The sequence below is a fragment of the Nicotiana sylvestris genome, chromosome 10 (genome assembly GCF_000393655.2).
Source record: "Nicotiana sylvestris chromosome 10, ASM39365v2, whole genome shotgun sequence".
NCBI lineage: Eukaryota > Viridiplantae > Streptophyta > Magnoliopsida > Solanales > Solanaceae > Nicotiana > Nicotiana sylvestris.
Genome location: NC_091066.1, coordinates 59139188 through 59211276, shown reverse-complemented (window position 1 = coordinate 59211276; position 72089 = coordinate 59139188).

Here is a 72089-nt window from a genome sequence, read left to right as displayed (position 1 = left end):
AAGATTGAGAGCCCTCCAAGTAGGCTATCAGCTCAGCGGAAGATGTTGGTGCGCTCCATTTTCTTCGGAGTTGCGTGTTTGGTTAGTATGATTTAGACATGTATTGATTGGTATAGCGGGACTCTGTCCCGACCTTTATGACATATATGTACTCTTAGAGGCTTGTAAACTTATGTCGTGTATGTTAAAGATTGTACGGCTTTGTCGGCCTATGTTTTGAGTTTATAAATGATTATGTTGGCCTATTAGGCACGTATGTCACGTGTATATGATGATGTAATAAGAAATATACGTTACATTGGTACTTGGTTGAGTAAGGTACCGGGTGCCCGTCGTGGCCCATCGGTTTGGGTTGTGACAAAAGTGGTATCAGAGCAATTTTGTCCTAGGGTGTCTACAAGCCTTGTCTAGTAGAGTCTTCTTTATGGGTGTGTCATGCACCACACTTATAAGGAGGAGGCTACAAGGCATTTAAGATTGTCACTATTTCTTATTACTCTAGATCCTGTGGTAGAGCTCACTTATAAGAATTTAAATTCCGAGCTTCTTTTCTTTATTATTCGTAATAAGATGATACATACATCCGGAAAGAAGGTTGGAAAGAGAGATAGTTGTGGAAGAGCTGAGTGAGAAGAATTGGATTTTTGTATGATGCTTACGATAAGTAAATGTGAGGTCTTTAGTAGATTATAGGTGTACTGAAAGGTGTAAGCTTCCTGATAAGAAGCCTTAGGGCAAGAATGTCTATCCATCTTTATGGTGAACGACAATGAGAGATTAAGAAGACAAATACATGTTTCAACAAGTAGAAGAAGCAAGATGAAGAAGGGTACGAGAGGCCCAATTAATGAAGGTTAACAACATTTATAATTGAGGCAGAGGTACATAAGATTTTTGAGTTATATTCAATAGTAACAAAGGTATATACAATTGGTCGCACCCATTCCAGATATGCTCTATGGGGATTAACAGAAGTAGTATAAGATGATATGATGGATGAATTGTTTGCGTCAGTTTACATTTCCGAATGATATTGCAAATATGCTAATAGATCTCTTTATGAGACACCCAGATGGTGCACTCTGAAATAGTGCAGCCAGATATGAGTACTACAAAGACATGCACTATAAGCCTTGAAAGGATAAATATTATCTTAGTGTGACTCTCGTCCCTAGTAGAGCAAGGACGTTGAGCAACCCGAAGAGCTGATGAATGAAGCAAGGAGAGCTAAAAGCGAAAGAATATTTTGTTGAAGTTTTCACAAGAAAAGGATAGGCAGAAATATTAGCAGAGTAATGAGAAGAGAGATAAGGAAGAATTATGAGTGAGATGTGATACATGGGTGACTGTTGATACCCAATTTTTCCCTAGGTATTTTTGTACCTAAAATACTTCCAAAATAGCATGTATGTGCATATATAAAAACACCCAAGAGTTTTAGTATTTTTTAATGATTTTTAAACCGATTTACTACCTATTTTAATACCACAAAATCCAATAATTATTCTCAAAATTATCGTTTTTTTGGTGAATAACTTATTTCATTCCCGTATTTACACCAAAATATAATTAAGGTGATTTTTGCATATTTTTTACAAATTTATTTGGCATTTTTAAGCTAATTGCATGTAATTGCAATTATGGCCTATTTTATGATTAATAGCATTTTATAATTATAAAACTGGTTCCAATATTTTTAAATTGATATTTATATAGTATTTGTTTGCTCAGTATTTTTAATTTACTTTTTAAATCATTATTACTATTTTTATAAAATAAAAAGGGGAAAATTGGCTATTTAACACTTAGCCTATTTCTACTTCAATAACAGCCTTTTCTCCCTTTCAATTGTAGCCTCAAATGGCCCAATTCCGCCCCAAATTAAACGACCCAATTCCCATTTCAACCCGACCCCTTAGCCCAATTTTTAAACCCGTCCGATTTTCTTTAAATCCTAGTCGTTGATCGTTTTGATCAACGGCTGTAGTTTAGGCTTTCCTTTTTTAATCCCCTAACCCTAATTCATTTGCACAGAGACGCCGCCTCTAACTCTCTTCGTCTCCCTCAAATCCTCTCGAACCTCTCCGAAACCCTAATCACCTCCCACCTTATCTTACCTCGTTTCCACCGGAATCCATGGCATCTCCTGCCATAGATGGACTTTACTCACCCTCTCTCACGCCCAAACCTGAGTTGCACGAAATATGGAGGCTTGACCTCGATGGTCCTCTCTCAGATCCGTCTCAGATCCGTAGATCTTTGGTTTACCGGCCATGCTCCAGCATATTCAAGCGCTGGAAGCTCTATTCCTGACCATTTCGACTCAGGATCTGATCTTGTTCTTCCAAGCCTTTCTCACTTCTAGGGTTTCTCTGAAACCCTAAGCCATTCGAGGTTCTTTCACCGTTATTTGTTTATATCTGTGCTATGTCTGTTCTTTTCTTGACGATTTGAGTGTTTTCCCCAAATTTCCTTCTCAAAAATCGTTCGATTTCAAATTAGGGTTTCTGAAGGTCTTTTGATTCTTACTGTTCTTTTCTTTTAGATGTTCATCTGTATTATGCTCGTATGTTTTCCTTCTCTATTACTCATGCATTGTCTTTTTTTCTTTCTTTTATATGTGTGCTCACATGATTAATCCGTGTTAAATTTTCCTCACTCTTCTACCATGTGTGTTTACTACTGAACTTCTTAACTTTTGCTTTTTTGAACTCTGTTTGTGTTCTTGTTAAGCATGTTTCATCTATTCTGGACTTGTCTGAGTTCCGGGTTTCCAAAACGTGTCCTTTTATGCTCTCAAATCGATTTTCTTTCTCTGATTGTTCCAAACCTGCTATCGCGGTCTGTTTGTTCCTCATGAGACTCCTTGAGTCTGTTCACTTGCCTTCTCGTTTCTGTGTTTGATTCAATTTGAAACCCTAGATTTTGGGGGTTTCTTCGATAAATTGGATTAGGGTTCCACTTTGGGACCCTGAACTTTCAAACTCACCATAAATCTATGACTGAACTCGTATTCTTTTGTTTGTGATCCTAAACCCTTCACTGCTAGACTATTCTATTTGAATTGTTTGATTTATATGTGAGAAACCCCTCTTTCAAGATTTTTGACGATTGCTTGATTGATTTTGGACCCCCTTTGATAGGGTCTTGATTGATTGCCCTTAATTTCCTTTTGTTGAGCCTTTCTCTCCCTATTCCTGACTGGGTTCATTCGAATCAAACCTGTTTACTTTGATTTTGTTAACTGTCTGATTGATTCCCTTTCCTTTCTCTTTACAAATCAAGTACTATTGAGACCTTTCCTTAAATATACTTCATGTATTTTCCCTTCTTAGGCTACTATGAAAGATTTTACTCAAATTTTCTTTCCTTGTTTACATTTTTCCGTCTGAAATAAAATCCCTTGGCTGAAGGGAGAATATTTGAGACTGATTTTTAAAAGGTTTTCTTACCTTTCTTGCTTGCTTCTCTACACTATAAGAGGGGGTTGCCCTTCTGCACTTTAGATAATCAATTTGACACGATCAATTCTGATCACTTCTCACTCTCAAATACACTTAGAATTTTCATAAGAGCTCGAGTTCTCTGAACTCACAAGCATAAAGTGTTCTTCTCTGATTGTGGCTTTGCTTGAAAGAATCCTGCTTTTCTGTGCTTACTTTTCTGAAACTGGTATGTCCTTTGTTTAAATATTCTGCCTCACCCCCTATGTGTTTACTTCACAACTTCAAGCTTCTTGTTTACTTTATTGATTATATGCTGTAATTTGTGCTTCATATCTCCTTTCTTTGCTTCTGTTTCTGTTATGAATCCTTTACCCCTATTCCCTTCTATGTGTTGAGTTAAGCTCTTGGCCTGATAGTATCCTAATTACTGTCCAAGCCTTGGCTTGATCCACAATTGATCCTAACTCTCAATGCTTGACTAGCAGGCTGGTCAGGGGTGTGCCAGCATCCCAATTGCTGGGCATGACCACTAGCTTGCCCTGTCTCTCTCTGATTCCCTTCCCCTTGTGCACTTACACCTATTCCTAGAATCTTAAGTTCTGCCCCTCTCTTTTGAGCCCTGCTTTGGGACCTTGAGTTCCCTCTGAACTTGGACATCTGAGAGTTGGCATTTCCCCACTGCACTATAATCTAATTTTGCAATATATTTGGGGTGTAAGCACTGCCTGGAGTTCCTGAAACTCCTTGGATCTCTGAAACACCCCGGATGAGAGAAGGCTTTGGAATATGATCTTGGGAAGTTGGTTTATTTCATATTTCAGACCTGGGGTCTGAATTAGGCTCTCCTTGGTTGGAATCTTTAATTTTTGATATATTTTTCTTATTCATTCTGGTCGGTAATAATCTTGTAATAAACGTTTGGGGTCGGCTAGTGGAAAAGGGCAGGGGACTATGCATGCAAGGGGTATATACCATGTTCATAGGGAATTACTATACTTCTGAAATTCTGCACTCATGTAGACACCATGTTCATAGGGATTATCATTTTTCTAAAGTTCTGCATTTTATAAATCACTGAAACTCTGCATTCTCATATAGATACCATGTTTATAGGATTTTCTGCATTCTCATATAAATACTATGTCTATAGGGTTTTCTGCAATTTCATAACAGATGTCATGCCTGTAAGCCGATTCGAAAATTCTGCATCTTCATATAGACGCCATGCCTATAGAACTTTCTGCATTCTGCATCCGTCATTAGGCAAACCTATTATAGGATTTAAATACCTAATCAATTGCATGTAGACAATCTGCCTATAGGATTCCTGCATAAGCAATAACATTGCTCAAATCAGTAACACCTAGAAAGCATGTCTATAGGAGCTGTTAGCTAAACCTGAATCGTCAACTCGCTTATAAGCCTAAAATCAGTAGCAATAATGTTTAACGCCTGCAGATCTTATGTCCCTATAATTGACAATTCTTTTTCTGCAATCAGTTTACTTCTTTATTTCTGAAACTAATAGATATCATGCCTATAGGTTCTGTTTAACGCCTAGGCAAGCCTTAGGGTAAATTTTTATAATTGCATCAGTTTTGATAATTACAACCAATAGGCAGGCCTAATTCGGACTTCTTATCTGAAAATATGTGATAAATTAGCCACCCTTCCTACGTTAAGTTTAATACAGACCAAAACAGTATTTATAAGTCATGCTAGATAATCTGCTACTTTGAATGAGGAGGTTGACTTGAGCCTTAACTGCTATTTGTTTCCCTTTTAACTGCTATCTGTTATTGGTTGTCGCCTAGATTTTTATCCTTTTGAAAACTCCTTAAAAGCCCCAACTCCCTCCCCTTTAGGATTAGGAGTCCCATATGCCTCTAGGACTGATAGGATTGAGACGGGTAATAGCATGCAATAAGTAACGATACCATTTCGCACTTTAACACCTTAACGGGGTGGGAAGGGTTGATATGGATATGATGACCAATGCGCTAATATCACGTGCGACCCCTCTTCTGAGGAGTGATTGCTGGGTATTGCATTGAAGTGATCCATATTAATTATAAACTTAGGACCCTCCCCTCCCTTTATTTGCTTTCATCTCTTCTTGTAAAACTATTCAAATCTTTTTTTTAAAATTTCTGCCCTCTCTACCTACCTTCGAAAGTTTTCAACCTGATTGCAATGTTATATGTGAATCCTTATTTGAGCCTTGATTGTTTACTTGTAAATTCACAATTGTAACCTAGACGGAACCACACTAGTGGATCTTGAGGGGTGCCTAACACCTTCCCCTCGGGATAATTTCTAGCCCTTACCCTAATCTCTGGTCTCTTCATCTCAAACCCTTCTTAAAGTGTCCTAATGCTCTATAATCATTAGGTGGCGACTCTTCAACTTCTAAACCCAATTCTCGAAAGGGAATAGAGTTGTCCTCCCAATGTTGTATACCCGATTTCTGACCCCACGGTTAGAGAAAAAGGGGGCGTCGACAGCATGGCGACTCTGCTGGGGAGTTTCTTTAGGCTTTTACCATTGCATGTTGCTTGTGACTTTACTATCTCATTAATTGCTTTATTTACTATCTTTTATTCGCTACGAAACTGACTTGGCTCTTCATATCTTTTATTTCCTTTACTGCTTTATTTCAATACTGTTGTAATTACTGCAATTATTGTAATCATTTATCTTATGAACATGAAAATACATGTCAATTTGTTTCATTCTTGTAAACTGCATCTTCAACATCATATTCCACTCGTGCCAAACAAATATCATAGCAACGCTTATAATGAGTGTTTGCGCTCTTCCAATATTATCACCCTTTAAATTCGGCAAAGGCGTATTTTCGGTAAAACCAGTCGATCAGCGGTGCAGTCGACGGTTCCGTGCCTTTCCCTCTTGAGTTGTCCGCTCAAGGGTACCTGTCTAATACCCCAATAGAAACCTTACTCTGTCTAACTGTGCATGCATCATGGTCAAACCTAGCCGAGTCAGTTATGTTGTCCACATAATGACTCATTAAGATAGTCTTGTCCAAAGTCCATCGGGTTTCCCTAAAACCCAAATGGACACCTACATGTTCTGTGCATTTATTTGGAGAACTAAATGCTTTTTATGCTAATTATTGGTTTAAATAGTCGAGTCTGGCGGGGTAAGGGTCTAACACTCTATTTTGCAGAAAATGAGGCATGAAGTCCCCAGATTTGGCATGATAACCAACATTCATCCAAGGCTACTGAACTGGTGGGAATATCTCCACTCCAGTGATCAGACACTCGTCCGCAAATACTTAGGGAATCTGCCTTCTCTTCTAGAAATCCATCCTGACAACAAAATCATAGAGGCTGTAACTCTGTTTTGGGATAGTGACAGGTCCGTGTTCCGCTTCGGGGACCTTGAAATGACTCCTTTGCTCGAAGAAATAGGAGGCTTAGCTGGTATTCCTTGGGAGACTCCGGGTTTGCTTATGCCAGAGAATCGCAAGGGTAGGGGTTTCCTTAAGATGATGGGACTGAAGAAGAACCCAGACTTGACCTGTTTGAAAGACTCCTACATCCCATTCGACTATCTGTACGAGAGGTACGACCATAGCAAGTCATACCGCACCTACTCGAATGAATTTGCCCTCACCTCACTGGGGCATATTCACAGAAGGGTCTTCGTATTCATGTTTTGTTTCCTAGGGATGATAGTGTTCCCTATGAAAAAGGCTAGGATCCACACCAGACTGGCCATGGTAACCAAGACTCTGATGGAAGGAATTGGCGGACAACCTTTCAGTATAGTGCCCATGATTGTTGCTGAGATATACTGGGCTCTGGACAACTATCAGCGAAAAGCCAGTCATTTTGAGGGATGCAATTTATTACTTCAGCTCTTGCTCATGGAACACCTCCAGAAAGGAGAATACCGACAAGAGATCTTACGCAGAGACTGGGATGATCACATTGCCTTCCACCAACCAAGGCGTATGAATTATATGCCTAACATGTTCGCTCAGCTAGAGGACGCTGGAAGATGGGTAGAGATATTCGAGAATCTAAAAGAAGACCAGGTATAGTGGATGGTCGAATGGTTCCCTACGGAAGAATTCATTGTTCGATCCCGAGACGCACCATTTCTCATACTCATTGGTCTAAGAGGAACTTATCCCTACGTTCCCCTCTGAGCCATGAGGCAGGCGGGAAGAAAGCAAATCATACCAAGGGTCAACAAAATGAGTCACTTTAGGGCTGATTTCCAGGACGATGATAGCCCTCACAAATACCAAGCTCAACACATGTGGCATTGCAAGCTCGTTTTGGGGAAAGAATCTATTGAGCCAGATAGGTATCACGCTGGTTGCATGCTGCACTATTCGGGTTGGTTGGAAGATGATCACAATGGTATGGGTCAGCCCGGGTTCATTCACGGACACCAGAATCATCGCCGAAAAAGCTGAAGCACGGGTCAAGTACAATCAACTGCGCAAGAGAATTCAAGAGTGTGAAAGTGAGAATCGGGAAATACAAGAAGCCCATCAAAAGTTGATCGAGGAATGGAAGGATATGGCTGTCAGCGCCAACAAACGACTAGGGTATTTGGAGCGGGGTCTAGTGGAGCTAGAAGGAAAATTCCTCAAGAGGATTGAAGATTGTTGAAACGCTGAAGGGAATGTAGGTGGACATTTGGCCCAAGCGTATTTGCTGCTAGGACTGCGCGAGCTGGTGAAGCTGTTCGAGAGGGATAAAGATGCCAAATCTGGGGAAGGTCCTTCTGAGACCAAGTAGTTAGGAGTCTTTGATTTTGCTTTTAATGATGTAATAAGGCCAATGGCCACTAGTGACATTTTATTTTCTGTTATTTAGCATTGTTGTGAATTCGTCTTATTTTTATCAATAAAATGGGGCATTTAGCATTATAAGTTCTCCAAATTAATTTGTCGCTAGGACTACCTCGGGCACAACGAGGCACCCAAATTAGGACGCGATTTATATTCTTGCACAATGTGTTTAAATATTGCAAAATTTTCTTCTCATAACCTACAATAACTTGTTTATTTTTCTTTATTTTTATTCCCCTCCCCAAAGGTTAGTTCGTGCATTCTGGCACTATCATCATACAGTACGAGATCCAAGGGCCCTCCTACTCCTCCTCCTCCGAGTCCTATCCGGAACAAGAACAAAGATAGAATGGGATATTCAAGCACCAGAAAGGAAATTGAAAGAATTGAGATTCCTCAGGGTACCCCGGTTGCTAAGGAAACTGCTGCCCAACTTGAGCAGAAACTGTTGAAGTTCCAAGAAGAACTGGATCAAATTTGGAACATGGCAAATTTATCATTCCCTCTCACCGCTCCTGATGTCAACTTTTCAAATGCTCAAAATCCCGCACCTCCACAAAACACCCCACAACCACAGATGCAACCCACTCATGCTCAACATTGCAACACATGCCACACTCCACTACCCATTCCTGAACCACTGAACACCACAAACGACCACCCCCCACAACACTCCCATCTACGTAGATACCATACCCCACTACACTCAACCAATCTCAAGTGCACCTGAGTCTGATGACAAGGAATCTCTTATCAGAAACTTGGCAGCAGAACTCAAGAAATTGACCAGCCGAGTCCAGGGCATGGAAGGAAACAAAGGCATAGGGGGCTCAATTATGAGGACCTCTGCATTCAGCCAGATGTTGAACTTCCGGAGGGTTACAAACCTCCCAAGTTCAAAATGTTCGATGGCACGGGAGATCCCAGAGTCCATTTGAGGACATATTGTGATAAGCTGGTCGGAGTCAGAAGGAATGAGAAAATCCGTATGAAACTCTTCATGAAAAGCCTGAAAGGGGATGTTTCATCCTGGTACATCAGTCAGGACCCCAAGAAATGGACAAGCTAGGTAGGTATGGCATCGGATTTCATGGATATGTTCCGATTCAATACAGAGAATGCACCGGATGTATTCTACATCCAGAATCTGAAGAAGAAGCCTACCGAGACATTCCGCGAGTATGCTACTTGTTGGAGATCAGAGGCTGCTAAGGTCAGGCCGGCCTTAGAAGAGGAACAAATGAACAGATTCTTCATTTGGGCTCAGGACCCACAATATTATGAGAGGTTGATGTTGATCGAGGGCCAAAAATTCTCCGATATCATTAAGATGGGAGAAAGAATTGAGGAAGGCATTAAGAATGGTATGGTTACTAATCTTGAAGCATTGCAGGCCACCAACAAGGCTTTACAGTCTGGTGGCACGTCCAAGAAGAAGGACGTCAATGCCGTGATGGTCGCACAGGGAGCCAAATCACCACTAAAATACCACACTTACCCGTCATCTCCACTTACATATCAGCCTATCCTGAATTACCAAGAACCCACACCCTCGTACCAAAATCCACCACCCGTTTAGCAATCATCTCCACCTCCCGCATATCAACCCACTTCACCTAGATGCTCTCAACCTGCACCTGTTTACCAAGCTTATAATGCCCAACCCTCTCACTACCAATCACCTCCCACTCGCCAAAATTTCCCTAGACCCAGACCAAATTTTTACCGCAGACCTCCCAAACAATATACAGCCATCACTGAGCCAATTGACCAGCTGTATGAGAAACTTGAAGTTGCTGGTTATGTCTCCCCTATCCCTGCCATAACTCCAGAAAATCCTTCCCATTGGGTCAACCCTAATAAGACCTGTGCATACCACTCCGGCATGAAAGGACATACCATTGATGAGTGCCGCTCGTTGAAGGACAAGATTCAAACTCTGATCGACAATAAGGTTATCGTAGCAAAGGAGCCTACTCCCAATGTCTGTAATAACCCTCTACCTGATCACAGAGGTAGGGATATTCACATGATCGAGATCGAAGATGACTGGGACCCCAAGGGATTGATAGGATTGATTGCTGAGGATGATGAGCCAAAGAAACCGGCAGTCACACTTAACTCGATTGTTGTACAGAACCAGCCCTCCAGTGGCGATGAAGTCAACATGTCTATACCTCTCGAATTTGAAGCACCTTCTTCTGCGAAGGTGGTCGGGCCAATTGAGGTTGGGTTTGGGGCTCCAAAGGCACCTGTACTCTTTGAAGTTGCTGTGTTACCACCGAGAGTACCCATTCCTGTAGCAATGTCAGACATAACATTGTCGCACCTCCTTTTAGCCGCGCCCGCAGGGCGCGTGGGGAGTTTTCTCCAATTAAAGGACAGTCGAAACGGGATTTGTTTATTTGTTTTAGAGTCGCCACCTGGGAATTTTGAGGCGTCCCAAGTCACCAATTATAATCCCTGAATCGAGGAGAATATGACTCTGTTTATTTTTCTGCGAACCAGAAATCCTGAGTAAGGAATTCTGTTAATCCGGAAGAAGGTGTTAGGCATTTCCGAATTCCGTGGTTCTAGCACGGTCGCTTAACTGTTTTTATTATTGGCTTAATCAACTTGATTTTATTAAATATTGATGTTATCTGATTTTACTACCGCTTATACTTATTATGATTGAGAAACCTTCTTTGAATCGAATTACGCGTACGTATATTCGTGTTGTAAATTAAAAAGATGCGGAATTGTGTCACGCGCACGTGTACACAATTACTTTTGACAATATATTTATTAAGCACATTTTTTCGAGATTGCGTTGAATCAAGAATGATTATTTTTCTTAAATAATGAACCATACATATTGGATTTTTATGAAATTGATTTAACGCTTTTAGAAAAATCCTTTTATTAAATAATCATTCGAAATTGCGCGTACGCATAATTCGAAATTTTGTTTTTAAAAGTATAATCAGGGTACGCGAACGTATCCCTAATTGCAGAACATATTTGTAATGATATTATGGAATTTTCAAAAAAATGTTTGTTATAGCACGAGAAACCTCGTTTTAAGATATTCTTTAAATTTTTGGAAAATAATCCACAATTTATTAAATATCGACCATTGATTATAATTTCCGAATATAAATCATATTCATTCCAATTATTCAAATTCAAAAGACAGAATAAAAATATGATTAATACTAACTTTAAAACAAATGTGACATATATAAATATGCCAAAGAATAAATTGCATATTAAACCGAAAATAAATAATTCATAAAGGAAGGAACTATTTTCCGAGAATTTTCGTGATTACTTAATGCAAATTCTATTTTTAATTACCATTGATTTAAGATGTTGCCATTTGTGTATATACAACTCAACTTATTCTCACATGCTCGTTTTAATCTTAATAGACCTAATTATTTGGTCACTTTGTTTTATGAAAGTAGATAAGCATCAAATTTATAGAAAAGGCGTTATTATGCAAGTTAATTCAACAAAGTTACCTTACATATAACCTAACTGTTTGGCGTAAATATTCATAACGTTTTAACATCATGATGAGCTATACCAACTTACTTTACTCATATGATTATACCTGTCATCATACCATATAATAACTTATACCAACCTAAACAAAAAATCATATTTGTTACAAGATATTCTACTAATGTAACTTCTTAATCATTACATTTAACTAATGGTATTATGGGATGTAATCAATGGCCCATTTTTATGCCTCACTCCCTGTTTTGACAATTCACGTATATCTATACCAATGAGATTTCGGAATAGCTAACATTATTACAAAACTTTATATGAATTTCAAAATAAGACAATTTAACTCATAGCTATCAAATTGAATTCACTATTAGTTAACTAACATAAAAATGAAATTAGAACTAATGAACTTGGACAATTGGAAAATAACATTTCAATTCAAGCTTCATTGACGGGTCATGCTGAAATCTCTTTCCGACTTAAAATTTAAAAGACATATACCTGAAAATGGAGGTAGAAGAAGTAAGTTTCAGCAGTTACAGCAGTAACAAATTCAGTAGAATATACTGATAACACAGTAAATCTGATCAAGAATAGGATTCGAAGAGCCCAGATGCACAGTAAGATACTTTGAAAGACACTTCAGATTTTAACTGAACAGTGGAATCACACAAAGTTGAACAGATTCAACACAAGAACAATATTTCAGATTTCAGCTTTTCTTCAGTTACAAATTCAGTTTGTTTCTGATTTTCTGTTTCTGATGTTGTATCTGTGTGTGAGTGTATATGTGAGTGTTCTATTTTCGGTTTCCTTTCTTTAAAATCTCAGCCCTCAAAATCTCTTAAAGATTATCTCTTAAAAATTCTCTCTGCCTTTCTTTTTCTTTCTTAGAATCTTCCTTCTGAAAAATTCTGCCCTTAGAAATTCTCTATGAAAATTCTGTTTTTTCTTTTCAAAATTCTGTTTTTCTCTCTTAAAATTCTCTCTTAAAAATTCTCTCTCCAAATTCTGTCCTGGAACTGTCTGTCCAGCTCATGTATTTATACAGGGCTGGTCCTAGGCAATTTAAGTGTTTCTTGGACCCCTTCTTCTTTTAAAAAAAAACAGAAAATCCCATTATGTAAAACCTTTTCCCTGATTTTCAGCAGCCCATTATCCCTTGTTCCCCATTAGTATCATTAACTAATAGCCACTAACATTACATTATAATATACTAGTACTAACACCCTGTTTTTTACTGCTCATTCCCAGAAATGCCCCTGAAATCTTGATGTTATTACTGAAAAATCAGAACCTATAGCAAAACAGATTCTAAAATCTGTACAAACTTAGTTATCTCCTGATTTACAGCTATAACCAATCCTATTAACTTCCTAACACAATTGCATTTGACCAACTTTTGCAAACTTGAATTCAAACTGGACATTACAGCAATATTATACTGAATTCAGAACTAACAACATATTACTGCAATTATCAAAACAATTCAGACTGGACTTAATACTGAACTAGAATCAAACACACACAGGATCATTGTCAATACTGACAATGTCCTGAAACTTTAATGTTCAGACAATAACATATACAACATACATTTGAATTCACTGATTCACAGACAATCATGATTTAATTGACGAGCATTAATCAATTGACTATTTACAACATTTGTCAATAATTAGTCTAAAATAATAGAAGCAGACTGTTTTAGTCAACATTTTCAGAAATGAAAAAAATTCGTAATATAATTAATCGACGAACTTAATCGAGTCGATTACACACATTGTAAATAACCACAACCAACAGAAACAATTCACATTCGGATTAAATAGACAGAAATGACAGAATTGATCAAAACAAATATGAAAAATTAACAAGCTATTAATACGGACAACAATACACGTAGAATACACAAAATAAATAGAAAAATACCTCTGAACTTTAATTTTATTCTGACTCGAACTCAACTTGGATTTCGGATTTTTTGTTTGAAATCAAACTGACCTTAGTCGAAGTATTTTCCACTGAAAATACTTCGACTAAGGTCGATTAAACCTCAATCTTCATCATAATCTGAACCGAATCCGGAAGTTTGGTATTTTTTAGGGTTCTTAAAAACTCGATTTGGGATTTAACCATTTCTGGTCAGATTCGAGAAGAACCAAAGATATTCTAGGCACGAGGGAGGCCAGGAGGGTAACTGGTGTGAGTTTGAAACAGATCTGGGTAAATTTTTGTTTGGTCCGAATCTTCAAAAGAAGATTCGAGAAGTTCCGAACGGATTCGAACCTAACAACCTTCAGATCCATAACAAGGGTTGTTAGGGGAAGCCATGGTGTTAATTTGGGGTTGATTGGTTTAAGTCTGAACTTGGCTCGAATCTTCAAATGAAGATTCGAGAACCTCCAGGGAGATTCGAACCAAGCAGGTAACATATTCGGATAGAGGAGGCTCAGGGGGTTCTGGGGTGTTACTTTGGTGACCGGCGGCGTTGATGCCGCCGGGTTTCAGGCGAAGGGGAATAGGGGCGGCTAGGGTTAGGGGTCTGTTTGAGAAGATGATGAACAGGAGAGGATGGGGGGGGTGTTTAGTTAGGGGCCGGGGTAAGGGTTTGGGATTTATATAGGGGTGGGGTGGATCGATATCGTCCGTCCGATCAAGCAAGATGAAAGGCCAGGATTAATTCATTAAACCAAACGACGTCGTTTGATTTGAAGTTGGGGTCGGATTGAATCGGGTTAATGGATCGGGTTATGGGTTGCGGGTAAGGGTGATGAGATCTTGGCCGTTGGTTGGATTTAATCCAACGGCCCTTGATGAGAGATGACCAAACGACGTCGTTTAGTTCTGGCTTTGAATTGGACCGGACAGGGCTGTTTTGGATTGGGCTGTGAAAGGGATTCAATTGATTTGGGCCTGGATTTTAATCCAGGTCCAAATCTTATAACTTGTATGCATTTTTTATTTTCTGATTTTATTAATTAATAAAAATCCTAAAAAACAAAATTACAATAATATTAACTATAATATAATTTTAACTTCTAAAAAAAATATATTAATCAATCTATAATAATTATTTAACACATAGACAAAACATCAATCAAACAATGAAACATTTGAAATAGAATTAATGCATATTTTTTGTGATTTTATTTAAATTAACTTAATTAAATGCGTACTTAAATCCTAGATATACATGAAACATGTATTTTTATTTTTATTTTGTTTAATTATAACAAAACAAACATTTTACGGACATAAACAAATATTTAACACCACGCAAAATTCAGAAATTACACAGTAAAAGAAATTTATTTTATTTTTTGATTTATTTTGGAGTAGTTTTTCGTAAGGCAAAAATTACGTGCTCACAGCTGCCCCTCTTTGTGCGGAAACTTGAAGAGTTTTCGTACAAAGATAAAGTGAGCGGACACGAGCGATTTTTGCCCGTTCGAATACTCCGTGGGAAGCATTTTTAGAAAGATTTGACCGAACCTCTGCTTCAAAGGTTTCCTACATATCCTTGGCTATAAAGGAATCAGGTCAATGTAGTTCGGGAACTTTGGGGTAGCTGGGACTACCGCGGGACTGTAATGTTACTGCTGCTTCATGCTGTTTTTACTGCTTGCTGACCTCCTTATTACACCTTACTTTAAAGGAAATACAAAATTAGACTAGACTATGGTACATGAATTATAAAAATCTTATCTAGATCATGCCCTTGCGTTTCTTGTTGTCTTGATATCTTGGTGACTCTTGGGCATTTGGCTTATTCCGTATTCCTTTTGGAACTCTTGTTGTTTCTTGCTGGGGATTCTGTTGGACTTCTCTGCTTTATTGATTCTAAGTGTGCTCCTTTATCATATGAGCGGGCTTTTGATTTCAACACTTCAATTGTATTCCCTCGTTCTTCAGGTGGGTGCCTTGACTGCTTTAATTCTCATCCTCATTCTCCAGGTGGACGCCTGACTTCTTTTAATTTTCATCCTCATTCTCCAGGTGGACGCCTGATTTCTTCTTTTCTTTGTCCTCATTCTCCAGGTGGACGCCTGATTTCTTCTTTTCTTTGTCCTCATTCTCCAGGTGGACGCCTGACTTCTTCTTTTTCTTTATCCTCATTCTCCAGGTGGACGCCTGATTTCTTCTTTTCTTTGTCCTCATTCTCCAGGTGGACGCCTGACTTCTTCTTTTTCTTTATCCTCATTCTCCAGGTGGACGCCTGATTTCTTCTTTTCTTTGTCCTCATTCTCCAGGTGGACGCCTGACTTCTTCTTTTCTTTGTCCTCATTCTCCAGGTGGACGCCTGATTTCTTTAATTCTTTATCCTCATTCTCCAGGTGGACGCCTGATTTCTTCTTTTCTTTGTCCTCATTCTCCAGGTGGACGCCTGACTTTTTCAATTCTTCATCCTCATTCTCCAGGTGATTTCTTCTTTTCTTTGTCCTCATTCTCCAGGTGGACGCCTGAATTTTTAATTCTCATCCTTATTCTCCAGGTGGACGCCTGACTTCTTTTAATTTTCATCCTCATTCTCCAGGTGGATGCCTGACTTCTTCTTTTTCTTTATCCTCATTCTCCAGGTGGACGCCTGACTTCTTCTTTTTCTTTATCCTCATTCTCCAGGTGGACGCCTGATTTCTTCTTTTCTTTGTCCTCATTCTCCAGGTGGACACCTGACTTCTTCTTTTCTCATTCTCATTCTCCAGGTGGACGCCTGACTTCTCAATTCTCATCCTTATTCTCCAGGTGGACGCCTGAATTCTTCTTTTCTCATCCTCATTCTCCAGGTGGACGCCTGATTTCTTTTCTTTACCAGGTATTTCCTGACACAAATATTGTATTTGCCCCTGTTTTAAATCAAAGAAAACTTCGTTAGTTTAAAGCAGGGTGGCTGGTTGTGGTATTCTTGCCGATGGTGATGTTTCTCTTCGTCTTTCTTTATTGCCTTGGAATGATTGAAAAGACTGTTTTGTCTTTGTAATTGATCCTTGACTATAGGATTTCCCTCTGTATGTTTTCCTTCAAAACCTTTTAACTGTAATCATATGCCTCTTCTGACTTTGCTGATCCACTTTTGATTTCCTCTTTCTTACACCCATATTTTATCTCCCACCTTTCGTGGCCGTATTTTGTAGCCTTGGATCTTGGTAGTATACCTTGACATTTTTTCTTATTTGTTTAGAATAAAATTTATCTCAAAGCTTGGAGAAAGTAAGATTATTAGTAGCGAAATACGCTGATTTCGACAATTATAGAATGAAAAGAAAAATCCAATTTTTGGATGACTGTTGGAAAAGGAATAAAGGACTTATCTGATTGGAATTACTGGCACCAATGATCAGGGTATGCATTTCGGATTAATCAACCCAGTCTTTTAATCAATCTCCTTTCAATTGTCTCAAGGAGTTTTCATCGATAAATTTTCCTCATTTTTCACTTCTTCACTTCCCTTTCGCCTTATGGTGCCTGCGAAGGTTTTCACCAATAAGACTCTCTCATTTTACTTTTCTCTCAACTTCCGTCGCCTTATGGTGCCCGTGTGGGTTTTCACCTATAAGACTCTCTCATTTTTACTTTCTTTCCTTGTTTGTACCACTTCATTTGCTTGCATCAGCATTTTTCTAAGATTGATCGAAAGGTCTTTTTGGTATAAGGTTAGGAATGGAAAAGGTATTAAAAGCTAAATAGCTGTGGTATGGGTTTAAAATTACAACTCTTGGAATCTTTTCTTATTTCCAATACAATTCCTGCCCCAGTTTCTTGATTGGGGTCTCTTGATATTTCTTTTCCGTGCACATTGTGCATGTTGTGCACCCTATGACCGAGCCGTGAGGCGCCTACGTATCCTTCTTTGAGGAATCAGGTCAAACGTAGTTCACTACATAATAGTGAAGATTTTGATCTTTTTTTTTTATTGATTCCAAGATAGGGTAGGAAAGAAACAAGTATGGCTCAAAGGGGAAGCAAATGGTATAGTGTTTGGATAGCAGAATAAATTGCCTTTGTCATTTCAATCTTTGAAATAGTGCTAAATACAAACATTCAAAAGTTATGCATAATATCTCTTTACCGCGTCAGAATTGATTGCCATATCTATGCATTTGCCTTCAATATCTGTTAAACATAGTGCACCATTCGATAATACTCTGGTCACAATGAATGGTCCTTGCCAATTCGGAGCAAATTTGCCTTTTGCTTCAGCCTGATGTGGAAGAATGCGTTTCAGCACATGCTGACCTACTTCAAACTTCCGGGGACGCACCTTTTTGTTGTATGCTCTTTCTATTCTTCTTTGATATAATTGACCATGGCATACTGCGGTCAATCGTTTTTCATCAATCAAATTTAACTGTTCTAGACGGGTTTTGACCCATTCATCATCATCAATCTTTGCTTCGGCAATGATCCGAAGGGAAGGAATCTCAATTTCTGCAGGAATTACTGCTTCGGTGCCGTATACCAACAAATAAGGAGTTGCTCCTACTGAAGTGCGAACAGTAGTGCGGTATCCCAATAATGCAAATGGTAATTTTTCATGCCATTGTTTTGAACCTTCTACCATTTTCCGCAGTATCTTCTTTATGTTTTTGTTGGCTGCTTCTACTGCTCCATTCGCCTTGGGCCGATATGGGGTAGAGTTACGATGTGTAATCTTAAACTGTTGACATACTTCTTTCATTAAGTTGCTGTTAAGATTAGCACCGTTATCTGTGATGATCACCTTCGGGATTCCGAATCGACATATGATATTTGAGTGGACAAAATCGACTACAGCTTTCTTGGTCACTGATTTGAATGTCTTGGCCTCAACCCATTTGGTAAAATAATCAATAGCTACCAGAATGAATCTGTGTCCATTGGATGTTGCCGGTTCAATTGGTCCAATCACATCCATGCCCCAAGCAACGAAAGGCCATGGTGCCGACATTGTGTGCAACTCGGATGGTGGAGAATGAATCAAATCTCCGTGTATTTGGCATTGATGACACTTGCGTACAAAACTGATACAATCTCTCTCCATGGTAAGCCAATAGTAACCAGCCCGGAGGATCTTCTTTGCCAACACATATCCACTCATGTGGGGTCCGCAAACTCCTGAATGTATTTCAGACATGACAGTTGTAGCTTGTCTGGCATCTATGCATCTTAATAATCCAAGATCTGGTGTTCTTTTATACAGAACTCCTCCGCTTAAGAAGAATCCATTTGCCAATCGCCTTATGGTTCTCTTTTGATCTCCTGTGGCTTGTGCGGGATATATACCCATCCTGTTATATTCCTTGATGTCGTGGAACCATGGTTCTCCATCAAATTCTTCTTCAACCATATTGCAATAAGCATGCTGATTGTGGACTTGAATATGTATTGGATCCACGTAAGCTTTGTCCGGATGGTGCAACATTGATGCCAGGGTGGCTAATGCATCGGCAACCTCATTATGGATTCTTGGAATATGTTGGAATTCTACTGATTGAAACCGCTGACAAAGATCATGTAAACATTGTCGGTATGGTATGAGCTTCAAGTCTCGGGTTTCCCATTCTCCTTGAATTTGATGTACCAAAAGATCCGAATCTCCCATGACTAAGATTTCTCGGATACCCATATCGGCAGCTAGCCTTAAACCCAAAATGCAAGCTTCATATTCAGCCATATTATTGGTGCAATAAAATCGTAGTTGAGCCGTAACAGGATAGTGATGCCCTGTTTCAGAAATGATTACAGCTCCTATTCCGACTCCTTTCATTTTAGAAGCTCCATCAAAGAAAAGTTTCCAGCCAGTTTTTTCAATTTGCTCCACCTCGTCGGTATGCATTGTTTCCTCATCAGGAAAATAAGTCTTCAGCGGCTCATATTCCTCATCGACCGGGTTTTCGGCTAAATGATCGGCCAGTGCTTGAGCCTTCATTGCAGTTCGAGTCACATAGATGATGTCGAATTCTGTGAGCAATATCTGCCACTTTGCAAGTCTTCCTGTTGGCATAGGCTTTTGAAAAATGTATTTCAATGGATCCAACCTAGAAATGAGGTAAGTAGTGTAGGATGACAAATAGTGTTTTAATTTTTGAGCTACCCATGTTAGGGCGCAACATGTCTTTTCCAGATGAGTATACTTAACCTCATAAGCTGTGAACTTCTTGCTAAGGTAGTAGATGGCCTGTTCTTTTCTGCCCGTGAGGTCATGTTGCCCCAATACACAACCAAATGAATTCTCCAAGACTGTTAAGTAAAGAATCAAAGGTCTTCCTGGCTCTGGCGGGACCAACACGGGTGGTTTCGACAAGTACCCTTTTATCTTATCAAACGCTTCTTGACACTCATCAGTCCATTTGGCTGCAGCATCCTTTTTTAACAATTTGAAAATTGGCTCACAGGTTGTTGTGAGCTGAGCAATAAACCTGCTGATGTAATTTAGCCTCCCTAACAAACTCATTACTTCAGTTTTGTTTCTTGGGGGTGGCAGTTCTTGGATGGCTTTGATCTTTGATGGGTCTAGCTCGATGCCTCGTCGACTGACTATGAATCCCAGCAACTTTCCGGACGGAACTCCGAATGCGCACTTGGCAGGGTTAAGCTTGAGGTTGTACCTGCGAAGTCTTAAGAAGAACTTCCTCAAATCCCCAACGTGGTTGGCCTGATGCTTTGATTTTATGATCACATCATCCACGTATACCTCAATTTCCTTGTGTATCATATCATGAAACACTGTGGTCATTGCTCTCATATAGGTTGCTCCGGCGTTCTTTAAACCGAATGGCATTACCCGGTAGCAATAAGTTCCCCATGGTGTGATGAATGCCGTCTTTTCTGCATCTTCTTCATCCATTAGAATTTGATGATATCCGGCATAACAATCCACGAAAGACCCTATATCATGCTTGGCACAATTGTCGATCAAAATATGGATATTGGGTAATGGGAAATTATCCTTTGGACTTGCTTTGTTGAGATTGCGATAGTCGACGCATACTCTAATTTTGCCGTCTTTCTTTGGCACAGGAACGATATTAGCTAACCAAACAGGATATCGAGTGACTCGAATGACCTTTGCTTCCAATTGTTTGGTGATTTCTTCTTTAATTCTCACACTCATATCAGGCTTGAATTTTCTCAGCTTCTGCTTGACAGGAGGCACCGTTGGATCGGTGGGCAATTTGTGGACCACTAAATCAGTGCTCAAGCCCGGCATGTCGTCATACGACCAGGCAAAAACATCTTTGAATTCTATGAGTGCTTTAATTAACTCCTCTCGGATCTTTGGCTCCAGATGGACACTTATTTTAGTTTCTCGGATATTACTCGTGTCCCCTATATTGATGTCCTCGGTATCACTCAAGTTAGGTTTGATTTTTTCCTCAAAGTGAATTAACTCTTTACTAATCTCTTCAAAAACCTCATCTTCATCATATTCTGATTCATAATCACAATATATTTCTTGAATTATTATTTCGGAACCAGATTGATTTTTAAGACTGGGCTGAGGATTCCTCATGCATGCCATATCACTAGAGCCAGCGTAAAAGGAACTGTATAGGAAAGAAGAAAAAGAAAAGAAAACTATCAGGAACGATAATAAAAAGGAAACTGCTTTTTATTGGATGATGAAAGATAACAAGGTTTGCACACTTCAAACAAACTGTAAGATAAACTTTGGGATTACAACCTTGAAATAACCCAAACAAACTGAAAGAAAATCAAAATAAACTACCAAGACTCCTTTCGAATTGGGAGAGGAGTGGCTTTCCAATTATTGAGCTTTGTTTCTGGTCCAACGAATTGAACTTCTGCGTTGCTACACCCTTCTCCGCCTTCCAACATATTCACATCACTAAACAATTTCTCGAACCTTTCAATTAATTCTTCCTCAGGATTGACCTGGGATTTAGGAATTGTTGTTATCGGGCGATTTTTAGCACCGGTCTTGACAAAAGACTTCGACAGCTGTGGTACTGGTTTTGGAAGAACCCATGCTTGGTGTTTCAACTTCCTGGCTCTCATCACGTCATTGGCGGTTGGTGTGAATCCTAAACCGAATGTTCCCCAGTTCTCGGGGAGAGATACTGGTTGTACAATTCCTTGCAAAGATAAGCCCAGACCTTTGCCGGGTATAAAGCCATTCTTCAGCATTTCATAAGCTACCATGACTGATGTAGAGGATACCTTTGGATTCGCAAGGTATTTTCCTTCTGGAATTTTCTCTACCGACACTGTGTCTGACACTTGGTATACCCATGGTCCTTGGTCAATTTCTGCTCCCTCGACTGGTACAATGGTGCTGTTGTGAGCATTTAAATTTTCTTCTCCATGCACGACTATTTCTTGATGGTCCCATTCAAACTTGACAGCCTGATGTAATGTTGACGGGACTGCTTTAGCAGCATGGATCCATGGTCGACCCAACAACAAGTTGTAAGAAACAGTCATGTCCAACACTTGGAATTCCATTGTGAATTCAACTGGCCCTATAGTTAGTTCCAACACTATGTCGCCAAATGAATCTCTGCTTCCACCGTCAAATCCTCGTACGCAGATACTATTCTTTTGGATCCTCTCCTCTTTAATTTTTAATTTGTTTAAAGTGGAGAGAGGGCATATGTTTGCACTGGACCCATTGTCGACCAATACCCGGGTTACTACGGAGTTTTCACATTTCACGGTGAGGTAAAGAGCTCTGTTGTGCTCGGTACCTTCCACAGGTAATTCATCATCAGCAAATGTAATCCTGTTTGTCTCAAAGATTCTGTTGGCTATTTTGCCCAAATGATTTACAGAGATCTTTTCAGGAACATGAGCTTCATTCAGGATTTTCATCAACGCCAGACGGTGTTCCTCTGAATGGATCAGTAATGACAACAATGAAATTTGAGCGGGGGTCTTCTTTAATTGATCCACAACAGAATAATCATGGAGCTTCATTTTTCTTAAAAACTCCTCCGCCTCTTCTTCCGTCACAGCTTTCTTTGTTGGCATTGGATTGTTTTTAGTTTTTCTCAGCTCTTCGGGAGTAAAACATCTTCCCGAACGAGTCAAGCCTTGTACCTCACACACTTCTTCCTTGATTTCTTTGCCCTTGTACATTACGGTCACCCGTTCATAGTTCCATGGGATGGCTTTGTTGTTGATGATTGGCAGCTGGATTACAGGTGCAATAATAACCCGATCTGTACGTGCTCCTTCCACAATTACGACGGGTTTGTTAGCAACCCCTGGTACTATCACCTTTGTCCTCTCTTGTTTCGCGGCAACTTTGTTCGATGATCCCTCATCGACTATCATAGACGGTTCACCACCATTCTTGTTATGCTTAGACACCGGCTTCTCCTCCATTAACTGCTTATCTGGCTTGGTTTCATGAGACTTGATCATCATGACAGTTTGTGACGGCTTCTTTGTCTCCCCATCAGCTTGTATGATTTCTATCATATTAGCCTCTTGATGGGCTGGCATTGGATTTCTATTGATATTTGGAGCTTTGGGGGTTTGAACCTCGATTTTATTAGTATCAATCAGCTCTTGTATTGCATTTTTCAAATGCCAACATTTCTCCGTATCATGGCCTGGTGTACCGGAGCAATATTCACAGCTAATGGTGTAATCCAGATTCTTTGGTGGAGGATTGGGTAGCTTGGATTGTATTGGTCTCAACATGTCTAACTGTCTCAGCCTGTGGAACAGACTAGTGTAAGACTCTCCCAATGGAGTGTAAGTTTTCTTTTTCTGTTCCCTTTCTCCCCTGAATGCTGGCCTAGGCCTGAAACCTGGTCCGGGATAAGCTCGGGGGTAGGTATTTGGTGTGACAGGAGCACGCCAATTGGTGTGAACAGGTGGCTGATTGTATGCTTGAGCGTGGTTAATGGCGAAATGAGGCTCTGAAGGGTGATAGTAATGTTGGGATGAATCATGGTGGTAAGCTGATTGGCGAGGTCGTTGCTGATTATAGTAAAGCGGTGAACCCCTGGGTCCTGGCCAAATTCCTGAATCAACTACGGTTGCTTCCTCCCTCTTCTTTCTTCCGATTCCTCCTACCCCGCCTTGAATAGCTTGAGTAGTTGCCTTAATTGCTGAATAGCTCATGATTTTGTTTGTCTTGAGGCCTTCTTCCACCATACCTCCCATCTTCACTACCTCGTTGAATGATTTTCCAACCGCTGAAACCAAGTGGGCGTAGTAAGTTGGTTCCAAGGCTTGGAGGAAGTAGTCTACCATTTCGCTCTCCTTCATAGGAGGATCCACTCTTGCTGCCTGTTCTCTCCACCGAAAACCATACTCTCTGAAACTTTCATTGTGTTTCTTCTCAAATTTGGTCAAAGATAATCGATCTGGGATGATTTCCAGATTGTATTGGAAATGGTATGCGAATGCCTGTGCCAGGTCATCCCAGGTGTACCATCTTCCATGGTCTTGGCGTGTATACCACTCCAAAGCTGATCCGCTTAGACTTTGACTGAAGTAAGCCATCAATAATTCATCCTTTCCCCCAGCTCCTCGCATCTTGCTACAGAAACCCCTTAAGTGGGCTACTGGGTCGCCGTGCCCGCTGTATAGGTCAAATTTGGGCATCTTGAAGCCAAATGGCAATTGTACATTAGGGAATAAGCATAAAACTTTGTATGCTACACTGACTTGCCCACCTAATCCTCGTATGTCTCGGAATGATTGTTCTAGACTTTTGACCTTCCTGAACATCTCTTCTTGTTCAGCATTTTTGGTTGGCTTGTCAATTTCGGTTGGGAGATCAAACCGAGGAGCAGGTGAATTGATTTCGGAGGCTTTGAAGGTGGGCTCCGGGGGTAATATTGGTTGTCTTGGGCCTGAAATGTAGGCTCACTAGGAGATTTGTGAAATGTAGCAGGGGGAGGTGCTACAAAAACAGGAGTCATAGGTGGAGGAAGGTACGGAACTGGTTTTGGAGGTGGAGACTGTGGTGTCTGAGAGGTGGTGCCTCGGTAGTGCTGATAAATGGGGAAACTTGGGGATAATTCAGTGGTGATATTATCCTGAGTTTGGATCATTGATGGAGCAGGGTTATTTGGGTAAGATGGGGGTAACTGTCCTGTAGACCAAGCTTGGTACATTTCAGCCATTTGCTGCTTGAGCTTAAGCATTTCTTCTTTCATTTTCCCGACATCCATCTCTTCTATCTCCATACCTGTGTCAACATCTGGGATAGACATACTTTCGGGTATTGGTCCTTTTGATCTTGTGTGATAGTGATAATATGCCAGTATACTCTTTAGAGAAACTAACTGGTTGAATTCTGAAAATGGACAAACTTGTTAGTTTCGAGAGTTTAACACATATATAATCACACGTTGAGATGCAATGCTCCTAGACAAATAATCCCTTTCTATTATGCATTCGCTCGGTTGCTTGTATCGTCCCAGTTTTCTTGAAATTGAAAAATTGTCATTCGCTTTTATTTACTATATATATCTTTATCGTGGTGGTCGACTCTTAGAGATTGCCTATGTATTATGTCAAACATGAATCAGACCTTGCGTAGTTCGGACCAAAGTCAATCATGTTTATTTATTACACAAAGATGGAATTACATTCGAAAACTTTAAGAAAATAGCTTGAAACACACACTTAAATCAAAATAAAAGATACAATTCATAACATCTCACAAAATGCCCCACTTTCCACTTTTGTTCTCTAATATTGGATTATCTGCTCAATGTGGGGCTTGACCTGGATGGCCTCCCAGCGTACGATACATCCTTTCCAACTCTATTGCTAGATGACGAGCAAAAGTGGGCGCATGCTCTGTAAACCTTTCATAATCCATTCCTTGGCAGTTTACATAACTTTGAGATGTGAAGACTGCCAAGTCGTGGATTTGTGCCCTGAAACCTTGGAGACGTTGGTCTTGGTCTTGCAATTGCTGCTGACGAGTGGTGGCTATGTCTCTGACACGGTTTTCACGATCTAAAGCTGATTCTAATAGAGCTCGGAGTCTGGCCTGCTCTAATCTTGCTTGCGATCTTTCCCTGTCGAGGTCTGCTTGTTGGTATTCTCTGTTGCATCTTCTTGCCTCTTCTAGTTGTGCACGAAGCTGGTCTTCTGATCGCATCCAATAGTCTTTTTCCTTCTTGAATTGAGCCTTGTCTTTTTCGGATTGCCTATCCTGGCGTTCCTTGTTAGATCTGGCTTCTTCATTTAATTGTTGGATCCTTTCTTTTGCTTTGCTCAATGCCCTTTCGTTTTCTGCAAGAATGGAATCATAATCTTGCATTTTTTCGAAGAGATTGGCGATGGTTTTTTGATCTTTCCAGCTTCTCTTTGGCGTTTCAGAGACTCTTTTCATTTTTTGGAATCGAGCATGAAGATTTTCATTCTCACAAGCTAGACTCTTTTTCTCGCCTTTGGCTTCTTGTTCTTGCAAATCTTTCTCCAAACTGAGGCTTCTTAGATTTTCTTTTAGGGCATGGATAGTGGCTTTGTACCCTTTTTCTTTTTCTCCCCAGATTAACCGCTCTTGGATTTTATCATTGAAATTTTGAACATGGGGTCTTTTTGTTGGCCTTTTTAGCTCAGGTTCCGGTACATCATCCACGCGAGACCGTTTTTCGAACCACCTTGCATATCCAGGATTTATCTCACCCTTGGTAGCGTCTAGGACTTGAGTATCACTTTTCAAGTATCGGCACCCATTCCACATCTGCTGAAGTAGAGCTTCGGGAATAGTGGCTTCTGGGTGTAATTCGATTACTTGCATACTCAAATCTTCCTCATCAGGAACTATTTGATATCTCCCTAGTTGCCTTAGGACTCTTAGTGGTGCATATGGCTGAATGCTTCTCAATCCCAATAGTAGTAGATAACTATTTGAGGTTGACATATGTATTACTTCTCTCATCGGGAGCCATCCCAGAGTCCATTCAATTTGATTTGCCGTTAAAGCCTTTAGATGAGATACCCATGCTTCTATCCCTTCTGGAGCTTGGTAATTTTTTGTTCTTTCCTCATAGCTCTCGATGCAATTAGCTTTGTTCGACCCATACTGTATGATCTTGGGTTGTTGTTGGAGATGTTCAATCACCCACATTTGCAACAAAATTTTGCATCCTTCGAAAACCTTCGCTCCTGATTTGCATAAAGTCAAAGCCCGATAAATATCTGACAGAATGATGGGGACAAGGGTGTGATTTTCTTTAGTGGTGAGGATTTGCACAATTTTTGCGGTGCGAATATCAATTGTTCGCTCTTTATTTGGGAAGACCATGACTCCTAGAAAAGCCACCATGAAAGCAAATCGTCGGTGCATCTGCCAAGTGTCTTTGTTTTGCTTATTAGTAAGGCCTTTCTCATGAATTTCGAACCCATCTGACTTTCCAAATCTGGAATACAAAAAGTTGAAGGAACAACATCCATTGATGACATTGCTTTTCCTGATTTGACTGCTGATGTTCAGAAGACCGAAGAATCGATGTATTGAAGGAGCCTTTGTGAATATCAAGCTTTGATTTCTTAAACTTCCGTCAAAACCAACATAGCCAGCTACCTCCTCTAATGTAGGAGTAAGCTCGAAGTCAGAGAAACGAAAAACATTGTGAACCGGGTCCCAGAAAGTTACTAATGTCGTAATCAGATCATCCCGAGGCTTAACTTTCATAATGTCCGTGAGATTTCCCAAATGCTTGACGCCCCATTTTTGACCGTCTTCGCCTAAATCATACCACCACATTTGAAGCTGACATAAAAATTCCTCTGTACTTGTGGATGAGGGGCTTTGTGCAGTGCTCATTTTGTATCTGAAATTTAATTTTAATAAAGTCAAAATTTATACTAAAAATCATTTTCGAAATTTTTTTCTTTTATTTAAAAAAAAATTAAAACTATATTTTTTCGAAAATTTTAAAGCAACCCATTTTATTCCTTGCTTCTCACCATGATTTTATTTAAGCTGGTCAACAAGCATGTTCGAGGCGAATGAATGCACAAATAACAAGTAGGATGCATCATGATGGTCTTTTAATTTTTGGTTCACCTGTCCTAGACAGACCCAACCCCTGTGTTGAGTCTCCAAGGCCAAATGCATATGATGCAAATATTCGTTCCTACTAGGGATCCGGTACATGGCTGAGTTATTCTAAGTGTAAAACCTTAGGTTGATTGTTCTAAACCTGGCTTACCCAAACAGACAGTTTGAGCCGAAGTGGGGGTAACGTACCGGGAGCACGAAAGTCTGCCCGGCCTAGTTACTTGTCCCAACTTCGTCTTATTTGGTATGACTTTAACAGAAAGGTGGGTCACGCGCACGTGTACACCATAAATTCAGAAGACTCAGAAAGAAGGGGGTTTCGTAGCAGTTGTATATATTCACAATTCAAATAATATTAAAGCGGTAAAAAAAACATTTAGCATATTAGCATATAAACAGTTGAAAATTATATAGTAAGTAAAGCCAATAAAAACAGATATTTTAAGCTCGAATTCTTTAAACCCTGAACCAGAGATTCTGGGTTACAAAAATAACACTTTTGTCCCCAGCAGAGTCGCCAGAGCTGTCGCACCTCCTTTTAGCCGCGCCCGCGGGGCGCGTGGGGAGTTTTCTCCAATTAAAGGACAGTCGAAACGGGATTTGTTTATTTGTTTCAGAGTCGCCACCTGGGAATTTTGAGGCGTCCCAAGTCACCAATTATAATCCCTGAATCGAGGAGAATATGACTCTGTTTATTTTTCTGCGAACCAGAAATCCTGAGTAAGGAATTCTGTTAATCCGGAAGAAGGTGTTAGGCATTTCCGAATTCCGTGGTTCTAGCACGGTCGCTTAACTGTTTTTATTATTGGCTTAATCAACTTGATTTTATTAAATATTGATGTTATCTGATTTTACTACCGCTTATACTTATTATGATTGAGAAACCTTCTTTGAATCGAATTACGCGTACGTATATTCGTGTTGTAAATTAAAAAGATGCGGAATTGTGTCACGCGCACGTGTACACAATTACTTTTGACAATATATTTATTAAGCACATTTTTTCGAGATTGTGTTGAATCAAGAATGATTATTTTTCTTAAATAATGAACCGTACATATTGGATTTTTATGAAATTGATTTAACGCTTTTAGAAAAATCCTTTTATTAAATAATCATTCGAAATTGCGCGTACGCATAATTCAAAATTTTGTTTTTAAAAGTATAATCAGGGTACGCGAACGTATCCCTAATTGCGCAACATATTTGTAATGATATTATGGAATTTTCAAAAAAATGTTTGTTATAGCACGAGAAACCTCGTTTTAAGATATTCTTTAAATTTTTGGAAAATAATCCACAATTTATTAAATATCGACCATTGATTATAATTTCCGAATATAAATCATATTCATTCCAATTATTCAAATTCAAAAGACAGAATAAAAATATGATTAATACTAACTTTAAAACAAATGTGACATATATAAATATGCCAAAGAATAAATTGCATATTAAACCGAAAATAAATAATTCATAAAGGAAGGAACTATTTTCCGAGAATTTTCGTGATTACTTAATGCAAATTCTATTTTTAATTACCATTGATTTAAGATGTTGCCATTTGTGTATATACAACTCAACTTATTCTCACATGCTCGTTTTAATCTTAATAGACCTAATTATTTGGTCACTTTGTTTTATGAAAGTAGATAAGCATCAAATTTATAGAAAAGGCGTTATTATGCAAGTTAATTCAACAAAGTTACCTTACATATAACCTAACTGTTTGGCGTAAATATTCATAACGTTTTAACATCATGATGAGCTATACCAACTTACTTTACTCATATGATTATACCTGTCATCATACCATATAATAACTTATACCAACCTAAACAAAAAATCATATTTGTTACAAGATATTCTACTAATGTAACTTCTTAATCATTACATTTAACTAATGGTATTATGGGATGTAATCAATGGCCCATTTTTATGCCTCACTCCCTGTTTTGACAATTCACGTATATCTATACCAATGAGATTTCGGAATAGCTAACATTATTACAAAACTTTATATGAATTTCAAAATAAGACAATTTAACTCATAGCTATCAAATTGAATTCACTATTAGTTAACTAACATAAAAATGAAATTAGAACTAATGAACTTGGACAATTGGAAAATAACATTTCAATTCAAGCTTCATTGACGGGTCATGCTGAAATCTCTTTCCGACTTAAAATTTAAAAGACATATACCTGAAAATGGAGGTAGAAGAAGTAAGTTTCAGCAGTTACAGCAGTAACAAATTCAGTAGAATATACTGATAACACAGTAAATCTGATCAAGAATAGGATTCGAAGAGCCCAGATGCACAGTAAGATACTTTGAAAGACACTTCAGATTTTAACTGAACAGTGGAATCACACAAAGTTGAACAGATTCAACACAAGAACAATATTTCAGATTTCAGCTTTTCTTCAGTTACAAATTCAGTTTGTTTCTGATTTTCTGTTTCTGATGCTGTATCTGTGTGTGAGTATATATGTGAGTGTTCTATTTTCGGTTTCCTTTCTTTAAAATCTCAGCCCTCAAAATCTCTTAAAGATTATCTCTTAATAATTCTCTCTGCCTTTCTTTTTCTTTCTTAGAATCTTCCTTCTGAAAAATTCTGCCCTTAGAAATTCTCTATGAAAATTCTGTTTTTTTTTTCAAAATTCTGTTTTTCTCTCTTAAAATTCTCTCTTCAAAATTCTCTCTCCAAATTCTGTCCTGGAACTGTCTGTCCAGCTCCTGTATTTATACAGGGCTGGTCCTAGGCAATTTAAGTGTTTCTTGGACCCCTTCTTCTTTTTTTAAAAACAGAAAATCCCATTATGTAAAACCTTTTCCCTGATTTTCAGCAGCCCATTATCCCTTGTTCCCCATTAGTATCATTAACTAATAGCCACTAACATTACATTATAATATACTAGTACTAACACCCTGTTTTTTACTGCTCATTCCCAGAAATGCCCCTGAAATCTTGATGTTATTACTGAAAAATCAGAACCTATAGCAAAACAGATTCTAAAATCTGTACAAACTTAGTTATCTCCTGATTTACAGCTATAACCAATCCTATTAACCTCCTAACACAATTGCATTTGACCAACTTTTGCAAACTTGAATTCAAACTGGACATTACAGCAATATTATACTGAATTCAGAACTAACAACATATTACTGCAATTATCAAAACAATTCAGACTGGACTTAATACTGAACTAGAATCAAACACACACAGGATCATTGTCAATACTGACAATGTCCTGAAACTTTAATGTTCAGACAATAACATATACAACATACATTTGAATTCACTGATTCACAGACAATCATGATTTAATTGACGAGCATTAATCAATTGACTATTTACAACATTTGTCAATAATTAGTCTAAAATAATAGAAGCAGACTGTTTTAGTCAACATTTTCAGAAATGAAAAAAATTCGTAATATAATTAATCGACGAACTTAATCGAGTCGATTACACACATTGTAAATAACCACAACCAACAGAAACAATTCACATTCGGATTAAATAGACAGAAATGACAGAATTGATCAAAACAAATATGAAAAATTAACAAGCTATTAATACGGACAACAATACACGTAGAATACACAAAATAAATAGAAAAATACCTCTGAACTTTAATTTTATTCTGACTCGAACTCAACTTGGATTTCGGATTTTTTGTTTGAAATCAAACTGACCTTAGTCGAAGTATTTTCCACTGAAAATACTTCGACTAAGGTCGATTAAACCTCAATCTTCATCATAATCTGAACCGAATCCGGAAGTTTGGTATTTTTTAGGGTTCTTAAAAACTCGATTTGGGATTTAACCATTTCTGGTCAGATTCGAGAAGAACCAAAGATATTCTAGGCACGAGGGAGGCCAGGAGGGTAACTGGTGTGAGTTTGAAACAGATCTGGGTAATTTTTTGTTTGACTCGAATCTTCAAAAGAAGATTCGAGAAGCTCTGAAGTGATTCGAGCCAAACTATCTTCAGATCCATAACAAGGGTTGTTAGGGGAAGCCATGGTGTTAATTTGGGGTTGATTGGTTTAAGTCTGAACTTGGCTCGAATCTTCAAATGAAGATTCGAGAACCTCCAGGGAGATTCGAACCAAGCAGGTAACATATTCGGATAGAGGAGGCTCAGGGGGTTCTGGGGTGTTACTTTGGTGACCGGCGGCGTTGATGCCGCTGGGTTTCAGGCGAAGGGGAATAGGGGCGGCTAGGGTTAGGGGTCTGTTTGAGAAGATGATGAACATGAGAGGATGGGGGGGTGTTTAGTTAGGGGCCGGGGTAAGGGTTTGGGATTTATATAGGGGTGGGGTGGATCGATATCGTCCGTCCGATCAAGCAAGATGAAAGGCCAGGATTAATTCATTAAACCAAACGACGTCGTTTGATTTGAAGTTGGGGTCGGATTGAATAGGGTTAATGGATCGGGTTATGGGTTGCGGGTAAGGGTGATGAGATCTTGGCCGTTGGTTGGATTTAATCCAACGGCCCTTGATGAGAGATGACCAAACGACGTCGTTTAGTTCTGGCTTTGAATTGGACCGGACAGGGCTGTTTTGGATTGGGCTGTGAAAGGGATTCAATTTATTTGGGCCTGGATTTTAATCCAGGTCCAAATCTTATAACTTGTATGCATTTTTTATTTTCTGATTTTATTAATTAATAAAAATCCTAAAAAACAAAATTACAATAATATTAACTATAATATAATTTTAACTTCTAAAAAAAATATATTAATCAATCTATAATAATTATTTAACACATAGACAAAACATCAAACAAACAATGAAAAATTTGAAATAGAATTAATGCATATTTTTTGTGATTTTATTTAAATTAACTTAATTAAATGCGTACTTAAATCCTAGATATACATGAAACATGTATTTTTATTTTTATTTTGTTTAATTATAACAAAACAAACATTTTACGGACATAAACAAATATTTAACACCACGCAAAATTCAGAAATTACACAGCAAAAGAAATTTATTTTATTTTTTGATTTATTTTGGAGTAGTTTTTCGTAAGGCAAAAATTACGTGCTCACAAGCAATGTCAGACATAACATCGTTCCACTCAAATGCCATACCATGGGATTACACAGCTGAAGCAAGGAGGAAAGGAAAGACCAAGACGGGAGAAGCAATCGCTGTGCAGGGTATGACTAGAAAAGGCAGGGTTTACACTCCAGAGCACCTAGTTGAGTCCAGTAAGCAAGCCTCGGGACGGACTACTGAAACTGGTCCCGATGATCTTTGGAGGAAAATACAAGCTAAGGAGTATTCGGTCGTTGAGCAGTTGAACAAAACACCAGCACAGATCTCCATCCAAGCTCTTTTACAGAGCTCTGACGCACACAAAAATGCCTTGATGAAGATATTGAGCGAAGCTTATGTGCCCAGCAACATAACTGGGGGCGAAATGGCAAACATGGTAGGACAAATACTGGAAAGCCACAAAATCACCTTCCACGCAGATGAATTGCCGCCGGAAGGACAGAGTCACAACATGGACCTACACATCACCGTGCAATGCGAGGATTATTTCGTCACTAGAGTCTTGATCGATGGAGGCTCCAGCCTCAACATCTGTCTGTTGGTAACTCTTAGAACATTGGGAAAGAGCCTGCACGAGATCAAAGATGGGGCCATCAATGTCAAAGCCTTCGATGGGTCCCAAAGGTCTACTATCGAAGAGATCAGCCTATGCTTGCAAATGGGGCCAACCTGGTTCGACATTGACTTTCAAGTGATAGATGTCCCAACATCCTACAATTTGCTGTTGGGATGACCATGGATCCATGGCGCTGGAGCTGTAGCATCGACCCTGCATCAGGCAATGAAGTTCGAATGGAATCACTAAGAGGTGATCATTCATAGTGATGGTAGCAACCCCATATATAGTCGCCAGACCATCCCGATGATTGGAGGCCGAATGAGAATAGGCGGAGAAACATACCACCACATTGAAAGAGTCAACGCTGTAGATAAAGATAAATGGTAGGATAACAACATTGAAAGTATCCTGAATTGGTGTGGATACGAACCTGGAAAGGGAATCGCCAAACCCATCAAGCTAAAGAAACATGGCACTACATTTGGTTTGGGGTATGAGTACACTTGGGAGGAGTTCAATCAATGGTCTCCACCATGGCGCGGTCCCTACTACCCACTGGAGCATTCGATACCTCACCTAGAGCAGACTTTCCAGCCGGCAGATATTATATATGGGCCGGAGAAAGATGAAGCATTGGCAACCATGAAGAATCTGTTCCTGAAGAATGATGATATGGACTGCTATGTTATTTTCGAGGAGGAAGGGGAGGAAGGCCCTTCTATACAAGTTGTGAACCGAGGAGAGCGCCTCAGCATTTGGTCAATCAGAACCACCAGGGCCCGGAAAGCTTCAGGGTAGCAAGGCTAAACAAAAGCACCATGTATCACACTTTACTTTTTACTAGCTGATTTTATTTCCGCATTGTCTTTAATTCTAAAAAAAGCTCTGATATTCAAAACAATTACGAATTTAATCGAAGCATTTCAGTTTATTATTTATCTCGCTCTTAATTGTTTTCTACCATTCACTTTATTTTACACAACATTACTATTACTTGCCTTGGTGATGAACAAACGATTGTGACTTGCAATGAGACAACACAACAAACGGATACGGACTCAGAAGAGGATGATATACCAGAAGAGGTTGTTAGAGGAGTTGAGAATTTTGAAAATAGGCCTAAGTCTAACTTGGACGAAACTGAGGTCGTTGATCTGGGAGATTCAGGGAATGTCAAAAAGACACGCATCAGTATTCACCTATCACCATCAGAAAAGAAAGAGTACACGGAGTTCTTAAAAGAATATGAAGACATATTCTCCTGGTCATATGATGATATGACTGGTCTCAGCACATCCATTGTAGCTCACAAACTGCCAACAGATCCAATATGCCCACCGGTAAAACAGAAGCTCAGGAAATTCAAACCCGACATGAGTTTGAAAATCAAAGAAGAGGTTACCAAGCAAGTCAAAGCCAAGGTTCTCAGGATAGTAGAGTATCCGACATGGTTAGCCAACATCGTGCCAGTGCCAAAAAGGATGGGAAAGTTAGAGTTTGTGTTGACTACCGGGATCTTAATCAGTTCAGTCCCAAAGACGACTTCCCCTTGCCTAACATACACATTCTTACCGACAACTGCGCCAAGCATAAGTTGCATTCTTTTGTTGATTGTTTTGCTAGGTATCATCAAATATGGATGAAGGAGGAAGATGCAGAGAAAACGGCTTTCATCACACTGTGGGGAATGTACTGTTACAAAATGATGCCATTCGGTTTGAAGAACGCTGGTGCCACCTACATGAGAGCCATGACTACCATATTTCATGACATGATACACAAGGAGATCGAGGTATATGTGGATGACGTCATCCTCAAATCCAAGAAAGCCAGGGATCACATGGCAGATCTAAGAAAGTTCTTCAATAGACTGAGGAGGTACAATCTGAAACTGAATCCTGCTAAGTGTACATTCGGGGTTCCTGCTAGAAAATTATTGGGTTTCATCATGAGACGTCGAGGAATAGAATTGGATCCATCAAAGGTCAAAGCTATCCAAGAATTGTCGCTGCCAAAGAACAAGAAGGACGTGGTGAGTTTCCTGGGAAGATTCAACTATATTAGTCGGTTCATAGCTCAATCCATAGTCATTTGTGAACCTATCTTCAAAATGTTGAAGAAGGATGCTGCTACCAAATGGACTAATGATTGTCAGAAAGCTTTTGACAGAATCAAGGAATACCTATCAACGCCGTCGGTCTTGGTTCCGCCTGAGCTAGGAAGACCCCTATTGCTTTACCTTGCGATATTGGATAGAGCATTCGGTTGTGTTCTAGGACAACATGATGAAACAAGGAGAAAGGAGCAAGCCATCTACTATCTCAGTAAGAAGTTCACGCCATACTAGGCCTGGTATTCTCTTTTAGAATGCACTTGTTGTGCTCTGACTTAGGTCGCGCAGAAGTTGACGCATTACTTCTGTGCTTACACTACTTATCTCATATCCAGAATAGACCCTCTGAAGTATATCTTCCAGAAGCCCATGCTCACTGGCAAGCTCGCCAAGTGGCAGATCCTGCTAAGTGAATTCGACATTGTTTACGTGACCCAGAAAGCAATCAAAGGGCAAGCCTTGGCGAACCATCTCGTCGAGAATCCCATGGACGGAGAATACGAGCCCCTAAAGACGTATTTTCCCGATGAAGAGGTATCTTTTATAGGAGAAGATATTGCAGAATCCTATGATGGTTGGAGGTTGTTCTTCGATGGAGCTGCAAATTTCAAAGGAGTTGGCTTAGGAGCAGTCTTAGTATCAGAAACCAGCCAGCACTACCCGGTATCCGCCAAGCTCAAGTTCCCTTGCACCAATAATATAGCCGAATATGAAGCCTGCATCTTGGGGCTCAAAATGGCCATTGACATGAACGTTCAGGAGTTGCTAGTGATCAGGGATTCAGACTTGCTCATACACCAGGTTCGAGGAGAGTGGGCAACCAAGAACTCTAAGATACTTCCCTACTTACATCATATACAGGAGTTGAGGAAAAGGTTCACAAAGACAGAATTTCAACATGTCCCCAGAGTCCAGAACGAGTTTGCGGATGCATTAGCTACTTTATCGTCCATGATCCAGCATCCATATACAAATTTCATTGATCCCATCCCAGTAAAGATTCATGATCAGCCAGATTATTGTGCCCACATTGAGGAAGAAGCGGATGGAAAAGCATGGTTCCATGACATCAAGGAGTACTTGACAATAGGGGAATTTCCAGGACTTGCCAACGCTACTCAGAAGCGTACACTTCGTAGGCTATCCAGCAACTTTTTTCACAGTGGAGGAATCCTATACAGGAGAACTCCCGATTTGGGTTTACTAAGGTGTGTCGAAGTAAAAGAAGCATCCAGGCTATTGGACGAAGTACATGCAGAGACCTGCGGGCCGCACATGAATAGTTTTGTCTTAGCAAAGAAGATACTCCGAGCAGGGTATTTTTGGATGACTATGGAAACAGACTGTATTCAGTATGTTCGCAAATGCCATCGCTGTCAGATACATGCAGATATGATAAATTCGCCTCCAAACGAGCTTACTGCAACAAGCTCACCATGGCCATTTGCCACTTGGGGAATGGATGTTATCGTACCTATCAAGCCTACCTTATCAAATGGGCACAGGTTCATCCTAGTGGCAATCGATTATTTTATCAAATGGGTCGAAGCAGCATCATACAAGGATGTCACTAAGAAGGTTGTGGCGGGTTTTGTCCGCGATCGCATTGTTTGTCGGTTCGGAGTTCCGGAATCAATTATCACCGATAATGGTTCCAATCTCAACAGCGACTTGATAAGAGCAATGTGTGAAACTTTCAAAATCAAACACAAGAACTCTACAGCCTACAGGCCTCAGATGAATGGAGCTGTGGAAGCAGCCAACAAGAATATCAAGAAGATACTAAGGAAGATGCTCGAAAGGCACAAACAATGGCATGAGAAGTTATCATTCGCCTTATTGGGATACCGTACCACAGTCCGCACATCGACCGGAGCAACTCCCTATATGCTGGTTTATGGTATAGAGGCAGTCATCCCCGCCGATGTAGAAATTCCCTCCTTTAGGATCATACAAGAAGTAGAATTGGATGATGCAGAATGGGTAAAAGGTCGCTACGAGCAGTTAGCCCTTATAGATGGGAAAAGGATGAATGCAGTTTGCCACGGTCAGTTGTATCAGAACAGAATGTCCAGAGCCTTCAACAAAAGAGTTAAGCCAAGGAAGTTTACACCGGGGCAGCTGGTGTTGAAGAAAATATTCCCACATCAAGATGAAGCCAAGGGGAAGTTCTCTCCCAATTGGCAGGGTCCGTACATGGTTCACCGGGTTCTAACTGGAGGAGCCCTTATTCTTGCAGAGATAGATGGAGAAGTCTGGCTGAAGCCAATCAATTCAGATGCAGTGAAACAGTATTATGTGTAACCACTTATGATTCCCTTAATGATGTAATTTGAACTATGCCTAACCTGATTCCCGTTTAAGAGGGGATACGTAGGCAGCCCTATAGGTTTGGTCATAATTTAATAAAAATTCCATTTTCACCTGCTATTGGAACTGGGGCTGAATTTTGAGGAGGACCCTCAAAATTCCAAAGATGTTTTTTTAGTCATTCAGCACAGCCGTCAGAAATGTCCGCTCAGCAAACTGGGGCAGAATTTTTAGGAGGACCCTCAAAATTCCGGAGAAAAAGAGGTTGCAATGTCTTGAACCACATCGCAGTCGTTGGTTCATCTAAAGAAAACTATTTTCGATTATATATTTACTAAAGCATGCATATCTACTATCCGAATTACTATTGTTTAGTAACGCTACCCCAATGACACACAAGTCAAGAGCCCGGGGAAGACGAACTAACCTTTCCCCTCACAGAACTCACGATTTTCTTTGGATACATGCACTCGACTTGCAATATCGTCAGGTATATTTATGTACGCATACTTTCCCAAGAATTCAACTTCTCTGAATCATCACTTGCCCGCAATTGCTATCCGTATACAATCCCCCCAACAGTCATATTGTCGTAATCAGCTAAGAGATCTTACTACTAATCGTCCTTTTACATTCTTGCACTGCATAAGGCTACCTTTCTGCCTTTCGAGACTAAGCTCTATCTCCATCTGCATTTTGCATAAGGCTACCTTTCTGCCTTCCGAGGTTAAGCTCTACCTCCATCTGCATTTCTCTGCATTGCATAAGGCTACTTTTCTGCCTTTCGAGATTAAGCTCTGTCTCCATCTGCATTCTGCATAAGGATACCTTTCTGCCTTTCAAGACTAAGCTCTGTCTCCATCTGCATTTTGCATAAGGCTACCTTTATGCCTTCCGAGGTTAAGCTCTATCTCCATCTGCATTTCTCTGCATTGCATAAGGACACTTTTCTGCCTTTCGAGATTAAGCTCTGTCTCCATCCGCATTTTTGCATAAGGCTACCTTTCTGCCTTCCGAGGTTAAGCTCTACCTCCATCATCATTTGCATAAGGCTACCTTTCTGCCTTCCGAGACTAAGCATTGTCTCCATCTGCATTTCTCTGCATTCCATAAGGCTACTTTTCTGCCTTTCGAGACTAAGCTCTGTCTCCATACACATTTTTTGCATAAGGCTACCTTTCTGCCTTTCGAGACTAAGCTTTGTCTCCATCTGCATTCTGCATAAGGCTACCTTTCTGCCTTCCGAGGTTAAGCTCTACCTCCATCTGCATTTCCTGCATTGTACAAGGCTACCTTTCTGCCTTTCGAGACTAAGCTCTGTCTCCATCTGCATTCTGCATAAGGCTACTTTTCTGCCTTTCGAGGTTAAGCTCTACCTCCATCATCATCTGCATAAGGCTGCCTTTATGCCCTCCGAGACTAAGCTTTGACTCCATCCTGCATGGCTGAAATATCGCCACTTTATTTTCTTGCATGGCTGAAATATCGCCACTTTACTTTCTTGCATGGCTGAAATAGCGCCACTTTATTTTCTTGCATGACTGAAATATCGCCACTTTATTTTCTTGCATCGGCTGAAAGATCACCACCTTATCTTTCTTGCATCGGCTGAAATATCGCCATCTTTTATTTACGTCTTGCATCAGCTGAAAGATCCCCATCTTCTGCATTTTATGGGCTGAAAGATCGCCAAATTGTCCAAAGGCGTCATTGTTCGGAGGCACCATTTTCATAGCCCGAGAACGCCATGACATGGCCTAAGGACCCCATTTTATCTTTTGCATATCATTATTCAAAGGCATCATGGTTCAGAGGCACCATTATCATAGCCCGAGAACATCATTTCATAGCCTGTGAATCCTTTACCATGCGCCTCATGGCCTAGGATGTCATAGTTCGAGGACGTCATCCTAACCGGCCGAGGACAGCACTCATGGTCCAATAAGAACTTGCATCACGTTTAAATTTATGCACAATATACGCTCGTATTACTTACCTGCAGGTACACCGGCTGGCAACGGCTGTCTCAATAGGAGCGATCCCACTCCGGTTCCCGCAGCCTATCGATTTTTCAGAAAACCTCTCTCAATCTAAACATCGCGTCCGTCCGTTTCGAATCTCCATTGGCATATTCCGTCAACGGTTCCTGAACTACATATGGCCTGATTCCTGTAAGACCAGGGATATGTAGGTAGCTCAGAAACCAGGGTTCGGTCAAGACCTTTCAAATCATTTCCTTCGGTCAAAATTGGCCATCATATCTTTACCCGATAACTCTTTCATCCTTCCCGGGTAAAGAGGGGCATCTGTTGATACTCAATTTTTCCCTAGGTATTTTTGTACCCAAAATACTTCCAAAATAGCATGTATGTTCATATATAAGCACCCAAGAGTTTTAGTATTTTTAATGATTTTTAAACCGATTTACTACCTATTTTAATACCACAAAATCCAATAATTATTCTCAAAATTATCATTTTTTTGGTGAATAACTTATTTCATTCCCGTATTTACACCAGAATATAATTAAGGTGATTTTTGCATATTTTTTACAAATTTATTTTGCATTTTTAAGCTAATTGCATGTAATTGCAATTATGGCCTATTTTATGATTAATAGCATTTTATAATTATAAAACTGGTTCCAATATTTTTAAATTGATATTTATATAGTATTTGTTAGCTCAGTATTTTTAATTTACTTTTTAAATCATTATTACTATTTTTATAAAATAAAAAGGGGAAAATTGGCTATTTAACACTTAGCCTATTTCTACTTCAATAACAGCCTTTTCTCCCTTTCAATTGTAGCCTCAATTGGCCCAATTCCGCCCCAAATTAAATGACCCAATTCCCATTTTGACCCGACCCGTTAGCCCAATTTTTAAACCCGTCCGATTTTCTTTAAATCCTAGTCGTTGATCGTTTTGATCAACGGCTGTAGTTTAGGCTTTCCTTTTTTAATCACATAACACCCCTAACCCTACTTCATTTACATAGAGACGTCGCCTCTAACTCTCTTCGTCTCCCTCAAATCCTCTCGAACCTCTCTGAAACCATAATCACCTCCCAACTTATCTCACCTCGTTTCCACCGGAATCCATGGCATCTTCTGCCATAGATGGCCTTTACTCACCCTCTCTCACGCTCAAGCCTGAGTTGCACGAAGTCTGGAGGCTTGACCTCAATGGTCCTCTCTCAGATCCATCTCAGATCCGTAGATCTATGGTTTTCCGGCCATGCTCCAGCATCTTCAAGCGTTGGAAGCTCTATTCCTGACCGTTTCGACTCATGATCTGATCTTGTTCTTCCAAGCCTTTCTCACTTCTACGGTTTCTCTGAAACCCTAAGCCATTCGAGGTTCTTTCACCGTTATTTGTTTAGATCTGTGCTATGTCTGTGCTTTTCTTGACGATTTGAGTGTTTTCCCCAAATTTCCTTCTCAAAAATCGTTCGATTTCAAATTAGGGTTTCTAAAGGTCTTTTGATTCTTGTTGTTCTTTTCTTTTAGATGTTCGTCTGTATTATGCTTGTATGTTTTCCTTCTCTATTATGCATGTATTATCTTTTTTTTCTTTCTTTTATATGTGTGCTCACATGATTAATCCGTGTTAAATTTTCCTCACTCTTCTACCATGTGTGTTTACTACCGAGCTTCTTAACTTTTGCTTTTCTGAACTCTGTTTGTGGTCTTGTTAAGCATGTTTCATCTATTCTAGACTTGTCTGAGCTCCGGGTTTCCAAAACGTGTCCTTTTATGCTCTCAAATCGATTTTCTTTCTCTGATTGTTTCAAACCTACTATCGTGGTCTGTTTGTTCCTCATGAGACTCCTTGAGTTTGTTCACTTGCCTTCTCGTTTCTGTGTTTGATTCAATTTGAAACCCTAGATTTTGGGGGTTTCTTCGATAAATTGGATTAGGGTTCCACTTTGGGACCCTGAACTTTCAAACTCACCATGAATCTATGACTGAACTCGTATTCTTTTGTTTGTGATCCTAAACCCTTCAATGCTAGACTATTTTGTTTGAATTGTTTGCTTTATATGTAAGAAACCCCTTTTTCAAGATTTTTGACGATTGCTTGATTGATTTTGGACCACCTTTGATTGGGTCTTGATTGATTGCCCTTAAATTTCCTTTTGTTGAGCCATTCTCTCCCTATTCCTGACTGGGTTCATTCGAATCAAACCTGTTTACTTTGATTTTGTTAACTATCTGATTGATTCCCTTTCCTTTCTCCTTACAAATCAAGTACTATTGAGACCTTTCCTTAAATATACTTCATGTGTTTTCCCTTCTTAGGCTACTATGAAAGATTTTACTCAAATTTCCTTTCCTTGTTTACATTTTTCCGTCTCAAAATTAAATCCCTTGGCTGAAGGGAGAATATTTGAGACTGATTTTTAAAAGGTTTTCTTACCTTTCTTGCTTGCTTCTCTACACTATAAGAGGGGGTTGCCCTTCTGCACTTTAGATAATCAATTTGACACGATCAATTCTGATCACTACACACTCTCAAATACACTTAGAACTTCATAAGAGCTCGAGTTCTCTGAACTCACAAGCATAAAGTGTTCTTCTCTGATTGTGGCTTTGCTTGAAAGAATCCTGCTTTTCTGTGCTTACTTTTCTGAAACTGGTATGTCCTTTGTTTAAATATTCTGCCTCACCCCCTATGTGTTTACTTCACAACTTCAAGCTTCTTGTTTACTTTATTGATTATATGCTGTAATTTGTGCTTCATATCTCATTTCTTTGCTTCTGTTTCTGTTATGAATCCTTTACCCCTATTTCCTTCTATGTGCTGAGTTAAGCTCTTGGCCTGACAATATCCTAATTATTGTCCAAGCCTTGGCTTGATCCACAATGGATCCTAACTCTCAATGCTTGACTAGCAGGCTGGTCAGGGGTGTGCCAGCATCCCAATTGTTGGGCATGAGCACTAGCTTGCCCTGTCTCTCTCTAATTCCCTTACCCCTTGTGCACTTACACCTATTCCTAGAATCTTAAGTTCTGCCCCTCTCTTTTGAGCCCTACTTTGGGACCTTGAGTTCCCTTTGAACTTGGACATCTGAGAGCTGGCATTTCCCCACTGCACTATAATCTAATTCTGCAATATATTTGGGGTGTAAGCACTGCCTGGAGTTCCTGAAACTCCTTGGATCTCTGAAACACCTCTGATGAGAGCAGGATTTGGAATCTGATCTTGGGAAGTTGGTTTATTTCATATTTCAGACCTGGGGTCTGAATTAGGCTCTCCTTGGTTGGAATCTTTAACTTCTGATATATTTTCTTATTCATTCTGGTCTGTAATAATCTTGTAATAAACATTTGGGGTCGGCTAGTGGAAAAGGGCAGGGGACTATGCATGCAAGGGGTAGATACCATGTTCATAGGAAATTACTATACTTCTGAAATTCCGCACTCATGTAGACACCATGTTCATAGGGATTACCATTTTTCTAAAGTTCTGCATTTTATAAATCACTAAAACTCTGCATTCTCATATAGATACCATGTTTATAGGATTTTCTGCATTCTCATATAAATACTATGTCTATAGGGTTTTCTACAATTTCATAACAGATGCCATGCCTGTAAGCCGATTCTAAAATTCTGCATCTTCATATAGACGCCATGCCTATAGAACTTTCTGCATTCTGTATCCGTCACTAGGCAAACCTATTATAGGATTTAAATACCTAATCAATTGCATGTAGACAATCTGCCTATAGGATTCCTGCATAAGCAATAACAGTGCTCAAATCAGTAACACCTAGAAAGCATGTCTATAGGAGTTGTTAGCTAAACCTGAATCGTCAACTCGCTTATAAGCCTAAAATCAGTAGCAATAATGTTTAACGCCTGCAGATCTTATGTCCCTATAATTGACAATTCTTTTTCTGCAATCAGTTTACTTTTTTATTTCTGAAACTAATAGATATCATGCCTATAGGTTCTGTTTAACGCCTAGGCAAGCCTTAGGGTAAATTTTTATAATTGCATCAGTTTTGATAATTACAACCAGTAGGCAGGCCTAATTCGGACTTCTTATCTGAAAATATGTGATAAATTAGCCACCCTTCCTACGTTAAGTTTAATACAGACCAAACCAGTATTTATAAGTCATGCTAGATAATCTACTGCTTTGAATGAGGAGGCTGACTTGAGCCTTAACTGCTATTTGTTTCCCTTTTAACTGCTATCTGCTATTGCTTGTCGCCTAGATTTTTATCCTTTTGAAAACTCCACAAAAGCCCTAACTCCCTCCCCTTTAGGATGAGGAGTCCTATATGTCTCCGGGACTGATAGGATTGGGACGGGTAATAGCATGCAATAAGTAACGATACCATTTCGCGCTTTAACACCTTAACGGGGTGGGAAGGGTAGATATGGATATGATGACCAATGCATTAATATCACGTGTGACCCCTCTTCTGAGGAATGATTGTTGGGTATTGCATTGAATTGATCCATATTAATTATAAACTTAGCACCCCCCTACCTTTATTTGCTTTCATCTCTTCTTGTAAAACTATTCAAAACTTTTTTTAAAATTTGTGCCCTCTCTACCTACCTTCGAAAGTTTTCAACCTGATTACAATTGTAACATGGATGGAACCACACTAGTGGATCTTGAGGGGTGCCTAACACCTTCCCCTCGGGATAATTTCTAGCCCTTACCCTAATCTATGGTCTCTTTATCTCAAACCTTTCTTAAAAGTGTCCTAATGCACTATAATAATTAGGTGGAGACTCTTTAACTTCTAAACCCAATTCTCGAAAGGGAATAGAGTTGTCCTCCCAATGTCGTATACCCGATTTCTGACCCCACAGTTAGAGAAAAAGGGGGCGTCGATAGTGACAACGGTAGAATGTTACAGAATCTATAGTTAAATGAAGAAAAAAACGAGAGGTGATAGGCCTTGAGACAACAAAAGAATTTAGGCTATAAGGTCATATCCTCATTTTGAGAATAAACTTGTGACCCCAATGCGGCTACCAGAAGAAAAAGTTAGACCCAGAGTAACAGAAATCAGAATGAACTGGTGAACAAGGTAAACTAAACAAGAATTAAGGAATGAGTGATTTGATAATGGTCGGCATCATAAGAATTTTAGATTGCGTTCCGGCCATAATAGAATGGACAACAGAAGAAGATTCATAAGAAATTTAGAGAAAGGTCATTTAGGAAAACGCTTCCCTAAAGCAAGCAATGTGAGAAAAGTTATGCTTAAGGGACTATATGTACCAGTTGCGCTAAGTGTCACCATCGTGAGTAAGGGAATTTGTTATCCTTGGTACAGAAGGATTGTCATAAGGCGAGTAAGGATCATTAATATTGTGAAATGATGCCAAAGATGAAGATGTAAAACATCTATAGGTAGATCCTCATGGCTTCAGCTCTTAGTACTCCCCAAAAGGAGGGAATATGGAGTGATGTGGCATTAAATCGGAATTAAGTGGTTCTAGTGACTATGGAATGTTAAAGGAAGAATGCGATAAAAATGAAAAAGGAATAAGATGGCACTTATCCAAAATCCTACAGATACGCTACGATTCCGGAATATTGTGCAAGAACGACGTCAAGGAGAGGAAGTAAAGGTTCTTGCCTGAACTGTTATTAATAAAAGCGAGACGTAAGTTAAGACACAGGAAAGAACCCAAGAAAGATTACGCAAAATATTGATATGAGAATGGGCCAACGAGTAGTTTGTAATTGATCAGGAAAAGCCTAGTCATGACTAGACAAGAGGTTACAGGCAAATCAGCAAATTATCCAAGATGAACGTTGGGAACCCCAACATGGGGAATTTAGTCTCGCAGTTATGACATTGTAATACTTGATATATATTCATATATGAGGTGGGGAAGTTAAAAAAGTACCGTATGAGTATTATGGAAGTGAAAGAGAATGCTACTGGGAAGATAGTTAAAATATCAGTTCAGAAGCAACCCTACAGGTACAAAGACGTGGAGGTAAGTAACTAAGGATAATTACAAGTGAGCACGAACATCCAATATTCTATCGGGAATACGATATAATAAGCTCGCATCTTTACAAGAGGCAGAGGATCCTCTCTAAGTACTACAGTGAAGGACTAGTTGAGGAAATAAGGAAGAAGGCTTCAACCTAAGCACAGTGACCTAAAGAGGAAATGGTCTTATAACAACAGTTTCACAACAACATTGTACGTCCTCTATAAGAAAGAGGAATCTACGTGGCTAGTGAACGGGAAGTAAAAATCAAAAGAAATATTCAAAGATCATATGAGTTGTACGGAAATTTCGGCATGCGTGGGAGCTAAGATAAACTAAGTATGAATGCAACAACAAGAAGACAAATTAGGAAAGGTAATAGCTTACGTAAAAAGAAAGTTGAGAAGGAACGAAAGGAATTATTTGATCAATGATCCCGAGTTGGTGACGTTATGAACACACTTAAGAGTTTGGGATTTTTATACATGCAGCATATATGTTGACAATCATGCAGCCGTAAAAGATTTTGGTATAAGTTAAAAGAAAGAATAAGTCATATACAAAGGAATGAATTGTTAGAAGATTGTGTCATGGATATTCCAAAGCATCCATGGAGGGATAAAGTAATAACTAATACCATGAGCCGCAGATTGAAAGATAGCTTTAGCCTACATAAAGGTTGATCAGAAGGAAGAGTAAACTAAAGAGTTACATCAACTAAGTAAATCAGGAATTTGATTATTGAACCCAGAAAATTATGGACATCGTGATTGAGAACATTGTAGAATCACTCTTAATATCAGAGATACAAGAAAAATAATACAATAGCCATATTCTTTAACGGCTCTATGATAAAGCTAGTCACCGGCCTTATAACAAGTCAGTATGAGGCTCTCACCCGATTGTGTATACACCAGACGTGCAAGTATTATAATAGAACTTCAAGTTGTAAATATGAATTATGCCTATATGGAAAGAAGGTCATGAAAGAAACAGAAAATGTGATGCGATATTTTAAGGTAAGTAAGGTAAAAGTGAACAACATACGAGATACTTAAATGCAGAAGGATGTAAATAGTTTGTACTGTGGATAGAAGGCTAGAAACACGGGGGATTCAGTATCCAGGAATGATAGCAGCATCGTCAGTGGTATATCTTTCAGCCTATGGTTTCTAGGTATTGAGAGGTCAAGCCAAGAAAGTAAAGAAGAGTTAGAGACGATATGATGTCTCGCTTGTTGTTCCAGAATAACATAAGGAGATCTATAGTGCAAACAAGTTGAAGGAAGGTTGCGAGTAGTATAAATAGAAATGTGTAAATGCCGAACTAAAGTATGGTAAAGCGATAGAGCTTACCATACTATGAAATGCGGATGTGGAATGCCCACGTAAGACAAATTACATTGGGATGCTATGAAATGCGGATGTGGAAGCATGGTATTTCCCCAGGTGGATCAATCTAGTTACTTCAGATATTCCTAGATGTTCCCTGATGAGACGTGCGCCCTAGCAGCAGTGTTACATAAGATATCAAGTTATTAGTGGTAAATGATAGATTAATATTAAGGTAAATCAACAGTGGGTGAACAAAAGTCACAAAGTATGATGTGAGATTAGGCCGCCATTCTTAAGATGAACAAGTAATGAGGAAGCATTAAAGGACTTAGATTTATACATATGGGATAAGTAACAAAAGTAACCTATAGTTCGGTAGTTGACCTCAATAACGATAAAATCATACGAATGGATAACTAGATCTATGAAATAAGATATGGCCATATTTGCAAAATCTACAAAGTACTGAGCGAAGAACTTCAATACTCCTATAGATGCCAGAGAGGCATCCTATTAAACATTGTATATATTTACAAAGTAAGGCCTAGAGATTGGCTAAAAGCTGGATGAAAAAGTAGAGAAGAGTCGCAGAGGCACACTTACAAGGTCATTATCGTAGAGGTTGTATGATAAAAGGTTGCAACAATTACGAGATTGAAAGGAATTCGATCACAAGTCATGGGGTGAGAAAGAGGCCTAAAGGGGGAAATGCCCTGGCCTTTGGATTTATTCACAGAACAACTGCCTAAATGGCAAAGAGAGTATTGAGGTATTCACGAGAGCTATAAATTATGAAAATGATAAGAGCATCAGTCAACATTCGAGGACGAATGTTGCAAGGGGGGAATGATGTTAGACCTGCAATATTACATCGATATTACGTCTCGCAGTATTATATTACGATGATGGTATGCCTTGTAGTATTATATTACGATGATGTTATGCTTCGCAGTATTAAATTATGATGATATTGCACCCTGTAGTATTGTACGTTGAATTTGTCATAAGGTAATTGACATCAGTCCAAGGAAAAGATTATTTGGAGATTATACGGATTATGCTATTTCAAACAAGTGATGAGTAAATTCGTAAAGGTGAAAGGGTAAGCAAATTGAAGGAAATGAATTCCGCTGAAATTTAGCATTTTGGGATAAAATTCGGCCCGAACTAAAATACCCGATATTTATGGACTAGTACCATACAAGGTACCATATTACCATGATAGTAGAATGTATAAAATATATATTTTTTTAAAAAAAATTAGAATTTTAAGTAATTTGAGATAATTCTTAATTATGCGGGTAATTGATTAATTACCGGATAGCGGGTATTATCTAATTAATTAATTAATTATGGGATAAGATTAATTTACCACCTCTACCCCAACGTGGCAGCATGGAACCACCCCAAACAATGACTCTTAGTTAGTGTGGATATGTGGCATGACCAAAATAGACATGGAGAAAGGGATATCTATTGGCAATATAAAACTAGACCACAATAGTCATTCCCCACTAACCATTTCCATAAAATTGCCTTAAAGGAGTTGCAGCTAAGACATTGACCTTTTAGCACTTTTATGCTAATATTGAGCAATTTAAGATTAGAAAGTTAAAAGGTTGTCAGATTCTTCTACCCGGTTTTCTTAAATCACAAGCATAAGAAGAAAGTTTGCTATATTTCTTTACTGCTCTTTGGCTAAGATGGCTCATGAAGAAAAGGAAATAGATACAGAAGTATTATGTATTGATTCTATTGGTACCATCCGAGAGGTGAAACATAGCACTTGAGTACCTTTATAAAACCCAACCTAGTATGAGTGCCATTTTGCGTTACACTACACACAGATGTGTAATCCGCGTTGTTGCAATCAACGGTGTTAGAGGAATTGTTAAGAGAATTGGCTCAGGTATGTTAAGGCTAAGCTCTTCCTTTATTTTGCATGATCTTATAATTACAAAACTTTGATAATGACTCATAAAGAAAAATTCATATCCCAGAATTTACGTATATTTGGCTAGTCTCGCAAATTACATATATATATATATATATATATATACACGCACACTGTATTAAAGTATTTTTATTACCATCGAGCTATAATCGATGGGCAGGCCCCTATTGGGAAACCACTGATAGATGGTAAGTTATATACCGATCCTACTGTGGCCGAGTTCTTATGAGCTAGCCTAGTTGGTCGAGATACAGAGCCTAGTATGGCCGAGCGCCTATGAGTGAGCCTACTACGGCAGAGCAATTATATATATACCGAGCGTACTATGGCTGAGCACTTATGAGTGAACCCAGTTGGTCGAGATACAGAGCCTAGTATGGACGAGTGCTTATAGGGCTAGATAGCTATTTTACTTACGATATTGAGAGAGTTGAGTTAGTATCAGCAGGTAAGCATATCTTCAGATTATCATTAACTCTCAGTTACTTATATGTGGAGTCATGTACTCCATATTTCTCCCATATGTGTTATGTACTTATTTATGTGCCTTACATACTAGGTACATTTTTCGTACTGATATCCCTTTTGCTTGGGGACGCTGCGTTTCATGCCCGCAGGTCCAGATAGACAGATCAAGAGCCCTCTAAGTAGGCTATCAGCTCAGTGGAAGATGTTGTTGTGCTCCATTTGCTTCGGAGTTGCATGTATGGTTAGTATGATTTAGACATGTATTGTTTGGTATGGCGGGACTCTGTCCTGACCTTTATGACATTTATGTACTCTTAGAGGCTTGTAGACATATGTCGTGTATGTGAAAGATTGTACAGCCTTGTCGGCCTATGTTTTGAGTTTATAAATGATCATGTTGGCCTATTAGACCCGTATATCATGTGTATATGATGATGTAATAAGAAAGATACTTTACGTTGGTACTTGTTTGCGTAAGGTACCGGGTGCCCGTCGAGACCCATTGGTTTGGGTCGTGACAGTCTGGGCCAACTCTGTACAACCTCTATTTTCTTCGGATCCACCTGAATACCTTCACTCGACACCACGTGGCCTAAGAATGCCACGGAATCCAACCAAAACTCACATTTCAAGAACTTAGCATATAACTTCTTTTCTGTGAAGGTCTGAAGCACTGTCCTCAGGTGTTGCTCATGATCTTCCCGACTCCGGGAATACACCAGAATATCATCAATAAAGACAATAATGAATGAGTAAAGATACGGCCAGAACACATTGTCCATCAAATGCATAAATGCTGCTGGGGCATTGGTCAGCCCAAATGACATAACAAAGAACTCATAATGACCATACCGAGTCCTGAAAGCAGTCTTCAGGATATCTAGCTCCCGAATCTTCAACTGATTGTACCCTGAACGTAAGTCAATCTTAGAAAACACTCGTGCACCCTGTAACTGGTCAAACAGATCATCAATACGAGGCAACGGATAACGGTTCTTCACTGTAACTTTGTTCAACTGGCGATAATCAATACACATAAGCATAGAACCATCCTCTTTCTTCACAAACAAGACAGGAGCACCCCAAGTGATACACTAGCCCGAATAAAACCCTTATCAAGCAATTCCTGTAACTGATCCTTCAACTCCTTCAACTCAGGAGGGGCTATACGATACGGAGGAATAGAAATGGTTGAGTGCCTGGCAACATATCAATGCCAAAATCAATATCTCTATCGGGCGGCGTACCCGGAAGATCAGCTGGAAACACGTCAGGAAAATCCCGTACTACTGGAACTGAATCAACTGTATGGGTATCAATACTGATATCTCTCACATAAGCTAAATACACGTCACACCCCTTCTTAACCATACCTGAGCCTTAAGGAAAGAAATAACTCTACTGGAAGTGTGATCTAAAGTACACCTCCACTTAACTATCGGAACACCTGGCATAGCCAGCATCATGGTTTTGGCGTGACAATCAAGAATAGCATAATTTGACAACAACCAGTCCATGCCCAAGATAACATCGAAATCTACCATGTTGAGCAATAACAAATCGGCTCTGTTCTCAAAAGCACTAAGAGCAATCAAACACGACCGATAAACGTGGTCCACAACAAGAGAATCTCCCATAGGAGTAGAAACATAAATAGGGGTACTCAAAGAATCCCGAGATATACCTAAATACGGAGCAAAATAAGAAGACACATAAGAATAGGTGGAGCTTGGATCGAATAAAGACGATGCATCTCTATGACAAACCATGACAATACCTGTGATGACAGAATCGGAGGCAACAGCCTCGGTACGGGCAGGAAGGGCACAATATATGGCCTGGACTCCCCCTCTAGGGCGACCTCTACCTCCCCGATCTCCACCTCTAGCTGGATGAGCTGGTAGGGTAGCAACTAGTGCTGTAATCATAGCCTGAGAACTCTGCGTGGCACGTTGTGGCTGAGAAGTTTGAGGAGGTGCACTAAAAACAAGCTCTGGGAGGATGTGGCAGTTGTGACTAGCTCGGGCCATGTCTGCTGGACTGACCTCTAAAAGCACCCCGCGCAGGGGGCGCACTAGATACTGGAGGTGCATAATAAGGCTCCTGAGTCCTAGAAGAAGCTAGAATACCACTAGCTACTAGAAGAGCTGAATGAACATGGCAACTCATATAACCGCTACCTTGACAGCCCGTAGTTAGGGAACGGGCACCAGAATAATGGTCCAACTCTCGAGACCTCTTAGCCTCCCTCTTTTCTCTCTCCCTAGCATACATACCCTCAATCCTCCTAGCAACGCTCACCACCTGCTGATAAAAAATATCCATCTCTAACTCACAAGCCATGCTAGACCTGATGCTGGGAATAAGCCCCTTAATAAACTGGCGAACCCTCTCACGAACAGTAGAAACCAAGGCTGGGGCATTTCTCGCCAAGCTAGTGTAACAAACAGCATACTCCGAGGCAGTCATAGTACCCTGACGCAAATGCTCAAACTCTACGCTCCATGCATCCCTGAGGATCTAAGGCACAAACTCTCTCAGGAACATATTTGAAAACCGAGTCCAAGTCAGTGAAGCTGCCTCATCCGGACTATCTAACTCATAGGTACGCCATCACTCATAGGTGGCTCCTCGAAGCTGGAAGGCAGTGAAAGAAACCCCACTCGATCCTGATATACCCATGGTGCGAAGGATACGCTGACACTTCTCCAGAAATCCCAAGGCATCATTTGAAGCTAACCAACTGAATACAGGAGGAACATGCTTCTTGAACCTCTCAAGCCTCCGCTGCTCATCCTCTAAAATCGCTGCCCTATCTTTGGGCTGACCTGGGGCTGCAGGTGATACAGGAATAATCTCTAGGACCTGATCAACATGCACTTTCTACTCAGGAGTGCGGGCGGAAAGAGTCTGTGCTCCTCCCCCGGCCTGGGATGTAGCTGCAGCAAGGGGATGTAACCCTGCCTGAGCCAAAGTGGTGTACATGCTCATGAACTGCGCAAGAGTCTCCTAAAGAGCTGGAGTAGTAGTAGTAGTAGGCATAGCAGGTGCCTGGACTCCAGCTGGAACTACTGGTGGTACCTCGATGGCAGCTCACGCGGGTGCTCTGCCGCACCATGTACGCATCCTCAGCCTCTACCCCGGCCCTAGCCTCTAACGGCTGTAGTAGGGTGCGCGGGTGCCTGATCATCTCTGGTAGCACGTGTACTCACCGTCTATGAGAAAATAGAAGACAGAAGTTTAGAATTGTGATGTCAAAATCTCGTACGATAAGGAAATCAAATGAAGTGGAATTTTCCTAACAGTTACATAGCCTCTCGCAGATAAGTACAGACGTCTCCGTACCGATCTGCGAGACTCTAATAAACCGGCTTATGATTCATGAATCCTATGAACCTAGAGCTCTAATACCAACTTGTCAAGACCCCAGTTCGCCCTCCGTGAACTGTCGTGACGGCACCTAGTCTCTACGAATAAGTAAGCCTAACAAATGCAAAAAATAAACAAATTTACAAAAGAAATAATTAAAAACCAAAACAACCAAATAAAACGGTATTTAAGATGTTGCTCGGCATATACAATACAACTCTCGAAACTAACAACATTTCCTGAAACCCGGAATCTCGTAAAACCACAAACCTTTGAATGTCTACGAGTATCTAACTCCAGAATGTCTAACCAAAGTAAGTACAGAAGGGCTAATACTTAAAGAGAGAATAGAAAGGGACTCCTAGGTCTGCGGACACGGCAGATATACCTCAAAGTATCTGGGAAAGTTTCCTCGCCTCAAGGGTGATAGGACTGAGTCGAAGTACCTAGATCTGCACATGAAAAACATGTGCATAAAGGGCATGAGTACACCACAGTGGTACTCAGTAAGTGCCAAGCCTAACCTCGGTCGGGTAGTGATGAGGAAGGTCAGGGCCCTACTGAGGTTAAATAAAATATAAGGATTTAACAGTATAGAACAAAACAGTAATAATAAGTGCAACAATAAAAATAACACAGGATAAAAAAGAACATCAACAACTACTACAAAGGCAAAGTAAACACAAAAGGAAATACAGCTCAGCACAGAAATAACCACCGGGGATCTCTCAGTATCCTGAGGATCTCTTAGTATCCTCAATATATGTGTCGGGGATCTCTTGTCATCCCGAGAATCTCTTAGTATCCTCAATATCTATGCCGGGGATCTCTCGATATCCCAAGGATCTCTTAGTATCCTCAATATATGTGTCGGGGATCTCGCAATATCCCGAGGATCTCTTAGTATCCTCAATACATGCTGGGTATCTCTCGGTATCCCACACTACATACCAAACCAATATATATATGTGTAGGGGATCTCCCGGGATATCATCTCATAGTCCCAAAGTAAACACGTAGCTACAACACGAAGCATACTCAATTAAGTTCAATTTCACTCCAAGATAAAACAAATATTTCTAACCTAGTATGTTTCACATAGTTCAAATAAGGCAGTTGATCAAATAAAGCAATTAAAGTAGATAGATATGATTCACTAAGCTAACAACAGACTTAATTACAATTAGAATAAACATGAAGGGAAAACACAACATAAGTTACTTAATGAAAATAGGATTTTCAATAATTAGCACAAGTACGCACTTGTCACCTCACGTACAAGGCATTTCAAATATCAACAAAACCAATCCTAAGGGGAGGTTCCCCGACACAAGGTTAGACAAGCCACTTACCTCGAACCAGCTCAAAAATCAACCCAAAACCACGTTCTTCCCACAAGTACTCGACTCCAAATGGCCCAAATCTATTCAATTCAATTGCATAATGTAAATAACACTTCAAGTAACTGATTCCACAAATAAATTCTAAGCTAATACGCGAGATTAGGTAAAATGACCAAAATGCCCCTCGAGCACACGTCTCGGAATCAGCTATAATTTACATTTTCAGAATCTTCATACTCTCAAGAGTTTATTTATATCAAAATTACTTCAATCCGACATCAAAATTGTGATCCAAACTCAAATATTATGTCTAAGAACTTTTCCAACTTTTCTCCAATTTTTCCACCCCAAATTCGTATTTAAAGGATGAATTTAAGCATAGCTTAGTGAAAATTAACAAAAACCGAGTAAGAATAACTTATCCAAAACACCTAGTGAAAATCCCCCTCAAAATCACCAATCCCGAGCTCCCAAATTAATTTTTCCAAGTTTTGAACTAAACCCTCGATTCTTCCCCTTTTCTGACCAGTGAAACCGCATCTACGGTCCTGGGACCGCACCTGTGGTCCCGCTTCTGCGAAGACTTGATTGCATGTACGACATTTCATTAAAGGGGGACTTTTCGCACCTGTGACTACCTTACCGCAGATGCGGTGCCGCTTCTCTGGTGCCCTGATCGCACCTGCGGTCAACTCCCTTTTTGCCTCAAACCGCTTTTGCGGTTCTTCTACCGCTTCTGCGGTCTCGCACCTGCGGTCCCCCAAGCCGCAGGTGCAATTATGACAGCAAACTTGTAGCTTCAGTTTCAAACTCTCAACTCCAAACTTCCAGTTAACCATCCGAAATCATCCCGAGGCCCCCGGGACCTCAACCAAAAGCACAAACAAGTCCTATACCACTATTCAAACTTATACCAATCCTCAAAACATCTAAAACAATATCAAAACATCGAATTAACCATGGATTCGTGCCTAAGAACTCAAAATACTCTCAAATTACGCTTGAGATCAAAAAGTCTATTAAACCTCGTCCGAATGACCTGAAATTTCACACACACGTCACATTCAACATTATGGAGCTACTCCAACTTCTGGAATCCCATTCCGACCCTTAGATCAAAATCTCACTATCGAACCGGAAACTTCCAAAAACTCCACTTTCGACATTTCAAGCCTAAATTAGCTACGGACCTCCGAAACACAATCCGAATATGCCCCTAAGCCCAAAATCACCCAACGGAGCTAACGGAACCAACAGAATTCCATTCTGAGGTCGTCTTCACATTGTTCTGACTACAGCCCAAACTCCACAACTTAAACTCTTATTTAGGGACTACGTGTCCCAAAACTCTCTACAACTCCAAATAAACCCTCCCGGCAACTCACAATAGCAAAAGCAAACATGGGGAAAGCAGTTAATAGGGGATTGGAGTGCTAATTCTTAAAACAGTTGCTCGTGTCGTTACAGATCGTCGGTATATGTTATGAGATACGCAGAGGAAGAAGATAGTAGTCGGGCCAAGAGGAGGAAGGTAACCGATAAGGATATGAAGATTCTGTTTTGAAGTGTGTCTGATCAAGGTTTTTATATAGGATGAGTCAAGGACCCTCAACTTTAGACTTCCTCCAAGTGTTAGTTTTTGGTTGATGAGTTCCACCTCTTCTTGCAATATTACCAAGCTAGGGTTCTAAATATGTTAGGTTGTTTTATGAGGATGTAGGGAGCCCTGTCCCTACTAGTATATATTATGGTTATGCCTACTTAGAGGTTTTGCAGACATTATCCTGTATATAGTTTTGGGTATGACATGTCTACAGCCTAGTCGACCCCTATGTATATAAACATTTTTGTAAATTAGTTGTGCAAGTTATATTTTAATATTGTTACTTTTATATATATGGATATGACTCGAAATGGCCCGTGATAGATTTGATAATAAACAAGGATAAGATACGTGGTGTTCAGTTGTGTAGGACTTGATATTATAATAGGTATCGATTGATTGGCCTTTTGTTATGTTAGCATCAAGTGTAGATCAAAGATAGTTTGATTTCATCTTCCAGGAGAGCCTATTTTAGAATGAAAAGGTAATACCGCATCGCCAAGAGGTAAATTTATGTCCTATCTCAAGGCAAGGAAGATGATCATAAAGGACTATATTTATTACTGAGTTTGGGTTTGGGATGTGGAAGTAGAGTTACCAACCATTCAGTTCTTTCCTGTAGTCAATGAGTTTCCCGATGTTTTTACCGATGAGCTTCTGGGTCTTCTGCCAGAGCGAGAAATTGAGTTTGTCATTGACCTACTACTACCAGATATTCATCTAATATCTATTTCCCCCTATAGAATGGCTGCCACATAGTTGAACGAGTTAAAGGAACAACTAAGGGCGTTGCTTGGAAAAGGTTTTATCAGATCTAGTACGTCACTGTGGGGAGCACCTGTGTTGTTTGTGAGAAAGGATGATGGTTTCTTACGAATGTGCATTGATTATAGGCAGTTGAATAAGGTGACGATCAAGAATAAGTACCCGCTCCCGAGGATTGATGATTTATTTGATTAGTTACAAGGTGCCAAGTGTTTTTCAAAGATAGACTTAAGGTCCGGGTACCATCAGGTAAGGGTTAAGGAGGGATATATTCCGAAGACAACATTTAGGACCAGCTACGGGTACTTTGAGTTTGATGTTATATCGTTCGGTTTGACCAATGCCTCAGCAGTATTCATGGATTCAATGAACTGTATGTTCAGGACCTTTTTAAGATCTGTTCGTAATCGTATTTATCGACGATATATATTGGTATATTCTCGTTCAGAGGCTGAGCATGCAGATCACTTGTGTACTGTGCTTAGAGTTCTACAAAAAGAGAAGTTGTATGCAAAATTCTCTAAATATGAATTCTGGTTGAACTTCGTAGCATGGTATATAGTGTCTCACTTAATGTTCTGGAATAACATAAGGAAATCTATGATGCAAGTAAGTTGAAGAAAGGTTGCGAATAAGTATAAATAGATATGTGTTGGTCGCAAACTAAAGTATGGTAGAGCGACAAGGTTTTAGGAAGACAGGAGGAAGGATAAGAAAAGATGAGTGAAAAGGTAACGAGAATAGATAAGTCCTTGGGAATAAGTTCATAAAAGAGTTCATGGTTTCTCTAAGTTATAGAAGGCTCAATATAGCCCGAATGAACTCAAAAGAGTCTAAGACTGGTAATGCTTAGAGTAGATGAAATACTGCCCTAATAATGGGGTAAGAGCATAGTTGTGATGGATAAAGGATGAAGTTTGGGCCTCCAAAGAGGGGAATTTCCTGAATTGTAAAAGATTAGGATACCCATGAAAGTTAACTCAGAAGGAACTAAGTTTCAAGAGATCAATCCTTATGAACGGAGTTTTCGGGCATTGAAGGACAGATTAACTTCAGAACCGGTTCTACCGCACCCATAAGGGATCGATGGTTATATTATCTATTGAGACACTTCAGGCATTGGATTGGGTCCTGTACTGATACAGTATGGTAAGGTTGTAGCTTATGCTTCTAGACAACTAAGAAAGCACGAGAAGAACTACCCGACCTATGATTTAGAGTTTGGTTATTTATGCACTAAAGATGTGTATGCACTACTTGTATGGCATTCATGTTGACATCTATGCGGATTGTAAGAGCCTCTAGTATATTTTCAAGAAAAAAAGAATTGAATTTATGTCAAAGAAGATGGTTGGAGTTACTTAAAGATTATGACATTGATATTTCATGCCATCCAGGGAAAGCGAACGTAGTAGCCGATGCCCTCAGCCGTAGATCTATGGGTATCCTATCATATTTTCAGCTAGAAAATAAAAAGGAGAATAGCCCATGAGGTTCACCAACTAGCTAGTCTTGGAGTTTGATTACTGAACTCAGGTAATATTGGAATTACTCTTCAGGATACGGCAATATCCTCTTTAGTAACTGAAGTAAAGGAATGCCAGTACGAGGATCTTATGTTAGTTCATTATAGGGATACCACCCTTTAGAAGGAGAAGACATCGTTTGAAATTACAAAAGATAGAGTCCTCATATATCAAAGGCGATTATGTGTGCCTAATATTGCAGGGCTGCGTCGGCAGGTTATGGGAGAAACTCACTATTCTCGTTATTCTATCCATCCAGGAGCAACAAAGATGTATCATGATATCAGGAAGTATATTGGTGGGACAGAATAAAAAAGGATATAGCAGAATTTGCTGCCCAGTGTCCTAATTGTCAGCAGGTTAATATTGAGCATCAAAAACCTGATAGGTTATTGCAATCTATGGAGATTCCGACTTGGAAATGGGAAGTAAGTAATATAGACTTCATCGTAGGTTTACCTCGTACCTATCATAAGTTTGATTCGATATGGGTGATTGTTGATAGGCTTACAAAGTCAGCCTATTTTCTGCCTGTTAGAGCTACATATTCCTTAGAGGATTATGCAAGACTTTATATTAAGGAAATAATACGACTGCATGGTGTCCCTGTATCTATTATCTCAGATAGAGGAGCTCAATTTACAGCTAACTTCTGGAGGTCCTTCCAAAAAGGATTAGGGACTCAAGTAAGTCCTAGTACAGCATTTCATCCCAGACAGACGGACAGGCTGAGCATACTATTAAGACACTGAAGGATATGTTATGAGCTTGTGTAATGGACTTCAAAGGTAGCTAGGATGATCATCTGCCGCTTGTTGAGTTCGCATATAATAATAGCTACTATTCCAGTATTCAAATGGCTCCATACGAAGCTCTTTATGGATGAAAGTGTAGGTCGCCTAAAGGGTGGTTTGATGTTGGAGAATCTGGATTACATAGGCCAGACCTGGTTCAGCAAGTCATAGAAAAAGTAAAGTTGATTCGGGATCGACTATTGATAGCTCAGAAGTCATATTCTGATATATGGCATCGAGATTTAGAGTTTGGGGTTAATGAGTGGGTATTCTCAAAGGTGTCACCTATGAAGGGTATGATGAGGTTTGGAAAGAAAGGAACACTTAGCCCACGGTATATTGGTCCTTATAGGATCATTCGGAGAGTGGGCCAAGTAGCTTATGAGTTAGAATTTCCCTCAAAATTAGAGTTTGTCCATCCGATTTTTCATATATCTGGGCGATCCTACCCGAGTGGTGACCACAAATGATGTGCAGATTACAGAGGACTTGTCATACAAGGAAATTCCAGTTGTCGTCTTTGACCAACAAATCTGCAAGCTGCGGAATAAGAAGGTAGCCTCCGTGAAAGTACTTTGGAGAAACAACAATGTGGAAGAAATGACTTGGGAGGCCAAGGAAAACATAAAGTCTAGATATCCCTACTTATTTCCTCCTCCAGAGAAGGGTCTGACTAAGATGTCATAATCATAAGGTACGTGTATAAATTCTTGTGTTAGTTATTGTCGTTGGTCATGTGAGGCCATTGTCGTTATTCATAATTATGGTCCTGTGTGTTGTTGGGTTATTAAACTTCTACGGGGAGAGTTGGTAGTGGTATTGTTACAGAGACGACCTTGCTGAAGTTATATATATCACGGGGAGTTGAACATTCGAGGACGAATGTTTCTAAGGGGGGAGGATGTTACATCTCGCATTTTCGTACGTTAAATTTTCTTTTTCAGTTAACCGACGTAGACTCGAGGATGAGTTCATCTTGACATTAACGTACTTACGCTATTTATAACAAGCGATAAATAAGTGTTATGAAGGATAAAAGGGTACACGAATTAAAGAAAACGAGTTTCGCTGAAAGTGGACAATTTGGAATAAAATACAGATCGAGCGATAATACCCGATAATTATGAACTAGTACCATGCAAGGTACCATATGACCACGGTAGTATAATATATAAAGTATATATGAAGTATTTTAAAAATAAATAGAATTGTAAGTAATTTGTGGTAATTTTTAAATTACACGGGTAATTTAATAATTACCGGATAACAGGACATTACCTAGTTAATTACCTCGATATTTATCCTCCCGACATGCTGAAATCGAATCTATTTGTATTTATTAAAGATCCCAATGATCTCCTCTAATCCAACACACTACTCTGGTGACATGACACATCCGTACATGCCTAAAACACCACTTGCATAATACGCGCACCAATAAGCAACGGTCCGAACATACTCAAATCATGAAAATGACTCAATTGAAAGAGTTGTACTTCAAGCTCACCAGCAACGGTCATACCTCCACATAACTTCGTTGTGATGCGCGATCCTATCCAACACTGTTCCACATGAAACACCTCAAGTCATTATGCTCGAAATCGACAACCACGCATAATTTGATGTCCGGAACCAAAACAGTCATTACACCCACGGTGAAATAAATAATATACATCACGCATACTCGATAGGACATAACCAATACGCCGTTCACCGAGCAATACCAAATTACTCTTCCTGCTCGACTTCCACTGTGAAACCCTAATAGAACTACACCATATGTGCCTATAACCAACAAATCATAACGCCTCGCAATACAGAAAGGTAACTCATAGGTCTCCTCAGATTACTAATAAGCTCAATAACAGACGAATAAACACACGCCTCACCATTGGCAACTCGAAGTCAACCAAGTCGTCGTGATACATAACACACATCCATATAGGTCTACCAATGGACTATACATCAAGTCTAGTCTCACACAACAGATAAATAATCCTCCGAAGGTTCACAACGACTGAATCATAGCACATACTACCCTCTGACCAACCTTAGCTATTTTCTCACAGTCCACAACCGCAATACCTATGATGTATTATTAACTCAACCACATTTCCCTCTTTCTGAAGTGCATACCGTTATCAAGACACACCATTTAGTAATATCATTTACCTAGTCATTAGAAACTGCCTATGTTGTCTAAGAATTTATGACCTTCCTTTCAAAACTGAATTGCAACCTTACATATACCAATCCCCGCCCTACACAATATACCACATATAACAAGCCATCCTATGATAAATATGAGAACTTTAAAATCCCTTTCCGAGCCACAATCAATTACATATTCACTAGTCACGAACCTTCCATTGGTCCCATCTAGAAGGAAAATTACTATACATCCCATGTCCACAGAAAATATACATTCCCAAACTGCGGTAAAACCATCAAGAACTCTCCGAGTTCCCTTTGCACAAATCAGACATGTCAGGACTGAATCCTTCTAACTCGATCAAGCTAAGCAAGTCATCAAAACCTAAGAGCATCGCCGCAAAATACCTGAAAGAACTCATTACCTCGAACACACGCATGGAATTAATCATATCCTTACCATACTGATTCGGTCTACTATCAAACTATTCCATCTATCTAAATTTCCTTCTGATTCATTTTCAACTTGATATTATCTCTTGCTGTAGCACCACAATTTCTCAACCCAGGATTACCACACGAGACCCAAACATAAAACCATATTGTCTTAGACTTATAAGCCGTTGAATACTCTCTTAAATATTCCCAAAAGCACCACATTCGAAATACTTCACTCTGAAGAACTTCCTGCGGATCTAAATCCGTTACCTCCTAATACTAATACATAGAATCCCACAATTAATATAGAAAACACCACAAGTCTTGACGTCTTCCAAGGAAAACTCAGTTTCTATCCATAAGTATAACTTGAAAGCCTCCAATTATTGCATGTAAAATTTGGAACACAATAGGACCATTCTCTAGAGGCATCCACTCTACTCAAACCACAGTTACATTGATTAAACGAACCGAACAACCTGTGCTTCATTTACACTCCGACACTGCAGAATGTGACCTCATTTCAATATAACCAAGGAACTTCCTGCCCTAGGTACCAAGCATTCGTTACCAACCACAACTCAAGTCATTCCCTGATTCTCATACACCCATAAAGCATAACATAGCCTTTATTGAAATTTCCTTTACTCGAGCCACAACTGATTTACAAATACGCCTCGAACTGGAACCATTAGAGCACATAACCGTGCAATCAACTATTCAATAGCGGACTCCCCCACTTGGCTCGAAGCCATAGATCAACACACGCTCAATAACTCATAACGATTATACTCTATTGATGCCATGATACCATAATGAGATTAAACTCAAATCTTTTATAAGCTTGTGAAAACACAGATCATCTGGAATTTTAACTCTTCTGCAAATCTTGCATTCCACTCTCGCAACAGTTACACCCACTCACTAGGCGACCCAATTTAAGTTGCAACATGTATCCTTCACTCGCAAATCTAACATACACATAAGGATCGTACAACCTCGGAACACTTCGCATGAGATAACCCACCTTATTCGCCTTAAACTAACATTTATGTATACCTTCCACCGTCATAACCATTACGCAGTTACTTAGTCTTCCTGAGTCTAAACTCATACCGCACCATGAAATTTACTTCACTCCCAACTAGGACACATGGAAAGACTCTTTTCACACCCATAACTCGGAGCTACACATCCAATCACAATGGAAATCATACACTTAATAGTTCATCTATCATCGCGCAGACCTTCCTCGTCACTTCCAAGTTACATAGATAGATCTCGCAGTACTAACATACTCATCACGTAGCTAACCAGCTGTCACTCCTACTAATAGGGACAATACCGAACATATAAGTTCAAAACACTTGCTCACACAATCAGCACCTTAGTGCTCAAGCCATAGGCAAAGATCCAGCCTCAAGTCCTCCAAACTTGCCCAACATCAACTCATAGAGATTGCATCTCGCCCCTCGATCAGGGAATCACAAGCCATCGATGCACATCTGATATCGAGCGTTCATGCGCACATACGAATGCGTGGAAAGAGTTCAAGGAGTTACCTTTCAAGCTGAATCAATGACGCACAATAAGAATTCAAGAATGTGAAGTTTTTCCTAAAGGTTCTGCAGCCTCTCGAGGATAAATACAGACGTCTCTGTACCGATCCATTCTGAAGTTTTTCCCGAAGTATATTCGAAGTAATTGAAAGCCTATGATTTTATAGCAACGGTAGGGCGTCCCCGAGTCACGTTACTTTGGATGGTACAACCTTGTGACCGGAGTCATTTGTGTTTGGCTGGAGCCTTTAAGTCCCGAGTGAAGTAGTTTCAGCATCTATATCTAGGGTATGCCTTTTTAGGGGTCTTACAAGTTCGATATATAACCTAAACTTTGAGATCGGGTTTATGCCTTTAATAAGGTCTTACAAGTTTTACATGCCTTTGAGGTCTTACAGTTTTGGATACTTGGTACAAGTATGGTTCATGCCTTGGTTGAGGTCTTACAGATATTGATGTTGCCTTATATAGGTCTTACGAGACCGAGGTTGCCCGCATGTGGTCTTACGGCATCGGATTTTGATAAGTCGATGGAGATGGCGATTGACGCCAATCACCGAGTCATTGAGGGTTTCTTGTCTCGGGAGCCATTACTTGTGAACTTGGTATTGCCTCATTGAGGGCTTATGATTTTGGAGTTTCTGACCCGGAAGTCGTGTAGCCTTGAGTTTTCGACGGCAGTCCCCGAGTGTTCGGGACGTTTTTGGCTTTGGAGTTATTTTGTGATCTCGTTGTTGCCTCATTGAGGGCTTATGAGTTAGGAGCTCTGACCCGGTGGTCGCATTGTTTTAAATTGTTGATGCTATTCCTGAGTATTCGGGACATTTTTTGGCTCTAGGGTCATTTTTGCAAAAATATCGAGCTTCCTTGAGATGCAAAATGCTTTTTGGAAGTATTCTTTGATTACTTGGTACAAGTATACATGTTTTTGCTATTGTGAGCTCGGTTGTTCTATATGGACACTGTTCGTTTGACCGTTTGGCACGGTACATTATTTTCCTACCGAGAGCCCACTTAGCGCATCTTGTCTTATCCGAGTAGGTGACCTTCTGGGGGGATGCCCCCCAGTGTTCGAGGTTGATTGAAAAAGAAGCCTTGAATACTTGTTGGATCTTCCTTAGATAGTATATAGATGTTGCCTCGTTAAAAACCTTACCGGTAAAACCCTTTTTGGGATAAAAACCAGATCGAAGGAAAAGAGTGCAACGCATGCTTTTGAAACCTAAGGCCTTCAAGTTGGAGAGTGTTTTGGCCGTTTCGATCGGATACCTGTACTCAGGTCAGTGTATGATATAATTGAAAGACAAAGGAGACGGTCATACCTTAGTGTAGAACGCATTGGCGATGTTTCGAGCCTTGGTATGTTTCAGTCGCTTGTGATGAGGATGCGGTACGGTCTCTTGCTCTGTTTAGTCGGGGATAGCCGAGAGTGTAGGTTGTTATAGCTATTTTACTATTTGCTTATCCTTCAACTCTTTCAGAGGTGGAGGTACCGGTGTGGGGGCACGTCATGCACTATGAACATTTCTCTCGCCGTATGTTGTTCCCCGTAGATAGCCTTAATCCCATCTTTTGTGGGGAATTTCATCATCTGATGGAGGGTGGACAGTACTACTCTCATGCAGTGTATCCATGGCCTTCCGAGCAAGGCTTTGTACCTCATATCTCTCTCAATGACATGGAATTTGGCATTTTGGGTTGTGCCAGCCACGTTGACAGGGAGGGTGATTTCCCCTTTTGTTGTTTCACTCGCCATGTTGAATCCGTTGAGGACTTGGGAGGCGGGTACGATTTGGTCAAGCAGGCCGAGCTTCTCTACTACCCTCGACCTGATAATGTTGGCAGAGCTACCTGGATCCATAAGTACATGTTTAATTTGAAATGTATTTACAAGAAAATAGATTACCAATGCGTCGTTGTGAGGCTGAGACAAGGTCTCAGTGTCCTCGTCACTGAAAGTGAGGGAATCCTCGGGTATATAATCCCGAGTTCACTTTTTTCTAGTGATGGATATTTTTGTTCTTATCATCATGGGCTCCTGTGGGGCATCGATGCCTCCCAAGATCATGTGGATAACATGTTATGGCACATTTGCTTCGTTCTTCTTGGTCATCTCTCTTTCCCGGAACTGATTTTTGGCTCGGTCACTGAGGAATTCACGGAGGTGACCTTCGTTGAGTAGTCGGGCTACCTCTTCCCGGACTTGTCGGCATTCTTCGGTCCTGTGACCGTGTGTGTTGTGAAATTCACACACTAATTTGTGGTTCCTTTGTGAAAGATCTGATTGTATAGGCCTTGGCCACCTGGTGTCTCTAATTTTACTGATGGCGTACACGATGTTTGATACATCGACGTTGAAGTTTTATTTCGATAGGCGAGGTGCTTCCATTTGTCCTGTGTACCTATCGAACCCGGATCTGTTGACGAGTCCCCGAGGATTCTAGCCTCGATCCATTCTTCGATCATTGCGGGTTATGTTACGCCTCGGGGCATTTCTCCTATCGTCGGTGTATGGCTGGTACCTTTCCTTGTTTGTTTTTGGCTCCTTTGTCAGAAGCCTACATGGATATACCGAGCTCGATGGGGCTCCTAGTTGGTCGTCCTCAACCCTAATTTTTGATTTATATCGGTTGTGAACATCTGACCAAGTCACGGCGGGATATTCGACCAGGTTCTGTTTCAGCTACTTCAAAGCCACCGAGCTTCGCTCGTTCAGACCTTGAGTGAAGTCCTATACTGCCCAATCGTCGGAGACTGGTGGTAGTTCCATTCGTTCAATTTAAAAGCGAGATACGAACTCTCGTAGCATTTCGTTCTCCCTTTGCTTGATCTTGAAGACGTCAGACTTCCTTGTTGCTACTTTGATGGCACCGACATGTGCCTTTATGAAAAAATCTGCCAGCATGGCGAATGAGTCTATGGAGTTAGGAGCTAGGTTGTGATACCACATCATGGCCCCTTTTGAGAGTGTTTCCCCGAACTTCTTTAGCAAGACGGACTCGATCTCGTCGCCCTTTAGGTCGTTGCCCTTTACTGCACAAGTGTAAGCAGTAACGTGCTCATTGGGGTCTGAGGTTCCATTGTATTTTGGAAGGTCTGGCATTTTGAACTTCTTTGGAATGGGTTTTGGAGCCACTTCCTCTAGGAACGACCTTTGTATGAACATCTTCGAATCCACCCCTTTCAAGATCGGGGGTGCACTCGGAATTTGGTCGACCTTGGAGTTGTAGGTCTCGACCTTTTTGTCGTTGGCTTCTATATTCTTTTTGCCCGATTGGATCCTCTTTGTGAGGTCCTCGAGCATCTTTACGATGGTAGGGTCAGCCACCGACCCGTTGTTGCTTGATCTCTCCGGTACATGCTCGTCTGGGGGAGCCGTCCCCGGTGCTGCCGTGCTGGGAGTTTTCTGGTGACTTTGCAACTGAGCAATCGCTAGCTGTTATGCCTGCAACAATTCAAAAATAATGTGAAGGCTAACCTCCTGTTCTTCCCTAGATGGGGTTTTTTGAGTTTTTTGTTGGTCTCCTTGGTGCACGCTCATGTTAGTGTGGGAGCTTACATCGATGTGTTGAGCATCGCGTGAGACCGCGTCCATGGGAATCGATTTTCGTGCGCTCTCAGGGTTTCGTGGTGGTACACTAACACCTGGAACATCCACATCATTTTCTCCGTGGTTCTCAAGATTGTTGTTCACTGAGTCAGATATTTTGACTTGAAATCAAAGATCTTGGGCAAGAAAAAGTGTGAAAGATAACTTGTATTATGTAGTTAAACCAGCAAGAAAATAATCACTATTATTTTTAGCCCCACGGTGGGCACCAAACTATTTACTGTAAAAATGTTAATAACAATTAAATTTGATTAAGAGGTTCTAAAAATACGTGATCTATTTTTATGCTAGTTGTTAGACAGTTGATTCTATGTGAAAGACTTAGAAATGAGATGTTAATCAAACTGAATCGCTGTCAATCGGGGCCTCGAGCTTGCCTATTCGAGGGCCTCGGGGTCGAGTCTGAAGCTCGGTTGGGTGCCATCAAAGGTGGTCGATGGAGACTAACAGTTATAAACAAATCAATGATGGCTCTTTATGCCCAATAATAAGCAATAAATGATGAACTTTAAGTAGAACACAATAAATATGAACAATAAATGAAGTAATGAGATCAAAAGAATGTGTTAGAGAGCAGAGAAAATGTTCGAGTATATTTGGTATGGAGCAACAAATATCTACAAAATGACAAAGATCCCCTTTATATAAGAGGGGAAATCCCAACATAGTACGAGTGCATTTATTACAAAAAATGGAGCTGGGACAGCTAGTTAATGCCATGATACATGCTCAGACTAGCTTAACAGACTTTACCGGCTCTAGCATCACGCCTTAGGAACTCTCCATTTTCTTTCCATAAACGTCGGTCTCCTACTGCCCCGAGGTCAAGCGTCGATGGCCCCCGAGGGATGAAACTCAACCGTGGTCTCGAGCCTTCGAGACGTACCTACGAGGAATCATAACGATGGAAAATTGGACCCTCCGATTTTACCGTATACAAAAATACTAAACAATTCTAGTTGGTGGACATAACTTGGGCCATTTATTTGTTGTATTCCTTGTTAAGCATGAATCACTTCATGTATTGGTGTAGGTTAGGGGTGACAAAATGGTTAAAAGAAAATAGTTAACCATCCATATTATCCACTAAAAATGGGTTGAATAATGAACTTTTTAAAAATGGGTCAAATATGGATAAGAACCATATTATCCATTTAGAAAATGGATAACTAGTGGGTCTAACTTTTACATTTGTAAAGCCTCAAATTGGGGGTTCCTCAAGTTAGGGAAACTAAGAATTCTCCAAAAAGTGATCATATGCAAGAAGCCATATTGGATAATTTGGTTACCCATATTATCCGCCGGTTAACCCCTTTTTTATCCGTATTACATATGGGTCGGGTCGGGTCGGATAATTTATCCGTTTTTTTATTACACGTTCTCGATCAGAACTATATCCGACCCGACCTGCCCGTTTGCCACTCATAGTATAGGCTAAGAGTAATATAGGTCATGTTGAAGATTTGATGGAGCCTGTTATGGGGAAGCCCGTTAGGTCTAAAGTAGAAGACATGAATGGAATTACAACAACAACAACAATAACTATGCCTTAATCTCAAACAAGTTAGGGCGACAATATAAATCTTTATTCCTTTCATTTAGCATATTCACAAGATGAGTGTTGCAAACTACCCTATAAGTATTCGTTAGTTGAAGCTTAGACTTGAAAGTTGTGCTTATTGTCAATGGAGAGGAGTAATATCCACAGACACAAAATAGACGGCCCTCTCCTGCAAATTTCTTAGAAAATATCACTTCCTCTGTCTCAATTTATATAGTTAGTTTGATTTGGAGTATAAAAAAGAAAAAAAAAATCTTAGAATTTGTGATCTTAAATATCTCATGACACCATAAAAGCAAACTATTAATGATAAAATAAAAAATTTATAGTTAAATATTTTAAAATATAAAAGGATATGGTGTCGCTCTTTTTGGAATGGACTAATAAGTAATATTACATAATTGGATTAATGAAGGGGACACTATCTGATTGAGGTTAGCAAATTAAACTTTTCGTTGACATTATTATCTTAACCAGATTATCACGTCTTTGAAGTTAGTTAGCAGTTTTCAAAGGAGCTGAAAGTCAACTTAGACATTTTAGTTAAGACTAGTTTATTGGTCCGCAACCAGGTTTTAGATAAGGAGTTGATGTTCAACGAGATTGACGTTAATGGGTTAGTTGGCTCATGGCTGTCACTAATAGTCACATAAGAAAATTAAGTTCTAATACTGAATTTGGTTGGCTAATATAAAAACAATATGAAATGTGTCCTCGCATTGGATTTTAGGACAACCAAATACAGGAACTCCAAATACAGTTGTACTGTCGTCAATTTCCCAACAAGAGACAAATTATTGAGTTCTATAATAATTTAGCATTTCAACTGGATTTGAGAGACATTCCCAATGGATTTATCTTTTCTTGTTTTCCTTTATGTTTTTTTAACATTTTCGTCCCCTTTCTCGTCTCTGTCAAGAGGGAAAAATATTACTCTATTAAGGAAAAATGAGACAGGTCGTGGCTTTAGCTCTCTTTAACCCACAAGCGAAAGGGTCTTCCATTGGATTCTTACACCAAAAATGTCAAGAGTATTGATTAATTGTTTTTTAAAAAAATTCTTTTGGTGGGTGATATTGGGCGGTGCATAATCAAAGTCATCCTCTTTTAATAGCTATTGACCTTGATTTAGTCATAATTAAGAATGTCATGAATTTGTTGAAGAAATTAATAATCATGGAATAACTGGATTAAATTAAGAAACAGTTATGCTCCTCCTTTTACGGAAGATTATATCAAACAAAAGGAACATTGTTGTTGTATCCACTTTGATAGAGCTATAGAGTTTCTGTTTGCATTTTCTTGATGACAAATTGAGATTTAATGGATATTAACTCATTTCATTTAATGTGTCCTATTTTGACTGAACATGATATTTAAGGATTTAAACTTTTAAAATCTTATGATCATATGATCTATGTTATTATAGCATTAAAAAGAAAAATAAGATACATAAATTAAAACAAAAGAATATTCAGTTTATAAAAAATTTGTGAGATATTAGTTCCAATATTTTATGACGTATAAATGAATTTTTTTAATATATTCAGTGTAATCCTCTTTCATATTAAGTTTATGAACTATAACTTTTCCTCAACTACTCTTGCATCTATTTAGTGATGAAATTCGATTGTTATGTCACTTGAGATAATGCGACAAAGACATGGCTTCCTACACAGGAACTGAAGCGAAAAATAAATTTATCTTTTTGGCTGCTGTTGAGGTTCGTGAATTTCTTACTTTCTATATTTAGTTTTGACATGTGAGCTTTTTTTAAAATTATGTCTTTGTCTTATCACCCTACGTCTGTGCTGGAAATCTTTTTTGTCCCTACATTCGACGCATATTTTTTGTTTGCGAGGGGTAGCAAATTGCAGTATGTAAGGTGGACCAATAGCAAAATGAAACTATATATATATATATAGTTGACCAAAAAAAATATAGGAAAATCTATATGATGTATCGATATTTAGCTGTTAATCCCTCTGACTCATATTTATGTGTCGCGTTTCTATTTTACACGCCCCTTAAGAAATATTAATTAGAAAATGGATTGGACTATTCTACCCTTTGTATTGGGAAAAATTGAATTTATATATGTTGAGACACGTTGACTGGTCAAATAGTCAAAGAATTATAATTAGTCAAGAGGCACGGACAGCAATAGAAATGAGCCAAGGCAAAGGAAGAGGCACGGGAGGATATTTGAAGGATTCAGTGCCCGTGCCTATTTAGATCATTTATCAAAAGGAACGGATCTGACAATAATAAAGAGCGCAGATACGGAATTCGACAGACATTAAATACCGGATACGTTAGAGAATTTGTATTGATTACAATGATTGTGTAACGTAGCATTCAATGTCTTTAATTATTCATAATAGCCTCATTATGATTTGAAGGAAACGCATATCTTCAAGATACCTATAAAAGAGAGGTATCTAGTCACTTGTAAGGACAAGAGACAATTGAAATATACTTTGATTCACTTGTTTTTCTCCTGATTACATTCTGGATACTCCAAATTACTCTTTTCTACATATTCTTTTGATTATCAGTAACCCGCGTTCTTCTAAATTCTAACTTTGACTGAAATTTTATTTTTTGGTTAAACAAATTGGTTTCATTACCGGGGATCTAATAATCTATTTTCTTTTCACTTGACCTTCCTTGTTACATCAATTATGTCGAATAACAATGACAACACCCCAGGAAACCAAGAGAACCAACAAAATCAGGGAGGCCCACAGAATATTAACATTCAAGTTCCTACTCTGCAGGACTCTCCACGACAATCTCGTGAGGGTACTCCTGATGGATCTCAAATAAACGAGTATGCTCAATTTGAAAATGCTAAAGCTGTTGATGAAGCTTTGCAGAAATTAATTATTGCTCAGGTCAACAAAGCTGTTGAGGCGTTTGTTAACCAGTTACATGTTGCAACACCCACACCTTCTCCAAATAATAACACTATGAAAAACCCTCGTTCCGGGCTTGTTAACTCAGGCAGCGGTGGAACCCCCAGTAAATCGCAGGAGAGAGAACCAGGTAATGTAATTAATTCTGATTTACAAAATTTAGTACTAACCTTGCAGAAATAGCTCAAGGAGCAAAGTGAACGCATAGAGCAGATACCCGGGGTGCCGCCCATAATCAAAGGGGTAGACATGAACAGATATTCGCAACAACCCTGGAAGCCGAGTGCTGCCCCACTCCCAATTCCAAAAAGTTCAAAATGCCTGATATTCCAAAGTATGATGGAACAACAGACCCTCAGGACCACGTGACTGCATTCACAACGGGCGTAAAAGGTAATGATTTGACTAAGCAAGAGATCGAATCGGTATTAGTCAAGAAATTTGGTGAAACACTCACCAAAGGAGCACTAACACGGTATTCCCTTTTACTTGAAAATTCTATAAATTCTTTTGCTGAGCTTGCAGATTCTTTCATCAAAGCACACTCGGGAGCCCAAAAAGTGGAAAAAAGAATGGAGGATATTTTCAAATTAAGCAAGGAGATTCATAATTGCTTAGAAAATTCGTGGACAGATTTTAACACGAAAGAATGACATTGCCGCGTGTACCTGATAACTGGGCAGCTATAGCTTTCACAAGCAATTTGAATGAAAAAAGCTCGGAAGCTACGAGGAGACTCAAGGAAAGCCTTCGAGAATTCCCAGCTACAACGTGGAATGATGTTTATAATAGGTATAGCACGAAGTTGAGGATTGAGGAAGATACTGTTCCCCGATTTCAAAAAGAAGAAAGTATACATTCAAGACGTGCAGAGAACAAAAAAA